Source organism: Nipponia nippon, unplaced genomic scaffold, assembly GCF_047370975.1.
Source record: "Nipponia nippon isolate SJK-2023a ecotype South Korea unplaced genomic scaffold, ASM4737097v1 scaffold_21, whole genome shotgun sequence".
Lineage (NCBI taxonomy): Eukaryota > Metazoa > Chordata > Aves > Pelecaniformes > Threskiornithidae > Nipponia > Nipponia nippon.
This window is the reverse complement of record NW_028262338.1, coordinates 2821314-2893402: the sequence shown is the minus strand read 5'-3', so window position 1 is coordinate 2893402 and position 72089 is coordinate 2821314. Positions and strand designations below refer to the sequence as shown.

Sequence of the window (72089 nt, the reverse complement as noted above, 5' to 3'; positions counted from 1 at the left end):
AGTTTCAAACACAAGCTCAGTGCTGAAACAGTTGGTTTACAAATACCGTAGGAGACATCCACGATGTGGTTATTCAGCGTCTTTCACTGGGATTTTTAAACACAGCAACATTTCCATCACACACTCTACAAGGCTGATTTTGCAAAGCCCAGGTTAGGGGCAAAAGCAGAACCACAAGAACATTCGTGCATAAAACATGCAACAAATTGGACCCCAGCACTAAGGTCCGCAGTAAACTGCTTTACAAGATGTCACACTTGGAGGTCTCCGCATTACTGATTCCTCTCTTCCCTGCATGTCAGCCAAGAGAGAATTCGTGTCACGGAATCTGTATCTGCTTGCTATATATCCAGCTTTTTTAGTAGATTTTCATATGGCACGAAATCAACTGCTTGCTAAGAGCCAAGAATAGAATATCTATTCAATTCCCTTTATGTGCTAAATAACTCATTAATTACACTGAAGACAGCTATTACATTTGTTCAGCACAAGCTGTTTTTTAACGAACAGCCCATTCCTTTCCAGTAGCTTTGCTCCCTCAAATGCCTGCGTCAACTCTCTCATACATCAGAGCAACCAGCAGCAGTCCCAACACAGTCGCATGTGTCAAGAGAACGGTTTACTCCCATTTCATGCTGCTAAAAGCTTTGAAAAAAGGTTTAACGGGCAACACATGCTTCGGAGGGAAAAAGATAATTGCCTTTTCCATTCCAGTATATCTTTTTATTTTTGTTAATGGTTAAAAGGGTTATTAAAACAGAGGGCGAGTTCTTGGCTCAGTTTCCATTTCCACTCTGCGCTCACCAAGTTTTTTCATGTCATCAGAATCGGGGCTTGGTTCCCCGTGTTTGGGTGGATCAGGCCCCGTCTCCCAGCAGACCCAGCACGGCCCCGTGCCAGGCACGCCACAGAGCTCCTGCCGCTTGCTGCCGCCTCCTCTGCCCGTTACACGTTGAACGCTGACCTGCTCTGTAAGGAAACGCCTGCCAGCTTTTCACGGCAAATATACCAGACAGACTCTTGCAGCTTAACACACACATCATGTCTGTTTTGCTTTGCCTAGCTTCGGTAATCAGCCCTCGGCTCTCTGCACCAATATCCTCAAAAACTGACCCAGCAAAGTTTTCGATGTGGGACGACCTATAATTTAAGCACTGAAGATTTCAAACAGCCTTCCAACACTCAAGAAGCCCTCACAGTACCTGAAGCATGGTTAACCTCCTGGAACAGCGTATCGTCAATGACTAAATTACAACACGAGTTGTTTACGGAGTAAAGCAGTTTGTAGAGGAGAGATCAAATTCTATCGCAGAGGTTCAGAAGTTCTCCCAAAGCAACGCGCGCAAGCACTGCTGGAAAGAAGAATGCAAACGTGGGGTCCTTGTTCCAAGGCCACATCTCCAACCACAGGAGCACTCTATGCTGGAGGCACTTGCTTATCACAACATGTTGTTTTCTCTTCTCATACTGTACCGCATTTTTCCAAAAATTTTCCTTTTATTTTTTTCCCAATCACAGCGTTTCTCCACCTTTCATAAAAAGACCGGAAAATCTGCACCAACAAAAGTGCACGGGACTTAAAATGAATAAGCCTGCGTACTCTCATAATTAAATTCATTCATTTGCTTAGTCTTAAGAAGACACTGGAGTTCTCTCTTCTTATCCCAGTCAAATTCCTGAAATAGTTTGAAGAAACAGGGTCTGCGAACTCAGACAGCCAGAGCTGGTATAAAGCCTTTGTCATAAAATATACTAGGTGTCCCTAAGGAGAGAAGCGAACGCTTTACGTGTTCCAAGATGTTCAATATCCCTGTCGGCCGCAAAGAGCGAGCAGACAGAAAGCCCGTAGTTCAGTGGCGAAGAATGTGTTTCTCAGCCGCAGGAAGCCCAGCCAGGACACATCAGCCCTTATTTAAATCATCTCCCTCAAAATTATTTCTAACCAAAGGATAAAAAAAAAAAAAAAAGTCAATGGATCCACACATTTAAATAATGTTTAAATCAACCGTGGTCCAAACAAAGGAAGCAACTGACACAGAAAAAGTAAGACCTGGCCAAAACCACAGCATAAAAACTGTACTGAAGTTTATTGAGGGTTCACACAGATCTGAGTACCACCTCCCACCAGTGCTGTCCTGAGTCACAAGCCTTTTGCCCAGCCATCTGTACAATAAACACTTACGCCAAGTCCCGCACAGATACTCTGAACAGAACAGGTAGTGTTTGCGATGCCAGATGCTGCTTGCAAATACCACGTGCCCTGGAGTCTCTTTACAGTGAATTATAAGAACCCACGATGTAGTTACTGCACAGTAAAATGCAAAGTGAGATTGCAAAGTATTTCACTGTATCTTTGTGGGACTGGTGCATTAACATCTAGAAGATTGTGGCTTCATTTCTAGAGAAAATGGGATTAGCCTCTGAGACTACTGCTGCTCCTAAACCAAGGAATCTATTAAACGTGTCCTATTCTGCCCTGCTGAACTGGTGTAAATCAGAGTAACTGATGGCGAACTTATTCCAGATTTACCACCATGTTCCGAAAGGTGCAAAAAAAGCCACGATCCGTTTTCATCACCGTTTAGCTAGCTGTAATGATATTTGCCTGGGCATTACTGCTCCTATGATTGAAAGCAGGTTTGAGCTCTCAGAAACATTCTTCAGCTCCCTCCTAGATTAAAAGCCCTAATGGCAGTATTCAAATGATGCTGTTAAAGCCCAAGAACACGTTTCTGAGTAAAATGAAGAATGTCAGATCTCGCTACTGTCGTAACTAGAAGAAACAGGACAAAGTGCCAAATACCAGCACATCGACCATAAACCACGACAGCTTTCAGCAGCATCTAAGTAGGCAAATGATGACCGCCGTTCCCTATTTTTATCTCTTTTTTAAAGGGTATTTTCTCTGTCATTTAGCATCTTTTCCACCTGAGGATACCAACCAGGCACTTCTCTGAGCAGCTACCGTGGAGCTGAGGACGTGAGCTTGGCCAAAGCTCCAGCTGAAGAACAAAGTTGGTGGGTGATGATGAATAAATACTGGCACCTCTGTTTTATCCTTTCTGTCTCATGAAAGGATGGGATTTTTAGAACTATGTTTTTAGAGCACAAAACCTCTATCACTGCAAAACTCGTCACTGTTGAGCATATCTCGCTGTTTATTTCTACGATATTTACTGTAGTTGAGTCACATCAGAAAGGATTTGTGATTCTGGAATAATTGTAATACATAGCAGCTAACAAAGTATCATTTAATAGTAGGAAAAAATGCAGTGAAATAATATAATGACATTCTAGTTCATTTCTATCCACATTCATTGAAAAAAGTGTTATTAAAGACATATTTTCTTCCTGTTGATTTAGCGTCTTTTCCTCCTCCTGGAGCCTCACTTAAGATGTCTGTTCAATTTTCTTCGTCTTTGCAATGCCACAGAAACTTAGCCAAAGCACCTTTTAATCTCAGCCAGATCTGCATTTTGCAGATCTGTGTATCTGCAGCGTATAGACGAAGCGTGGTATCCCATGGCAACAGCTTAAAAATTAGTAACTGCAATGCAAAGTTAGTGATTCCATATTCCAATTACTCTGAGAAGAAAGAAGCTGCGAGCTGAGCTGTGAAGATGGTTCATTTTATGACCTCCATCCTTCCAGTGTTCCATAAAATCGTCCTGCCACTTCTGGATCTCATAAACCTGCTTCTCTTCAACGCGCCCGCGGTTAGACCTGACCTACAGCCGTGCCCTACAGCGAAGGCTCCGTTACGACACCTCCAGTAACCCACATGCTAGCACCCACCGCAGGACCGGTTTGGCCAATCCAAACCGATTCATGCGGCTCGAACCTCAAAGGTCAGAAACTGGCAATGCATTTCAAAGTTTTATGAAGAAAATGAGATCAAATTATTGTTTTCACGACAAAACGAAAGTAAATCGTGATCCCTTCTTGGATTACTGGCACCCTTGTTTTTACACGGAACTGCTGTTGTTCAGCTCACAGTGCTAGGCTGCATGTGCTGGATTTTTTCATGGAAGAGACGTTTCACAAAGCAAAGAGGTAATGATTGAATCAATTATTTACTCTGCACTTATCCTAAAAATAAATAATAACCCTAATTCACTTTAAATGCTACACCTTACTTTAAAAAGCTATGCATTCCTTAAAAAAAAGAAAACAAAAAAAAAGGAAAGAGCCGTCTATTGAAAATGTATTTGGCACAGCCAGAAAAACATACTGTCTGCTTACACTGGGGCATTATTACATTTAGGAGGACTGCATGAGGACAGCCCACCCTCTACAGCCAGAAGCTGCAGACCCTGGTTCTGGTCCTGCTCTCCGGTTGGCATCGCCGTGCCACCGAGGCACGGCAGAACCGCCCGGCCACACGCAGGGCAAGCAGAAGCCTTCCTCCCGCCTGCGTCCACAGCCTCCTCCGTGTGAAGGGGATGTCTGGACACAAAACGAAGGTGTTCAGCCATTAAGGCTGTGCTCACTGCCCAAGATTTGCCATTTCCATTCTCCTTCAGGGATAAGGTGAAGAGTTTGACAGGAACGCCCCACAGGCTGGGTCTGCCATAGTGGCTACCAAAACTCTCAGCTGGCAAGGCACAGCACACGTGCAGATTACTCAAAAGGAAGCATGTGAGTAAAGCATTACTAAGCAGAAAAAAGCATTTCTGGAGGAAAAAAAGCAAGAAAGTAATGAGGTCCAGATCTTCAAAGACATACACAGGTGGTTATCATCGTCTTGTTAAAGATGACATGGATGGTGCAGCTGCAAGTAGATGAGGACCAAGGCGAAAACAGCAAAAGCAGCAGCAATCGTGGCAAAATACAGTGTGAACTGCCTTACAGAACAATGTGTAAAAGCATTCAGATTTGGGTTAGCAGGAAGACTGGTATTAGATCCTCCAAGGCACAAGGGGTGATCAGTGGTAACGGCTTTTTAAAGAACTATGAGATCAAGGTACGCGATGCCTGTTAATATTTCAGTGCAATTTTGGTGCCTCCATCAGTGGGTACGGGAAAGAGAGCGATATAGCTCGAGATGTACTCTGGTCACTGGCCGTACTGCCTCCTAACATCAAAAAAACCCATATTGCTCTAAGTACAACATAAGAGTCCAACAAATTGAGTCTTAAATGAAACAGTTATGAGGAAAAGCAAATATGATTTGCTAATGAATTGGAATCATTATATCAAGGGATATATTTCTAGCATAAGAGGGAAAAGCATTGAGCGATGAGAAAAATCCTTATAAATAAATGCACAAAGCTCTCTGACTTGACATAACGCAGTAGACCAATAATGCCAATGACCATTGCTACAGATAAACAAATTTATTCCAGAGGGAAATGACTGCCAGTTCCTTACCATCCATACTGGGGTTTTTAATGTTGTTTTATTTATGCGCTCTTCAAACTGCCAAAATCAGCAGCACACATCAATAGCAAAAAAGAAGAAACAACCCAAACTTCAGATGCATTTCGTAAATCCAATCAGCAAATACTCCCTCCCTGGCATGGTGTCCTCCAACTTATTTTTTATTAAAGAGACACTGAAGCAAGTGTTTCTAAGTATCACATTGGTCCAACTGAGATCCTTCATACATGGATTTACCACTAATGCAACTGAATACAGCAATTCGGCTGAATTATGCAGGTGCCACATCAAGTTGAGTCCAGGAGACCAGAACATGGAGAAGGAGGGACCAAGGCAACACACCCGTATGACTGTGAACAAGGTTTTAATATCTCCAGTCTTAATAGCTTCAGTTATCTTAAATGTAATCTCAGGTTTTTTAATAATAAATCCTGCTGAGTTCCAAAAAATTGGAAAAATAGCTTCTTCCTGTCCAGAGCAGTATTACTGCCAATCTGACTAAAAGGTGAGCTAAATTTGAGCGAATAAACACCCTTACCACTAATAAAGACAGGATTTAGGAAGAAAAGGATTAAGATATTGTAATTGGTGATGACTGAGGGCTGCCAAAACAATGCAGATGAAGAAGGGTGAATGTTATCCAGTGAGGCATCAGCAGAATTTTTTTCCACAGAGACAGAAATATTAATGCCATTAGAAAACACAGGAGTAAGACCATACCTGGCATACTGTATAATTCAAGAAAGGCCTCCTAGAGTAACCCTTTGATGAAAAGGGCTCAGTGATTGCTTCCACTGCTCCTATACTTACATTACGTTTGTGCTTGAAATCCAACGTTACTGTGTCTGAGTCCATCCACGCTGCTTATTTATTTTTAGGTTGTTCTTTTTTTTCTTGATAGCTGCTTCTTTGCTTTAATTAGATGGATAACTAGATGTTAAAACAAATTGGTCCATTACCAGAGGCTGCGACTGCAGAGGGCAATCTGTTTTCGTGCTCCTGAAGACACCCATGCTGCTCTGGAGAGCCTGGAAGGGCGCGTGTGTTCCCTCACTCAGCAAAACCAGCCCACGCTAGCACGCCGCTCAGGGTAACTCAGACTTAAAGCTGGGCTACCTGCTACCTACATACCCCATCTTTCTTTGAAACAAACACAATCAAGACCTTTCTGGAGAGAACTTCCCAGCCACAGCAGTGCAGGAGCAGGCAGGACACAGAAGGGTCCCCCTGGGCACGGCACAGCATTCCCAGTCTGTGAGCCCCGCGGAGGGGCTCTCCTGGGGAGGGGGTGCTGCAAGCCCCTGCAGCACCGCGCAGGACCAGGAACGGACCTCTGCTGTCCACAGCTCCAGTGCGTGTAACGATGCAAGTAACACTGGTGTTATCCAACTGCATCTTCTTCGCTGGATGCACACGAGAGCAAATAAAAGGTAAGCTCGTAGCAAAGTTGCAAAATTACAATGCCTGCATGACTGAAACTGTCTCCCAGTAGGTATTTATGTATAGCCTGCAGCTATCAGTGGCCAGAAGCTGTTGCTATTGTCATTATTACATATAAATAATATTATCATAACAGTATATTACATGATGTATGCTATTACATTAGATGAATCTGTAACAATCTCCTACAGGTTATACTTCATGCATACGCTTGTTTATAAGCTAGATAAACATCGTATCATATAGATACCATACTATATGCACTACATGAACCTATATCTCAATATACATTACTATATAGTTATAGCACACAATATATAAACATACACATTACCTTGTGGTAGTTATAGAAATATTATGATACGATAATTGATATTAATTACTAGTAATAACAATCGGCATCATAGGTAATCGAATATGGGCGCTTTACAATTCCTTGTGAGAGCTGCACCATTTAACGGTATAGCATTACATGGAACTAAATCCTTGGGGGGCATTTGGGTTTTTTGGTTTGAACAAAGAGTAAGTATCCCAAGAGCAGTCCCTCTGGTTCACTTCACGTCTTTATTCACCAGAGGATTCTTTAGCTTAATGGCCTTAACTACTTACTCTCCATTTTGCCCTTCAAATCCTCCATTTGTATAGCAGCTTTGTCCATATAAATCTCTCCAACAGCCCCATACTCTGCTACTCCCTGTACGCTTTAGAGCTCTATTTTCACTCACAATTAACTTTAACAACTTATCACTCATCCACATTGGTTTTAAAGTTTTATGTTGAGTTTTATGTAAAGATATATTCACTCCCCCCGAGCCAACTCCAGCACCTCTTTAAAGTTTAGCCAATTTTCCTTCATAGGCCATTTTCTAATAAACAGTGCCAGTCTACTTCACTTAATATGTTCCTCATTTTATCTGATTGGAAGCTTTTGAAGTTTAATTCACCTGTTTTTATATCAAACCTCCTACCACAGCTGAAACTTGAAACAGCAATCTTTCTCTACCTTGAATAGGTTACACAATGGCCTTCCAATGTAGGAAATCCAAACGTTGTCCTCCGTATCTTTACCCCTTGCTTCCAAGATCACAGTCCTAGCAAATCCTGATGTACTAAATAAAGGCAATAAGCGTAACACACTAAGAAGTCATACATAAATGCAATGCAGACTGCGTAAAGATGACGACCTCATCAAGCCACCATTCTGTATTCTTATAATCTACCAGCTCTAGGCAAATCATATTCCATAAAAAACCATCATTGCAACATAATCTCTAAACACCCCCGAAATCTCCATTTTAACAATGAAATTCCCAGACTGCAACACACCACCCAGCAGTTCATTCTAATTTTTTATTTCCACTGCTATCTCTTCTACAAGGTTTAGGCAAATTTGCTGAGCACCAGTGCTCTCCTGGACCACAGCCCCTGGAGGGCCCTTTCCTCCCTCCCCCTGTGCTGCAGGGAGAAGTCGATGGGGGCAGGAGAGCCGAGCAGCGCCCCGGAGCCAGAGCAGCAGAAGGCGCGAGGACCGCGGCCCCGCGCGCACAGCACATCTCAGCAGAGGATGTCAGATGTTTATGTGAGGCAGTTACTGGGCTGCACGCAAGCAGGTGGCTTTTTTGGCACACCCAGCAAGGAATACTGAAGTCTGACTCCTTCAGCAAGGAAAAGAGCTCATCTCAGGAAAGAACATAAAGGGAATTTCAAAGATGTCTTTATTTTTCCTTCCTCTGGGCAGGAGTGGGAGATAAAACCTACTTTGCAAGACGAGCAGCAGGAACAGAGTGCTCTCTGCATCATCTGCTACAGATGAAAAGAGCCACGGTGTGATTTATTGTGCTCTTGCTTCAGTTGTGCTTCACTTCTGTGAGGTGCATGAGCTCACATACTCTACTGTCAGCAGGAGAGATCATTCTGCTCATGCAAAACAGTTTTTCTTCTTGGCGTAACAATCCCCAAGGGAGACAGGCTGGGCAGGGTGGAGAGAGCAGCAAGGAAACAGGGTATCAGCCTTACATGAGACTCCGGGACTAGCCTTGCCTTGGATAATGCTCGTAAATACACATACCGCAAGATCCTCCAGCATGGGCAAAGCTTAATGTGCACGTTTGACTTGAAATCCAGCAGATCAACAAAATATCTCATTCTCTTTACCACTCACACACGACTGCTCCGGTGGGTTGAGAACTTCGTCCTCCGCTGTCACCATGGCTGCAAGCTCCCTGCCCTGCGGGGACCGCTGCCCATCTGCTCTGAGAGGGTGCCGCTGCTGCCCAGCGGGACCGGGGACGGCTCTGCGGCAGCAGTGCCCACGCTGGCAGACAGGCTGGTATTTACTCGGCCTGCTTATTGTACCTAAGGGATCCGCTCACCGCCAAAACAGTTTCGTAACAGGACTGAATACACAAACCAGCTCAGTATCTAAGCAGCCAGAAGAGTTTAGTAAATAAATTGTCTAGACTTGCCAACCAAGTGCAGAGTTCTCCAACTTGTAAAATGAAGTAACTAGTAAGCTTGGTGCTTAGGAATAAAAAACATCAAATCCTGCAGTGCCTGCTTTTAAGACCAGGACATTCTGGATCTATCCATAATAACGGGTAAGATTTTGGACCTGCCTCTGCTCCCATAGGAGGACGTGGGATCCAGCTATCTCGTCCATAGCGGCACTAGTGCAGGTGTGACCAAAGCCGCTCGACTCCCTGCCCGTGCCTGCAACCTGGAACACAAGACTTGAAAGGGGGGATGGCAGCTGGGAGCATGAGTCACCGGAGGGGGCTGCAGGGCGACGGGCCTGCTGCACGAGCCAGCTCCCTTGGGCCCTGACCACAGGCTGTAAATTGAGGTTGCGCTTCAGAAGTGCCGCAGCCTCGCAAACCCACCAGCTGAGCAGTTTAATCCAGGTGAAGATTTGCATCATCTTTTTTGCATACTTGCCCAAAAAACTTGAGGGCCATCTAACACATGACTCAAAAGTAGTTAGAAAATATTAAATAATCACTTCACTCACTCCAAGTGAGTGTTATTCTTAATTGCTTTGGGCAAGCTAGCTCAGACTGAGAGCCAAAATACTGACCATCTATAAAAGCAGAAGAGCTGGAGAGGAGTATCTCGCATTTCCCAGCAGCACCCACCCCACGCGTTCACAGAATCACAGAATCATTAAGGTTGGAAAGACCCTTAAGATCATCGAGTCCAACCGTTAACCTATCACGGCCAAGTCCACCGTTCTAAGGATGGGCAGCGAAGCTGGCAGATCCAGGCCTCCTTAGCTGGAGGGCAGGACCATTAGAACAGTGCCGTTCACCAGGGCGCAGCAGGAGGTAATACTCACTTCCCAGAAAGGTATTCTGCTACGAAACTTTTTCTTTTTTTTTTTGTTTTGCTATTTTAGCTCCGATACCAGTCTCTATAAAATAATCAATACAGTTATGATTTCAGATTCTACATCTATTTGTTCAAATTATTTGCCCTTGTTTTCACACAGTGCATAGATTTTATTTTTACAGAACTAGCAAGTCAATCTGTGCCCAGTAACTCGTAAGAGGTAACTCACATAGATAAGGAGATGGTACAACTATTGAATTTGTCAGGCACAGATAATAAAGATAAAATTACCTTGAGCACCAAGCTCTACCTCTGTAAGTCTACAAAGTTAAAGTTCTCTCTAAACCCCTAAATGTTAAAACGATGATGCTTTCCAATTTATCATCATGTAACCGGCATACTTGACAGGAACAGCGGTGCTTAGCAGTGCCGTCCTTTTTCACATTACAGCTCTGTCCACACGACACTTCACCAGCTCCCTACACTGACATGTTTGCATAACACTACTGCACCGACCCCAGCCATACAAGTTGTCACATAGAAAATATATATATATGCCACTGAAAAATGAACACTGCCAATGCTTTACATTCACAGAAGCTGTCATTCAAAGCTAAGGACAAGGGAACACAACGGTCTTTCCAACATTCATGTGTGGTACCTAAGAGCTGTTTGGTAAACACCAAGCCCAGCGAAGGGCCACGAAGATGATGAAGGGACTGGAGCATGTGTCACACATGGAGAGCTTGAGCGAGCCGGGACTGTCCAGCCGGGAGCAGAGGAGGCTCAGGAGGTCTTACCAGTGTGTATAAAAACCTGATGGTGGGAGTAAAGGCGAGGGAGCCAGGCTCTCCTCAGTGGTGCCCAGTTACAGGACGAGAGGCAACGGGCACAAATTGGAACCCAGGAAATCCACTTAAAGATAAGAAAAACCTTGGTTTTATTGTGAGATGGTTAAACACTGGAAAGCCTGCCTGGAGCAGATGTGGAGTCTCCATCCTCAGCGCTAATTCAGGATCTGGCTGGACACACCCGAGAGCCACATGCTCTAGATGATCCAGCCCGGACAGCTGCCAACCTCAGCTACGCCGAGAGTCTATGCGTTGATGAAATAGCACAGCTTGGCTTTACAGGAGCTGGAGTCCTCTGACCCCACCTCCTTCCACAAATCTCATTTCGTACTCCACCATGCACCATGATCTTCCCTCCCACTTAAACAAAATATATCTCATGGGAAGATCAGGTCATTGTGAGTCAACATCAATATAATCTGGCTGATGAACCCAGCCCATAGAAGAGAACAGGGACGTGAGCTATCCCAGCTTCAGACCTGGAGAAGAGCAGCGGCAATGCTATTAGAAGCCCATATTTCTGTCAAGAAGTTTTGACATATCAGTTTTTCTTTTACCAAAGTCTAAGGAGCCATTAGAACAGGTCATCCTATACAAAGCAAAAGCTCATCACTTGCCTTTTTACAGGGAATTAAATCCCATGACAGTGTTAAAAGGAGCTCCATTATAAAATTATTGCTATCAGATCTATAATCTGTAATGCAATAAACAAAACAAATGATTTATAAAGAATTACAATGATAGCTCACTTAGAAGGACCACATTCCACGTCAGCCTGAAACCCTGGCCAAGGATTACTCTTTTACAGCACCACGGAGAATCAGAGAGGGAACACAGCTCGTTAAGATGATCCAGAAACGATCGGGCGTGTGTCAAAGTCACTAATCCTTCAGCGGTCTCCCCGTGCACCTGCTTTCTCGGCACTGCACACATTCACGTGTTTAGGCTGCTGAAACGCACCTCAGCAGCTTTTTGCAGGGACCCAGAGAAGGAATATCCTACTGAACGCTGGCAAACAGCAGCCAGTAACGACCAGGATCATCTTGGATGCATGTCAGTGGGGGAAAAAAGGTGCAGGGTGGGGGAACAGGCTACGAGAGAACAGATAAGAAAAGGAGAAAAGCTGAGTTATTACAAGTTGATGAATACTTTAGAACAACAGAAGATATGATGGAGATTTAAAAAAAAAAAAAAAAATCCCAAATGTGTAATTTACAGTCCTTGCCATGATATTTTTACGAACAGTCATCTTACCAAGACCGGGATTCTCCATCTAACTAGTCATCAGATCCCATTTTCCATCAGTGCTAAGACAACATTTTCAGGGAGCAATTCGCCTCAGCTACAAGGAGTTTTCTATACTAAATCCAATGATCACGTACTGACATTGTCATTTCTCCCTTCCACTTCCACAAATGCAGGCTAAGGGGACTAGACGAGATGTAGACGTTTGAAGTCTGGGAAAATAAATCCCATTTTTGGCACCTGCTTTACAATACTGATAATATTTAAGATATGTTAACCCAACTGAGAGACACTTTAAGGGGAACCAGTATTAGGCCCTAAAGCAGCAGACTTACCTGCATACCTTGAAACCAATCCTATTTGATGTTCCAGCTTGGAGCAGTAAATATTTGTGTATCCTTTTCTTCCGAAGAACACGTAAACGTTTCAAGAGAAGTCAGTGAAATACTGTATTCACTCCCCTAGAGACCTCTGGGACAGCAGGCGCTTGTATCAGCAGGACTGGGCACCGGGTGAGGAGAACATTGGGTCACCAACTCTTCTGCCTTCAGACAAGGGTGCCCTAATTGACAGTAATACAAACTGAAAAAGGAATTTTCTGGTTTTCCACTGTGGAAAACCTTCCCCCAGACACTATAAAAGGCCAAAATGGATTTGGGAATGGAAAAAGCAATCTTAGCCCTAAAATTACAGTTTGCTAAGGAAGCAAATAAACGCCTTATTCAAAGTTTATGCAGGATAAACCCTACACATGCTTAAAATACACAAAGAGAGAAAAGGACCTCAGCCCACTATTTGTCTGGCAGGCACCGTTTCTCTGAAATAGCCTTTAAAACATGCCTGTGACACACGTTTTGCACAGACGAGAGCCTGCAGCAGCTCAGCACATGCTGCAGCAGGCGGCTGGGCGAACCCTGGCAGGGCTCACGTCCGAAGCAGACACGCTCTGCAGAGCCGCCGGGCTCCTGCAACGCGTTAGAGAAGCAGAGACGAACGTTACAGCGCGCAACAGGGTTACGGAGGTGTGATGTCCATTAGAAGCCACTTAGCTTTATGACACAACATGATTTGGCACTGGTGCACGAGGATATGCTGTAAAAGCCAGCATGAATTACGTTATGATGTGAAGAGGGACTCATTAAATTAGGAATAGGACCTCTCATAGAAGCCAATAAGCATCAGACAGAGCTGTGGAAAGAGTTCATTACATTAGAATATAAAAAGGTGGGCTGTGACATTTCGATTTGTTAAAAAAGCCAAAAGGCATCCCATGAAAAGGGCCTATCATCATGTTACAATGTGCAGTAAAAGCCAATACAAATTGCGTTATGATTTTAATAGGGTAGTCATTGAGTTACAACGCGTAATTGAAGCCAGTGGGTCTTACACAAGGCTATGAAGCAGGATTTGTTATCTTCGTAACAACACGCACGAACCGCGAGACGCTGCATGATGATATGAAATGGGGCTTCTTGAGACTAAACAAGAGGAGGATTTTTCACGCTTATGTTGTGTTATACAATAGAAGCCAACAGAAAAATGAATTATGATGTGTGGAAAGGGACACTTCCTAACCATATGCAATAGCTATGAAATAAAAATTCCTCCTAAATGGGACAGGATGGATGTAAAATTAGCAGCACTACAAAATCAGGCCTAACAGTACAATAAGGAGGGGGATTCACTCGGGCTGCTTGTTCGCCTGAAGCCAGCATGCAAGACAGCGCAAGGCAGCGTTCAAGCCATAATGATGTTTATTTGGAGGAAAAGTTACTATAGGAGCTTCTGAAGATAATTTTTGTAAAAACTAAGCATATTTTCCAGAACAAATGGAAAAGAAACACTACATTACCCAGCAGAGAAATTCCTCATGCGGGTATAAATGCTGGTAGCCCCATTATTTTAGCAACGATACTCCAAATGCACCCGATGATGCTGCTAATTTGACGGTACTCCCTGTACTTACAGCTACATCACCCTCAGGAACCTGGAGCCGGGAGCAGGCAGATGCCAGACGTACTCCTTGACTTGCCATCACGCAGCTGCGTTGCCATTCGTAATACACGCAACCTGCATTCCCCAGCTTTACTGTCTTCAGATCCCACGGCCCTTGCAAGCACACGTGCTGAAGACTTATAGACTACACCTCCCCCTTACGCTGAGTTTTACTGACCCTTATGGTAAGGGGTGAGAGCAGCAGGTTGAGTGGAAACTCCTGACATTTTGTTGACAAATAGTAATTCTAGTGTTGCAGACAGCAACACAGCAATGGGAAGCAGGCTGGGATGGTCATGCTACGCCCATCCCATCAAAATATAAGCTGGTACAGACCTAGAATGTCCGGTTTTCCCCTCCACTCTTCCCAAAGTTGGCCTCAAGCCTGTCAGGATCACCAGTGGTCAGCAACCATGCTCACAGCAAAGGCTGAACTCAATTCTCAGGCTTCCCCACCTGAAAATCTTCTTTCCTGTGTATATTCTTGTAGTCTTAAATGTGGACCAGGTATGAACCCGCATACAGGCATGAACCAAACCTACACTCAAAGGTAGCACACAACTTCTCGGAGAGTCATAGAGAAGGATGCAAACTGCCAAGCAAATTCCTAAGCAATTCCGATTACTAACTGGCATGAGAAGTAAAGTTGTCACACAGAAAAATGAAAGCCTAGTAACAGATTTTGGAAAGGAGGAACAGGTCTCTCCCCAGCACGGTGCAGGGGAGCCTGGCAATGCAGCAGCTGGTTTCGCTGCTCACCTCTGTAGAGGTCCTTTATTCGCTCCCAGGCTTGCAAGACCTGATTACCGGGGCTCCACTACGCACAGGAGGACAGCTTTGGTATCTGCTGCAGTGGGTGAACCATGTAGTAACCCAGCAATTATTTAAATCAATTAGCAAGCTACATTTCCATTTAGACATCTAGCAATGTCAGGAGCTTTCCAAGAGTCTGTTTTTTCTCATGGTCTTTTTCCCCCAGCATGTTTTTAATTATGGCCAATGCTAATTTTAACGAGTTGTCTGCCTTCAGTTCTGCGTGACTATAATGTTCTCCAGCTGATTTTAAAAAATCAGAAGGTTTTAACTTTTCAAGCTGCCTTTTCAACAAAAACAGCCGACTGTTAAATGGCTTGGCAGCCAGCCCCGCTCTGCAAACTGCACCTCACTGCATCCCAGGCAGCCCTGATCCCTCTGCATCCCAGGACGGATCCCTGCACCCGCTGCAGAAAACCCTCTCGTGCGTGTTAACCCCTCTTCTGCTGGGCTACACCAACACAAACACACACAGCTCAATTTTTCACCTGCCTTTTCTTACTCAGATTCATTAAGCTTTGCAATATTTTCAAGCTATAGGAAGCATTAATAGATTTTAAAGCCAAAAAGGAAAACTTATGATCATCTAGCTAACCACCTGCGCAACACAGCATACAGAATTTCACATATGATTCCTGTGTCAGGCCAAATCTTTCTGGTTCAGATAAGATATGTTTTTAGAAAAAGGTTCAGTCTTGATTTGAATTATCCAGGTTATTGAGAAACGGCTTAATAATTTTTCAGCAAGTTATCGGTAGTTCTAATCAAACACAGATAAATTAAATGGGAAATCCCCATCTCCTCCAAGAATAGAGGACAGTGCTTATCTTGATTTTGTTTAGAGAAGGAGACAGAATGGTGAAGCTCACGTAAAGAGCCTTCTACATGCAGTTGTGCTTGTCGGTGAGGTTAGGGGCTGGCAAGACGGATTACCCGCCACCTCCCATCATACCTGTGCCACAGAGGTGTTAAATACAAAGAATTTCAGTGCTGAGTAAACCCTTGAAATATTACCTGAATACTTGGCGTCTGGCCTGAGATCTTCACCTGAAGGTCACATTACAATTCAAGAGCACTCGGGAATCAAATTGTGTAACCTTGCCCCTCTGTTGTTATCACCCGGCCAGACTTTCCCACTTCTAAAATAGGTACAGCTCATGCAATCTTCTACCAGTTTTGCGTGGTAGCTCCCCCACTGACGCAAATTCTCACTGCTTTCTTTTCTTTTTTTTTTTAAATTGTATCACTTCTCTATCTCCTAAAGAAACCTGAAAGGAAAAATTGTAAATGCTACCCTAGTTAACACAAAACTCAAGGTATACAAAGTTCACTTTTCACTACAAAAAAAAGTGTTCTCGTGTTCTCTTTGAATCTATATGCCTGCTCTAAAATTGTATTTTGTCTTTGCTTATTTAAGACTTGTGCTATCCACCTGAACCTTTTCATTATTTTCCACAGCGTAAAGTAAAATTTAATTTTTCAGAAGCAAATTAGATTTTCAGACTTTCCAACCCTGCAGGAATTTTATAGCTCATTTCAACAGTTCTGAAAAACCTCTGATTTTGAAAAATACCCATGTGTTTTTGCAACGAAGCCAATGGAAAGTCAACCATTACTGCACACACAAATAAATAAAGATATACATACAAAAACACAAACACAACAGAACATATGAAGTTGTGATGAAATGGAGCTGCTGGCTGAAGGGAGCACTGTTAGACTTATCTGCGCACTTACTAATTACCTAAGCTTTCAGCAAATTCTATATGAAGTATCGTCTTAAAAGAAAGAAGACATCTTTCCCAAAAAGACATCTTTTTGGCCCCCAAGTTTTAGATCATCTACCTTAACCCTGCACTGGTAAGAAAGAAAAACAAGATGATTTTTACTATTATATTACAATGAATAGTGCCTCTTTCTCTGACCCACAGCATAATCTCTCATGAACCTGTGTTATTTTGCATTTAAATATTAGTATCTCTCCAGGCACACTACAATTCTGTATCAAAGTTAGTGTTTTCATTATTTCTTCCAAACTGAAGGCTGATTCACACTGTCATGAAATCGTACAGCTCAGGTATGTTCACAAAGCATGCCATACACAATCTGTCCATGTACTAATATTCTAAGAAAGTCCATATGTCATAAGGAACACTAGATATGAAAACCAAAATTTTCAAACACATTACAGCTATTTGAGAGTGGACCCAAACGCTAAACAGAGCAAACCAGCTCGACAGAGCCTTTCTGAACTGCTTACTGGGCTGAGGAGCACAAAAGACATTGATCCAAAGAGATGGCAAACCCCCGAATTATTTTGAAAGAAAATTTCCCCTTGTTTCCCACTGATCTAGAGAACTGCTCAGGTTTATGAAAAAGAAATATGCAACCTAAGAGACTTAATTACTATATTCTTCTTTTCTAGCACACAAATCAGTTAAATTTATTCCAGCAATGCTTTGGATGCAGTTATGAACCCATCCTTACTTGGCCATGGCAACTCCACAAAACAAGGCCTTCTTTTGAAAACAGGAGCCGAGACACCACCTCAATGGTAATTCTGCAGAGCTACACCACCCTTACAAAAGAAAGAGAGAAAAGGAGCCTGAATCAAAGCCCGCTCAAATGGAAATCCATTGAATTTAACAGGAGTTGAAACAGACCCTATATATGCAGTCACCACGTGTGCCTGCATATAAATGCAGTATAGCCACCTAACATATCCTTTCCGTGCCATCATTGTCTCAGACATCGTAAGGGGAAGCATCTAACATTACAAATTAATGAGTGATTTATATACCTGTCATTATTCATGGCTATAAAACATTATAATGCTCTAAATAAGTAAAAACATTTTTGCAGCTGCTGCGAATGTTTCATTCCTAGATGTAAGCTTGGCCGAGAGCACGGGGATCTCTACATAAGTGCCAAATTCACAGTGAAGTAATTAGCACGTTGAAAAAAAATATATATACCTAATGCGGCATGCTTTAGCCAATGTTTTAACGTGACCAGTGCTGATAACTAACCACAAATACAAATGTTTCCCAGGCTGCTCCCTTCCAGACAGGTAACTTTATCCCTTATCCCAAAGGTGTGGAAGAGCAAGGATGAAGTGTTACAGAATTGGAACGACGTTCCGCATTACAGATGTGTAAAACAGCTGGGCAAATGATGTCATTAAAAAGACTTTGCCACCTCTGCTACTTGCTCCTGTTATTAAAAGCAGACATTAACTTTCTTTACCTAATCGCACTGTGTAAACCTGTTGTGTCAAATCCTCAAGTATGTTCTGTTCCTAATTAACAAAGACAACCCGCAGCTGCTTCCCATAAACTTCTCCGAGTGGCTTTGAACTTGCCGTGCTGCAACGCAGATGCGTTTTGCTTCTGAAATGCACATTTTTATCTGGATAACAGAGTCTTCTTCTGAAGAATCCATACATGCTCTATTCCAAACCCAAGGTCCATGGGGCATGCGTGGACCACAACAGAAAATGAAATGGAAATAAAGCCATAATGCTTTTTCTCCATCTTTCCATCACAAACACAGACAAAACTTCAAGTCAAGTCTGCAGACTAGCTTCACTTCTCATACTGAAGTCAACCAAACCTCTACTGAGCTTCTTGGAACACCAAAGGTGGTTCCAAATTCCCCTAAAAACAAAATACAGCTTCTACTAATGAGAAGGAAACAGCGCGTACTCCAGAAAATAGGGGCCTTAAGAAACACGAGTATTGTTCTAGGTTCCGATAGCATCACCCTTCCAATGCAGCACGTCTAAACACTCCTGTGAGCCCACCAAGCTAAGCTTTCATGTCTACTGTACTAATTGCAGGCAGAGTTTTCAGATGTACTCAACATGGTTCAGCCATCCTCTTGCTGAAATCCCTGGTAATACTCCTGTTGACTTTAACAACAGCAAAGTCAGGGCTGTGTTGGGAATCAAGTCCCAACCCAAAGACACATGCATTTTTAATTTTGTTGTTGTTGTTGTTATAATAGTAGCCTAATATACCAGCATTCTTGATTTTGAATATTTGTTTACAGGTACCCACTGTACCCTCAGTAACAGCACAGGTGATCATCCTAACAGGGAAGAGTTCCCTGCTGTAGCCTGTACCCATATACTGACTATTTTCCTTCCAGTAACAGTATAGTTCTCCTGGACTATTGTTCAAGTAATGAGGAAAAAATGTGACTACATATTAGTGAAGACTGATAAAAGTAGGCTATTTGATAATCCTGTTCTATTTCAATAGGTTTTCAGTAAGGCCAGCTGACAGCATTACAGCTGTTTTACTCAGCTGTGCAGCAGGATACCGAGCCAGCCACCCACTCAGTGTCTCTTTATAATGACTGGCAGTAGCCCCAAAACATGCACTCTTAAAAAAAAATCATCTTACTAACCTGCATTGGGACTACCAAAGAATAACCCAATATAGATTGTAAAAGGAAGAATAAATAGGTATATTCTCTCTGCTTTAAAATTACAGTGAGATTTTAAAAAATTCCTACTGGATTTGAGAGGTCATGGCTTCTTACAAAGCCTTGTAACAGCATAGGGTCACATCTTCTGCTGGCATACTTCCACTTCAGCTAGAAGATAATTTAGTTCCTGCTAAGACCTAAACAAGATGTCCTTCCCTCCCACCACGAGCAGGGGAACGCAGTAGGAGACACTCCACAATGAACATGCAGCTCTGACTTCACCTATTAATAAATACAGACTTTTTAAGGTTATCAGGCCAGATTAACCAACCACTCCTCCCGTGCTTTTTATAAGGATGCAGTATTGTAGACATCAGAAAACTCTAGTGAAGCATTTAACTCACATGGACCTCAAAGAAGTAGATATGCAGCACATACTCTAAGTGCCTGCAGCATCAGAACATTTTTTAAGCCATCACTGGTCTAACACTGCAGAGGCACTGAAGAAGACAACTCTACCGGCCTGAATTTGACCTCAGCCCAGTTTTCTGCTTGCTGGGATTCTTTGGACGTCAGGAACACTGCTCTGCACTTACCCTGATGTAACTGACCCCAAACATCGTGAACCCAGTGTGTATTAACTATAATCCTTTTCTTTTTTTGACATAACAGATACCCAGAATTACAGCACATATTCAGAATTATCTTCTCCATTTCCCCTTTTTCCAGTGCCTTTACATCTATCCCCCACGAGACTCATTAAGAAATGCAGGTGCATTCCTTTTTTCTTTTCACTAAAAAAATCAAAACAAAAGGTAAGTAAGTTATACCATTATTCTTACACTATTATTTCTTTTGGAAAAGTTTCACACGTGCAGCTCATTCTCCTAAAAAGCTGTTGCAAACAAACGTTCTTTTTTCCTGTCATGTTCAAGCTGAAAACAGAAATACAACCAAAACAGTGTGAATGGTCCTTTTGTAAGAAGACTTCTCGCAGAGGGGTTTTTTTAATCCCTCAGCAGGTCTAGCAGAAGGTGTAAAATGCTCCCTAACAGATCGTTTCTAGAGTGAAGTCAAAAGTCTTTCACCCTAAGAGCTGAACGCTTTTATTATTCCTGGTAGAGTCACAATAAAAATGGAAAAAAAGATGAGAAAGTCCTTTCCTAGGAAAATCTTCATAGCTAGAAAATTCAAAGCTCTCTGCAGAAAACCCAGCTGCCTAGACAGGAGAAAAGCAGGGATAATTCCTACTCTGCTGTAAAACTACTGAACCTTACGTTTTACAAATTTACTTCTACTATTGATGGGAACGGCCTCGGTTTTTGCATGCACTAAAGATAACCTTTGCTAGCACTTCCTCAGCTTTTGCACTCAAGCTAAAGCAGGCAGAAATTTAAGAAGTATTACTTTTCCTTGCACTTCCTAGCAAAACCTTTAAAAAAAAGATATTTACCTAATACAGTCAGTATTTTATTCAAATCAAAACTGAGTATTACACTTTTTCAAGCTTTTAAGAACGATTTTTCAGAAAATAAGCTATGAGTAGAAGGGACAAGCGAGGCAGGAAAAGCTAAACTGCCAGTCATTTTGCAAAATAGCAGAAATGGAAAAGCAAAATGCAAAGTCATAGCTGTTGAGGTACCTTCTCAGCGGCTGTAGCTGCACCACACCTGTGCTCCCCTCTCTATCCATCGGTCAGGTCACATCCTCACACAACGCTCCGTATACCTCCTGGCCATACAGACGGTACGCGATTTTGCAGCGGTAAGGGATGTAGGTAGGCATGTTCTGTGGCATGGAAGGAACTCCAGGTCTCTGTTGAGAAAGCTCCACATATCCTATGACACCAGTCTCAAAGACTGAACAAATAACTAGAAATTATTCTTCAGATTTGAACCTAACAAATAGCTCCTACATGAACAGAAGGTTTGCTGATTCAACTTGCCATGTTAATTTTATCTTGAAAATAGTTCCTCTACAGAAAGAGACCTTCTGCCATAAACACTCGGGGTGACAAGTTGTCCTGATGGATGTTTTCTTGTCACAACAGAAAATTCTGTTGGGTTTTGTTGCAATTGAGTTATACCTTTTGCTGAGCAATCAGAATGTGCTAACTGAGGTGGTATTATTTACTGTCTGAATATTACTTTACTTATTCAACCTACAAAATATATTATAAATAAAACTCTCTAGAAAGAAAACTGGTTTTTTCCACTTTTTTTCTTAAGATATATCTTAAGCATTGAAACGTTTTAAATGTGACAGGTCATGTGCTACCAGGTGCTTCCAGTACAAGCAAAAAAACCTGTGTCTATCAGGAGTTCCTGGGTCAGGTTGGCTGTTTTCTTTACATTGCAGACTCATCAGGAAAAGTGGGTTCACAATAATTATCGATGCTTTGGTTTTACAGCCCTTTCCACTCTTCATCCCACCTGTACTTCATGTGTTATTTTGCTCCCATCTTCGCAAGGTGCGAGAAGATACAGAAACGCCGCGGTTTGGTTATTTATAAGCACACCTATTCTTTGTCCTGGGGACATGGGATCTGTCCTGAAGACAACGCGCAGATCCTCTGCCAGCATGCAGCCATGATTCGCTTTGTCAGGAGCAGTCCAGGGTGGATAGGTTTGTTTAGATTAACGCTATCATCGCTGGTTATTAAGAAAATCTTCAGTCATAAACTGATTTGACAGGAAAACACCATTAACATTCTTGTCTTTATGGCCACCTTGGGTCTGTAAAACTGACACACGCAATTTTGGTAAGACTGCCTCAAAAGAATATTTAAGTCAAAATTCAAACTACTCCATAAATGCACACTTCGGCACAGTTTTCACTAATTTTCTTCTCAATAATACATCACAAATATCAGTGGCTTGTAACAACACGTCTCTTCTTCGGATGCAATGACATCAGAACAACTTTGCAAATGAACTTCAGCAGGAAAGCACCGCCGAGGAACACAGCGAGTGGACTCGATGATCCTTGCGGGTCCCTTCCAACTCAGGACATTCTGATTCCGTGATGCTAAGTGTCCCCCCCGACATGCGTGTCCCACCTGAACGCAGACAGCAGTAACAGACAAGCTCAGGACAAGCTAGCAACCAGAGCACCAAGCTGGGCTGTGAAAACCAGAAAGGCATCTCCCTACAAGGAAAGACAGCAAACCAGAAAGAGACGGGTATCCCGGAAAGCAGAGAAGCCAAAGAGGCAATGGGATTGCCATGGGAGAAGCAGGATCGAGTTACTCTTCCACCAGTTGGTGGTGGATGCAGCTAAGGCTGAAGAAGAAAGGACAGGAGCTGCCTGCTTTTAAATGACACTTGGAGAGGGTGATAGGTAGAGACACTTCTCAAACAACTTCAAGAATGGCTTTTTGCTTGGGGTTGTTCCCCCCCCCCCCCCCCTTAGCTCCTTTCAAGTGTAAGACTTTTTAACTTGCAGTCTGAGGCTGGCTGGACGGCAGGACAGCAGGCTCCTTCGGTTATGGGGAAATAAGTTATTACAGTTGGTAGGCTGGAGCCGCTAATGAGCGACCGAATATGGGAACCTCCTCAATGACAGTGCAGCTCAGAGGGCTGTACTCATACACTGAATTGTGAGTGCAAGTCTACTGGTCTGGTTTGGATAACCTCTGAAACATTCAGACGCTTTTCCAAATCCCCTTGGCTCGGAAACCAGGCTGGCAAACTCTCCCTAGCAGTCTGATTTTTTTTTTTTTTTTTCCTTTGGCAAGTTTTCCAGTGCTTCCTGGTTTTGGCTGGGATGGCAATACCACAAGAATGGTCTTCCTCGCGTATTCCAGAAGTTTCGCTTCCAGTCCCACCTCAAGCTAGGGTGTGCCGAAGCATGCGGAAAAGACAAAATATTAAACACTGCTTGGTCGCAGAGTAGTCTGGATTTCTTACTGTATATACTGGCTAGAGGGCTCGGTCACTATAGAGAACAGCTAGCCTCTCACAACAAACTATTCTGTAACCATCAATTCAAACAACTAAATGATACAGCTATAGATTTTTAACGTTCCCATTATTCACGTTTCTGAGACCCATTACAAACAACAGCACTGGGTTGTCTTTTTATTTATTTGGGTGGTTGGGATTTTTATCCCTAAAGGTCCTTATTTTCCCCCTTTTCTTCCCTTCAGCAAGAGTCCCACTACAACACTTAAGATACAGACAAGACGTGTTCTGCAGGGGTTCAATAGTGTTTACACCCAGAACCTACAGAATTTAACACAGTCCTTAACAAACCTGTGATGGTACTGAATCCACTTTAAGAAGCACATACATACTGCTCGATTAGGGACCAACTCCAGACACCCAAGTTTCAAATCGAGAACTGCAAGCCGCGTTCCATCTACAAACGGAGCAAACCGAACAACTGTTACCTACGGGCGCTCCCAGCCCGTCCTGCTCTGCCCGAGATGGGGGTGAGGAGCTGTGAAGTTGGAGCTGAGCATCCGTCAGGCGGTGGGGTGGCTGCTCTGCCAGGGCTGCGACGGTGTTAGCAGCTATGGTCTTAGTAAGATCCTATGCACTGCAGCCATCATACAAATGGCAAGAACTGCTCTACAGCTAACAGACGCAATCACATTTATCTGAAGAAACTGTATTTCGTACTTTTCCATCATTTTATTTACATCAGAGTAATTACACTGTCAGTTACACAATATACAGCCTCCCACAACAGCTCCACTACAGAAGTACAGACTAAAGCTCAACTATTTGGAATAATCACTAACATTAATAGAGCGTGAGTGCCTCACATGTTCATTTCTACAAAAGCAAATCGGTGCAGAGCACCTCAAAGCAGCAACGGCAGCCCTGTACCACACACAGGGCCACAGCAAACGCGTGGCACAGCCGGTCCCCGGGTCTCCTACGCGAGGCAGCGCAAACCCGCAGCGGCAACAACGCCCGAAAGCCGAGCGACTGGCTGAGGGAGGCACTTCACCAAAAGCAGGGGCAACAAAAATCCCCAATAGAGTTCTCCACTCAAATCAGCCTGTGTTCCCCATAGTATTTTTTTGCTTTTTTAAAATTTTGACTCAAAAGCTTCTCACCATGGAACATGAACGTTTCAGAGGACTTCTGCTTATACAATAAAGTACTGGGTTTGTCCCTTTTTTGCATGTTTTTATTTTTATTTTTTCAGGCAATGGAGATCATAATCTGCTATTCACTGATGCTGGCAACCCGTAATATATTCTCATCATATTTGCATTTATTCTTTGAGTGCTAGAGCAAAGGCATTCCTCCCACTAACAAAAAAACAGGCCATGTGTTTCCTTCTCTTACTGCCTTCAGTAATGTATGAGAACTTGTTAAAAAATAACTGCCATCATTAGGGACTGCTATTACAGAAGCGATAAGAAGTTCTTCAAATTCCTTCTCCATATTTTTCAAATCTGGGGAATCTGGCAAGTCCCAGAAACCGTTCTCAACACTTCACAGGTTTCCTAACTGACCCCAACAGTTGTCTTTTATCTTTCAGAATTGGACCTTAAGTTTCTGCAAAGGCGTAATTCATGAAGTGGTACCAAAAATGATACGAACTGATGAATTACTAAAGCAGCACAAGCACACGAGCAGTCCTTGTTTTAGGGGGCAGTCCCATTGATCTCAGGGTAGCTAGAGCCTGAAGATTTGACATCACATTTACAAACATTTTCTTTCTTCTTACTGTCTAGCTTTGAATATAAAGCTAAAAGGTTAAGCAGGAATGAAATGCACACTGTTAGGGATGCACGGGACAGCAATTTAACAAGCACTTCAACATGTGCCTTTAACTTTGAACATGTGTTTCAAACCCACGGATTTCTTTGGGACTGAAGTACACGCTTAAGAGCTCTGCAGATCAGGGAATAGTTACGGGATTACACATCCATTTAGAGCTGATGTATATGCTCTAGTGCTTTCCAGCACAGACAGCAGATAAAGATTCAGATAGCTCAAACAATCAAAGTGCTTAAGTTTTGTGTTCAGAAATATTTTCCATAGTACCTGGCATTGCAGAGAGGATGTAGGTCTTAATCTGTTCTCATTTTTCCTCAGCCATCTGTTGCTTCTTGGATTTACAACTTTTAAAACAGACCGACAAATTAAGGAAATTCCTGTCTAATTAACGTTAAGGCTTTCAGCCTTATCTGAGGCTTTTCACTGCTGTTAGCACAGGAAAGACATTCCCACTATCTAAATAGGCTCAGTTTTCCCAGCCGGTGCTGTGTCCTCTGAACACCCATTTTAGACCTCTAAGAGCAGAAAAAAAAATTTTAAAAAGACACTTTAAAAGTCAGGCTGAGCTGTAAGAACACTGGCCATGCCATGGCAGAGTAGGTATGATTTGTTGCTTTGGGTTTCCCCCTTTTTTTTTTTTTTTAAACTAGAAAGCAAGGCAGGGTAACATAAAAGATGTTGGACACTTGGTTGGTTGGCTCTAAAAGCAGGACCTGACCTGTTCTCAGACATTTAGTAAATGTAAAAGTAAAAGACAATGTGTGACCAAAGCTGAGGGCAGAGGGCAGAAGAGAAGACTCTGTCTCCATCACCTGCTGGTGTCATCCTCAGGAACAGCCATCTCTCTTTGCAGGAACGGTTCAGAGAATTTGCTGTCCCAGTTACCTCCCTGCATGAGGCTGCTGTATGAAGCAAATAGCCTAGGAAAAGGAGAAAACCTCACTCCTTTATGGAAAGTCATCGCTGAGGTGTCCCAGGCTTATTACTTGACTTTATGCTGGAACCATGCACAGGGATGAGCCTCCCTCGACCACTGATGTTGTAAATGGAGCTAAATCATGTGAACGCACCAAGCTGAGGAAACCATTCAACGAAGAACCATGGGATCTCATGGCGTTGACCATGAACTTGTGTTTTGCAGATACTGAGGGATTACAAATGCAACAGGGTGAAGGCTGTACTACCTACGCATCCTCTGGCACACTGTGAATACACCAGCTCTGCTAGTCCAAAGCGTGGGGAGACAGTCTCTAATTAAAAGGGACATGTATTTGCATACCAAGAAGCCTCCAGTTCAAGCACGGTTAGCACAGAACCAGAGCAATGCTAACTTGCTTCAGAAGCTGGACTACTCCCAAGATCAAGCAATCATAAAAACAACCCTAAGTAACATTTGTTTCACCCCCTGGTCTTGGTTCAAAAACAGCTTGGCCAGAGCAGAAAACCTGAGCCACAGGCTTCTTTCTAAGCAACATCTGCCCGAGATCCAGGGGATAGAAGATAATTTTTTTGGCATTTTCTAGGAAATTCTGAATTTCTGATGAATGAGAAAAAATCAGTTAGCATGATGAGAAGGACACATATGTTTTGAAGTGAAAGCATAGACTTCAATCCTGTCACTGAAAACAGCGGCACTGGGCAATGGTGAGAAGCATTGGTAGGACTGTGTTATCTGTCCGGTAGCTATATAAAGTCACAGCGTAAGTCATCACGGCCACGTGTCCAGAACAGGTTACTGTGCTCGTTAACGTACTCCAACTCCAGCAGGTCCCGCTGGGGTGGGCAGTATCGCAGCTGGCTCTGCTGGGCAGCTTCCCGATACTCAGTAATGGCTCACCTTGCAGTCACGGGCGTTGGTGTGTCTTTCTCTATTGCAAAAAAAAAAAACAGCACTAGGACGAGGTACTATGACATCTCCCCTTGACTTGAAAAAGCCTGTTTTACTTCAAATAATGATATAAATGTGGAAAAAAAAAATTTCTGCCCAAACGAGATATTCAGATTGTGTTATTAAGTAGATGTGGTGCTTGAGGACATAGTTTAGTGGTGGACTTGGCAGTGCTGCGTTAACAGTTGGACTCGATGATCTTAAGGGTCTTTTCCAACCTTAACGCTTCTATGATTCTATGAACAACACAGCTTCTCTTTCAACACTTGTTATCTAGCCAGTGCTACTCTTCGTTCTCTTTTTCATCATGAAATAATATCCTCTGACACAGAATAGGGGCAGATGGAACAAAGTCCTCACACTTATAGCTGTCCTTTTACTGCAGTCACAGACAAATTTAGAAGAAAACATTTCCACAGAGCCTCAGCTGACTCTTTCGAACAACAAATTAACCTGCCGCTCAGTTTCTTCACAGTATTTTATTGCCAGGAATATCTAAAGGGATTAAAAAACAGGAACACTGCAGGATGTTCGTGAAAAGGGAATTTTGCATTTGCAACAGTGTTTGTGTCACAAATTTGACTGATAATGACGTTCTCGTTAATAAACAAAACAAACACCTTCAAACAGTTATGCATTTTGAATAACCAAAAGAAAGCAACTCTAAAGAACTGATAGACTAAAAATTATTACACAAGTAAGTGCGAGAATTTAAAGTTATACGTATCTGAAACAACTAAACTTTCCTGATGGATACAGCAGAGAAAAAAGGTGGTTTTCACTGGAAGAACAAATAGGGCACTGAAAAGCCTAATAGCAAAATTTTCAAAGGCACCATCGTGACCTTGGAACCAACCTTCTGTGATTTTTCAAGTAAAATTATACTATCCCCATCTATGTCAACTGAAAAATAAGACTTTGATTAAGTCATTTCAAAGTTATTATTTAGCGTGCCCTAAAGCTTCTTCAAAAAGTCACGCGAAAACAGCTCCTCAAACGTATCAAAAGTTTTCCAAAGTACAAAAATGATGACCAAATGCAAAGCAACGTGATCTGATGGTTGGACTCAATGATCTTAAGGGTCTTTTCCAACCTTAATGATTCTGTGATTCACTCCCAGCTGAGAGGCAGGGGCAGCCCCTTGATGTGAGCAGCACTGCAAGCCTCGGTCAGGGTGCCTGTGCTGCTGCCTCCCCGGCCCGGCGAGCTCCCCTGCGTTACACCGGGACAGCATCCCGCTACATGCCACATACCCTGGCCAGGATGAGATGACCTGGCGCTGCTCAGCATTTATTTCATTCATAGTCCAAGATCCAAGATTAAGCGATCACCCATCTTTTTAATGAAACTTGATGAAACAGAGCAAGAAATTTCACATCTCAGATATCCTTGAAAAAGATAAAAGATTTCATTTTTTTTATTGATTAAAAAAATACAAATCTCTTCTGGACATGTCAGATTTCTGCCAGTTTTGGTCACCCCGTGTTAAAACGGAAAGACTAGAAGGAAAAACAGAAAGTGTTGCAGGGTCTGACATATATTAAAGGTACTTTAGTCAATGAATGGAGCAGTAGAATATGACAGATTTGCGTAAGTAACAAAGGGAAAATGTAATTGAAAGGAGGGGAGCCAAAGCTGTGCTATTTCAAAGTGCCATACGCATCGGAAGGTGGATTTAATACAGCAGATACTGGGAGAGGATTCCTAGCAGAGACACAAATTACGAGTGTTGACAAGCAAGGTCAGCAAAGGGTAAATGTTGTGCAGGAAAACTACCCAAGGCTTCAAAAACAAACTACCTGCTGTGGTTTGCTGTTATTAGTGCAGGGATGGTAACAATTTTTCATGAATATTGAGAAAGCTAGTTTACAAAACCAGTCCTGAATTTTGAAAGCATACTCAGAAGTGTTATTTTTGTTGATGCTGTGCTCTGGGTGGTTTTGGTCATCCATGATGGGCAACAGAACACTGCGTGAGAGCCGTCACTCAGCCTGGTAACACACAGCACTGGGAGTCATTCATATGCTGAAGTTCACCAGCAAAAAAATTCACTACAGCCTCTCTAGGTACAGGTAATTTTTAGACCATTTTGGTAATATTGGTTACAAAGGGAAGAAAGCATTAGTTTTCCCACAAATACTGTTTTTTTCAAAGAGTGATCACTTGCCCAGCAATGTTATCCAGCAGTTATTATTTAAACCGTGGTAAAGCTAAATATCCCAAGTTGAGACCTCACTACACAACACTAATGACCACTAAATTTATGATACAAATGTACAAGGAACATGTGGGGGGGGACAGGGTTAGAAGAAGTAGAGAGAGAGATAAGCACGGTTACCTGGTTGTATTCATTCCACACCCACACTAGCAACAAAAAAAGCCAAGAGCAGGACATCAGTACCCAAAAAAGAGCTAAAGCCCAACCCTGGGTATACACAGAGCATCCCCCTTCCCTGCTGTAATCCCACCTGCCAGCAGGATCCCACAGCGCCTCACACACAGCACGTTCTTGCTCTGAACACTTCGGCAATTAGCAAAAATAAACTAGCTAGACAATGACGTACATACATCTCTCATCTGTGTACGCTGAAACATGGTAAAGATCGCAGCGCTGAACAGTATGGGCTGGATGCTTTCCAAAGCAAAGAACCAGAAGCCACTAGATCTCGGTCAGTGGAAGGGAGGCACAAAGGGATTTTGGATCCTGATGCCTACCAACACCAAACGCATCATGCAGTAGGTGTTTTATTAGTTGTGACACAGATACACAAGGATGAGATGGAGATACCCCCAGGGCTGAGGAAGACGCAGCAGCCCAAAGGGCAGCCTGTTGTAGGACCCCGCTGGAACAGAAGCAATCAAGAGCTGGAGTTCAACACCAAAGGGAGAAGTCAACTCCTGCACAAGTCAGTGACGGGGGGCAGGAGCGTGCCGCTGGATATACAGCGGTAAAGCTCTCGTCTGTTGAGCTTTGTGACCGCTATTAGAGAAGGCAGAACCTCCCCAGCACTCATCTCTGATTACTGATTTCTAAACATCTAAAATTGCCACTTTCTACTGTCATCTCTCATGCTAGAATGTTGACCCACAACCACTACACAACAAATGGCCGCTTAGCTTTTCTCTTTTTATGCTTTTCCTTCGCATATGAAGAACCCCCAGCTGTTTTCCCATCAGCTGCTCTGTATTTACGAATGCTGCAGGGTAAAAGCAAGATGAACTGGTGCGTGCACCTGGTGCGACAGCCTGGCACGACAGCCTGGCACATGGTCTCTCACCTTCGTAAAACGCTTTGTTGCTCTGAAGCACTAGAGCTGCTGCTGGCCTTCTGCTTATTGCACTTCATTAGAGAACCTTATTAATCTACTACTTAGGCTCACACGCGCCCCCCGTTTAGCCACCTGCTCTCCCAATCTTGTACTCAAAATAGGAAGACTGAGGAAAGTACATTGCTGCTTATACAATTTTACTTTACGTGGCAATTTTTCCCAAATGATTTATCCAGACTAATTTGCAGCAGACAAACTAACAAGTGCATTTAAAGATTAAAAACAAACAAACAAACAAACAAAAAAAACCCACACAAAAAAAACCCAACCTCTTGAGCCAACAGCCCTGCAGGCTCAAATTCTGCTGCTACCTGCTTGGAAGTAGAGGTGGGATGCAAGGCGGCCTGTCCCCATCGCACAATTCCCACAGGCAGAAACGATACCAGGTCCTGCAACGCAGGCACCAAGCGCACATTTCAGTAACACTGCCAAACCGGTTCCTGAAGAGGAGAAAAACAGCTCAGCTTTTTTCTGAGCTTCTGCATTAATGATTTCCAGTGAAGGGTATTTTCTGACACTACTGAACTGCAGAGTCATGAGCAGCCACCTTGCAATTTATTTATGATGGGAAAAGAACTGTTGAGCAGAAACCTCCAGAAAACCCATCAGCTTTTAACTGCAAATTATGTAGCTGGATAGTCATTGGTTAGAAAATAATGTAGTTATTACTCCACTTCATTTCAAGATTATGTGTTCAAGGACTCTGGCAAGTGCTACTTCTGTACTGAAATACGTTTATCTGCTTTTTCCCCTCTATCTTTTTTCCAAAGCTCCCAATGGCCTTCTAATTACACAACCTTTCCCTAAGTAGAGAGAAACTGTATGAAACATTCGTTCCAGAAGATGCATTAGTAATGGCTGTAACTTCTTCATATTAAGCAGATGTTATTTTTAAAGTTTCCCTCCCTTTTGTCTTCTGTAGCTTCCACCGCGCACTCAGTTGGCTTTGACTAATAACAAAACAAGTACATTTTACCATTTGCAAAATACACATCAAGTACATTCTAGATTCTGAGCAATTAAGAGCACACAGCTCTCAGCTATTACCTCTGCGTCACGTTTATGCTTTTTATTTTCGGCAGCAGTCACTGCATTTGTCAAGGTTTCTCAGCAGTTACACGATATTTCATAAACCTCTGGCAGGCTCCTTCAACGATCTGGGTCTTTTACATGAGATAATGTAAGCTTTCTTTCTACTTGCTTGGAGCAGGTCGCTTTGGGAAGCACCCAAACTCACTTCAAAATATTTCTCCCCTGTGCCGAAGCTGCTTTTGAAGTCCCCTGCCCAACCCACAGGCGGTCGGGTGCCAGGATGCCGCAGAGCGGTACCCAGCGGCCCGTAACGGGAAGCGTGTCAGCACTATCTGCTCAAAGCGGGTGGAGAAGAGACGAGGGAGTGGTGCAGACACCCATCGAGTGGAAAATCATCTGACATGTCCTGGGTCTCGGATCAGTTCATGGATGGGTCAAATGACATCCATTCGACTCTTGAGATCAAACAAGGCTCTATTCTTTCAGATTTTTGGCCCCTGCAGGCGAGAGCATGTTGTAATATCATGCTTTTTAAAGTGCAATACGCAGGAAATCATATTTGAAGGGTCTGGCATGTATGGTATTTTTACGAAGTTCACTTTTCCCTTTTGCTTTTCATCTGTTTTCTACATTTTTTTCAGCGTGCTTTTCCTTCTGATTTATTGTTTTATTATTCTATTTTTAAAATAAGAAAGATTTCCACTTAAGAGTTTTTAATGTAATGCATATGAAAATTAGCAATGGGCAAACCTCAAGCTCTTTAGAGGTCTGATCTGGCTAGGAGAAGCATCCAGAAGTTCAGAGGCTTATCCAAAGCTAATCTGGAGATTTCCAAACCTCTTCGGTCTAGACAGAGGCATAGGAACCCATTGGCTCAGGACTCCCGCCAGTGACTGGGCTTGCCTCTCGCTCGGCTGCTCCCTCGCTGAACATCCAGCACCAACTTTTAGCAAGCCCTTGCTGAAGGGCACACGAGATATACAAGCATACCCTTTTCTCTAGGCAAAAACCGGGCTCTTGGGATGCTGTTCCACAAAACAACAAACAGATGTTTAGTCCCACTGGAAACGGCGAGACTTAAAACGTATGCCCAAGGGCTTTGCTTTGCAGAAATGCTTTGGCAAATTTAAGCTCCGTGGTATGATTAAAATTCGTCATCCCCCCTCATCTGCCCTTATCGTGCTTTGAAGGAAACATTTAGTGCCTTAACGCACATTTACATATGCAGTATCTACTTCAAACAACACAGAGGAATGAACGTCCTAGCAGTGTATTCCACATGCATCAGCTGGGCAGGTACTGAGAGGTAAACTTTCCGTGACAACGTCATAAAAACCTTAGCCTATAAACCATGACGTCAGCTAGAACTCCTGCCAGCCAGGGGTTTGAGGGACCAGACCCTTCATTCTCCAAAACCACCACATCTCATCCTGAAATCTGATCTACCTGATACAATCACACTGGCAAGGTTCCTTCTGCAAATTTTGGTGGTTCCTCATATTTTCTAAGGAAATGCAAAGTATCAAATACCGACACTTTTCTCAAGATGACAGCTCTGCTTTTCTGTCTTTGGCCAGCAGAACTAAATTCATGGCAGTGCAAATTACAATTTTATAGAAGGTGATCAAGAGGAAGTTGAAGAAGTTGATTCAAGTTCCAGTTCCCTGTGACTCTCAGCGTGGTGAAAGGAAAGCAGACTAAAGAAAAACTCAATTAAGTTGATACGTGACAGCAAAGCAGGCAGGACGAAGGACACAGACTGATACTGCAGAACACTGGCCTTTAATGGAGAAAGTGATTATCATGCAGATCAGCAAAATGAAAGTGAAGGGCAATCGCAGGGAGAGGTCTAAGCAGATTATTTCTGTAGATGACTACGATGCTCCTCATCAATAAAAGGGACAATACCTAAGAATGCAGGAAGGCACCTACTTGAAAATTTGAAGGAGTCTAAGGATGAGGAAGGACTTCATTTGCAACAGGCACATACTCACCAGATGACACAGCTCATAGCTCAAATTCCAGAATGATTATGAGGTTTTACTTAAGTATTCTGTACCAGGCAACACATCTACTTCAAAACTCATTGAGTTTATACCAATTTATATATTAATACACCTCAGCGAGCTCAACAGCTGATGATCTTTTAAAATGAGGAATCATTATGCCTCAAATAGCATACAATTAATCTACAGAATTTAATCCAGCAGGCAGTCCCATGGCTGAATTCTGAAGTGGGAGCAGATTTTTACGAGCATCAGCAACATTTCTGGTTATCCATTAAAGCACTAAGACCTTTTACCACCTGGATTCAGCAGATTGTCCCCAAGGCTTTATTTAGAATTTCTAGTCAGACTAGGGAAGAGGAGGGGCTGAAGCGAACACGTGTTTTTCTTGAAACTTTCACGTTCTTCTAAGTGTTCATTTATTAACAATGCCCACCAGTAAGTTGCCCAGTCTGTCAGATCAGCAAGACAAAAAGCTTTAAGTCTTGCTCCGATATAATTCCGAGAAATGCCATATATTTGATCATACAATAGCCAAACATCTCAAAGCCACTTGAACAAATGATAAAATAAATAAGACTACTCCTGAATTAATTTATATCCACACAAATTCAGAGCAAACGGACTGGTACAGTAGACACATGAAACTTCTTTTTTTTCAGAAAAACTTATAAATTAGAAGAGCAGAAGGGCAGAAGGCTGGAATCCCAGTCGTTATGCTCATGCTGTCACTCATAAAGCACATTTCCTCCCTGCTCATGGTCAAATTCTCTTTATCAAAGGGATTTACTCAAGCTTTCCTAGGAAAAGAACTCAACCTCTAAAAGGTTTTTGCTTATATTTAGGGAGCTTTACCCTAAGAATTTGACATCCAATGCTTAAAAAGGAGATCCTGAGGCAGATTCAGATGTTTTGTCCACAGGAAGATAAACAGATGCTGGAAATGGCAAAATTGACTCCAATTTCATATTGCTGCTGTTTCGCTCTGATTGTTAAAAAAACAAACAAACAAACAAAAAAACAAACACCAGAGTGCACCAGTCTTCATCTTTTCTATTTTTTTCCTTCTCTCTTATAAGCCTTTTTCCTCTTACAAAACCCAGTCAGTATATTAGCTTTCCAAGACGGCTTCAGTACCAACATCAAGTCGTGTTGTGAATTCTACGACACTGACGGTTTATTCCCTCTCCCAGGAGCTATGAACTGCCTACACAGGCCTAACTGTTATCTGTGGTGTAACGAGGTGAGGTTTAGAAACTGCAAAGTTTTCCAGCCTCTCCATCTGCAGGTGGTGCCTGATGCCACGCACAGAATAACGAGTGTGGCTGCAGAGTTCCCAGGATCGTGTCATGATTCATTCATACTCAGACATTCTGGAAGAGAAGCATCCGAGACTGGCCAGAAGCCGAGTGGAATGACTATTTGCTGAGGGCTTTTTTTTTTTTTTTTTTTTAAATATTTTAAACATTTTTCATTTTTCCAAATATCAATTCAGCTTCCGCCCTCCTTTTTCTAAAGCTTTTCCTCTGAAGTGGATAACGACACTTATGTCTGACCCTGAAATTCCAAACAAAATGAATTATACACCCAGTGACATGAGCTTCCCAGAACAATAACTGGAAGAGCATTTGGCCTTCTTAAAAAAAGGCGATTTGGATGTCTAGGTACGTCTCGGAGCGCGTTAGATGGCAGCCCCACCAGAACTGCCTGCCATGCAGCAAAGCGCCTGCTTAATCACGGCTATCTTTTTTTTTTTCTCTCCACAGTTCACTGTTCAGAAATACCAGCTGCAGGAATGAGAGGGTTTCTGCTGTGAATGGCAACAGCCATCAGCACTTTTGTCACAGGCAGACGGGCTGCAAGGCCGGTGGCTTGGAACCGACCCAGCACCAGCACGAGCCACAGCCCCGTCCCACCAGCCCCGGGGCAGAGCCTTGCCGCACCGACCAGGCGGAGCTGAGGCTCGACCAGGGCTTCTGCCTGGGGCCAGCTCTGCCAGCACATCCCCAGCCCCACGGGGGAAGGCAGCAACGACCCAGTTCCCAGATCTTCAGGCTGGAAAGACGCACGGTCTCTGTCTAGAAGAATGGAGAAAAAGCAGCTTCACCTGTCCTCAGCCAACCCCTCTCCCAGTTTTAGTTGTCAAACAACAGCTCCAAATGCTATGAAAAATGGGGAAAAACATCCTCGGTATTTCCCAGGCAAATGGCAGAGATCTCTACTTCCACAGCATTCACCACTTACCTTTTACTGCAGACAAAATAGAGCCACATCCAGAGCATGAGTAAACCCTGAGGTGTTCAGGAGAGCTCGCTATGGCAGCTCAGGGCAAAGCATTAAAAGCTGATGTAGGAAAGGCAAGGCACAACGAAATGAGTGAACCCGCAGGGCTCAAGAGCAATTTAATGATGAGAAGACACTACATCATTTTGAGTTGAAAAGTGTTACAGTACAAACATTAAAAGGAAATGGTATTTGGTCTTCTGCAAAGACAGTTTCTACCAAGGCGCTCACAAAACACAGTTCTGAGGCGCTCACAAAACAATTTCCCTTCACTTGATCCAGACCTGGCTTCCATTCAGTCGGTAGCAAGATTTTTTCTTACCTCAAGAACACAGGGGAAGTCAAAGTATATATCAGAATCGGATTCCCACAAGGGGTGAAAACTTGGTCCTCTTATATACAGAGGAGACCCCTGTCAGGGACCGCATGCCATGCGATGTACTATCACAATACGAACACTGATATTGCGTTCAGCAGGAATTTTGCCGTTGTTTTAAAGACCTGAAGTAACCTGGCGCTGCAGCCTGGCGCAGAGATGAAGCTGTGCCAGCTCACACCCGCTGAGGATCCGACCCAGGATGAGAGTTCCAGGTTGGACCATAGACATTTCGAAGTGGCTTCGCAGTGCAATCCATGTGGTTTAGGTCAGATCTGAACTGCAAAACAGGGATCATGCTTCTCTGACAAAGGCCCCGGAAAAGGGCTCAACTCTGAAAACAGTCTCCTTCACTTTGGTCAGCTGGATTTGCAGAACACTGAATTTACAGAGGCAAGGACAGGGATCAAAATAAATTAACCATGAGCACATAAAATACAACCCACAGATGTAGCCTGAGAAGGTAAAAAAGCTGAGGGTTTTTGTTTTACACAAGTGAAGAGAAAACATACTAAGAAACATTACTGCTATGAATTCTGCTTTACTTGGACTTGTTACTCACTGGTCATTTGTACAACTGAAAAAGAAGGGTATTGCAAGCGAAGGGGAAAGGCCTATCTGTAGTCCTGAAAAGGTCAATAAAAAGAAATTCTCTGACTTCACTACAATTGACACAGCTCTGATGGACAGCGTGTCGGCATTTAACCTTCCCAGTTCTTCCACTATGGTCTAAGCAGAGAGTGCCGCGCCGCTTTCTTTGCACTGGCTGTTACCTCAACCTCCTTTGGCTAAGCCAGGTCTCTATCCCGCTCTTCCCATATGCCACTGATAAAGCACTCCTCTTGTCCCCAGAGCACATCAAATTAATTGGCTTCTCTCCTTCAGCTTTTTTATTTCACCTACATCCCCTTCTGAGATCACGTTACTAAAAGTAAATTGATTTTAATTACATTTCCATAGCGGCATTGAAATGAGACCAAGAACATGGGACGGTGTGGTGCAAAGCCCAGGGAAGGCTGGCGGAGCCTCTAGAGAGGAGGCTACAGACTCTGCTGCCGTCAGTCTTTGAATTCGTTTTGTACTATCACACCGTCAAGCAGAAAGAATGATAATTTACAATAGAGCAGCACAATTTTAAACTTAATAGGTATAAAAACAACTATTATTATTTTGATCATTACTATGTAATTTATTATTTCAATATAGCTACCAGCACAGAGCAAGGCAAGACTTTTCAGGCATTAGGGAGTAGTGAATTATGTTAGGCCACCCAACCAATGACTTCAGGACTTTATGGAGGGATAATGAAAACAGACAGAAAGCATAAATCAGGCGTGTGGTAAACTAAAGGAGAATGCTCTCTATCTGCTTCTGAAGCTCGTTACAATGAACAGTTACTGATTTTTGTCTGGAGCGTTCGTCTCCTGACAAAGGAAGCGATACTTAGATATTTTGCTTCCAGATCAGCAAATCCAAGTCTTGCTCCCTGTGTCCATGGTGTTGCACATACAGCTTTGGGGTGCTTTTGCTGTTGGGGGGAGGGGGTTTGTGGGGGTTTTGGTTTTTTGATGGGACAGGACTTCTATCTAGCCCCACCTCGCAAGATGCTTCCAGATGTCTCCTGCTCTAAGGACACCGGTGGTTCTGCCGAGGTCACTGGGATCATCTGTGCTTAAGTAAAATAACAGGACTACTCAAGTACTACTTAACCTAGGCTATGTGTTTAAGTTTCTGGCTTAATAGGGTCTCCCTGCCCTTCCCCTTGGCATCACTTCTCTATCACACTTTCTCCTCACTACTTATACCTTAAGCCTCAACTAATTTCAAGAATAATTGCAAGAAATCATGTAGCTAAGTTTACTCTCAGGAGTTGCACTACTGAAGTGAATAGTAGTGTTTTTATGAGAGAACTGAGCAGGATTTGACACTTCTAATTATTTATCTTTCTCAAACTGGAGATTTACCTTAGAAATTGAATTTAAAAATTGCCAGAACAATGGGACCCTCACACTCAAAAGGAATAAAAACTCCTGCTTTTCCACAATTTTGTGACCTAGTCCACTGCCATGAGAGCCCTGAGTGATGATTACTGCTGGTCCCCAAGCACGACTCAACTGCAAATCCTCCCAACAGCAGCACAGAACTGACTTCTTTTGAACACTTCCACATAATCTACAAAACATATTGCTACTCAGTCCAGCATCTGCAGCTCTACTACATCCATTTGCTATTGGCCTTGGATTTATTTATTTATTTGAGCTGACAACAAAAATAGTTCAATATGTTTAACATCAATTGAGCTTTCAGTACGTCAAAGGTCATGCCAGCAAACTGATCCATCCTCTAACTTTTGCACTGGAAATCCTCTGACGTGTAACATGAGTATCTCACCCTCGGGTCCTTCTCTGATACAAATACTACGGTGACGTGCAATAGAAGAACTAATTTGGAGTGGACTACCGCTGTAACCTTAAGCTATGTACAAGGCAGCATGCTGCTTCACCCCAGCGGTAGCTCTAAAAGCAGGATGGTCACGTTTTTCTCACTTGCTTCCACTCTGCTGTGGGCATACAGTAAGCTTCTCCAGCCCTCTGTACCCGTCAAGCTACTGATCTCGCAACACCTGTCACTGAACTGCAAGTGTGAAACACAGGTCTCCACTTCTAGCTCTTTCCTCATCCCGCTTGTGAAATAATTGGTTTGTGAACTGCAATTCCCAGTCACAAAAGAAATTAAAAATCAAGGCCCAGACAACACTGGTACTTTCTCTGATTCCCAGCTTGCAGTTCCTTCAAGGCTACGACAAGCTAACTCCCACCAAAGCACTGCTTACAGCTGCACCTCCCCAGGAAGCCCACTCCACAGCTACCACTCAAGCTAGATTCCTATGGAAACAGTCCTAACTGGCATCTAACAGAAAAACTGCTCATTTTACACAGGGCTGGTAGGAGTTTACACAGATTTGGCAGTGCAGCCAAACATTTCACAAAGACTTCAGATTCACCAAAATGTGTGGCACATCTTAAAGCTCATTACTATCCAAGAAAGGCCACCCAACCCTGGGATGACTGCAATGAAAACCAGGAGAATCAAGCTAAAAGTATGAAATGTTCTCAAAGAAATATTCAGCTTCAATATTCAACTTCAGTTAAGTGTCAAGCTTCTGTTCACCTATTACTTTTCCACTTAATATTCCATGAAAAATAAACCCACTTCCCAACAAGCTCCAACAGCCTGCCACTCACCACCACATGGACCTGCAGTATGTCGTTATTCCACTAGATGCCTCTGTGCGTTACCCAGAATTACCAATGGAAGATGTTCTTGACAAAGATGATTGACGTGAGGCTGCTGTACAGAAACCCATCTACGGGGCCTTAGTAAACAGTTGTTTTATTCAATACCATAAGGAAAAGCGCAAATCCACATTTCAAGCATGTGTGCCCACCAGTGCCAGTGCAAGAGCTCTCCTCCAGCTGATACACCCCTAATCCTCCAGGAACAGATCAAGAAGGGGAGGTAAACTCAGCTACCCAGTGCCCCAAGGGTCTTTTAACTCATTTTAGAGAAGTCCTGTAGATGGAGAGGGCTTCTTTCATTTCCCCGTTGAATCCCTAACTTTACACTGAAGTACAGCTTTTTGACCTGCCAGTACCTTGCTAAGGATAAGCCTTAGCAGTTTTGTTTTAAACTGACAGTTCATATGTAAAAGAATTGTTATATGGATATTATATTGGATACTACTGAGCCTCCTTGCTCTTATTCCAAAGGGCTCCATGACTTGTTTAAATATAATTTGATTTTAATAAAGAAAAACTTATCCCACAGTCCATACCTTGCTGTTACATTAGATTCAGCTCCCTGCAGTGGATCCATGCGCTAGGAGAACATGATCCAGGAGACTATTTCAAATTAAGAGTGTATCAGTTCAAAAAGCATCGTCATTAAGCACATCAGTGAAGCTGTGCTGTTTCTGCTGTCTTCCATGGGACTAATCCAATACAGTTCCTGGAAAACTGGACCAGACTCCTGCAATGGTGAACTGCTGCATAGCTCAATTTCTAATGGCAGTTACATCTAAAGAGTGGAAATATTGCCCATGCAAACTGCCTCAAAATTAACAAATCCCAGAAAAGAGCTGAATGTCAGGCTGTGAGGTGTTCTGAAGAATTGAGAGCCCCAATGAAGTACCGTGGGCTTCGAGGTAAGGGACAGGTAGGTATTCAAAACATTTCGAGGCTCTGTATACTGAGGCCTTTTGAGAATACACTGGCAAATATGTCACAGTCAGAGCTGTAGGCTCCAAGAGAGTGCTGAATACTGGCACTATGATTTCACCTTTCTTTGCAGATCTCTGCAGATCTCCGGGGTTGCACCTTTCAGATCAGAATTGCAATTTCCGTGCAGAGTTCTAGGGCTTGTGCCTTTTCCTTGTCCTATGAAGCGTTAAACATTAGCTCTTCCACATCCACTGCAAAAATATTAAAACTGACAGAAAAGCCATTTGCCTAGAGAATGAGATTAGATGAATCAACACCACTAGGGATATACACAACCATAACAGGTACAAAATACCCTCATACAATCTGTCCATTGTCTTTAACAGCTAAACTGGTATCTGTATTGATTTATCCCAGATGGAAAAAACCCCGCAGTAATCTGCATCTGGTACAAGTATGTTCAACCAAGTATTAATGAGGAAGAGTTTTTCCTCTGACTAGTGTGCACGATGAAAGTGTAATTATAAGCAAGGAAATACGGTACATCCAAGAGAACATATGTTCGACTTGTGATGAATTGTCTGTGACACTAATCCCTGAATAGAGCAATCAGACTATTGACTAATTATTGTAATACAATAGAAAAGGAAACAAGGAGAACCTATCTGGTAAAGTGAAATCATAGGCTTTTCACATTATCTTGCAATTTGCTACCTTCTCGTATTCTCCCCACCTACTTGCCAAGACAAATCAGTTAAAATCAACAGAACCGGAGTAGTGCAGCAGAGATCTGGTGTGTTCTTCCCAAATGTGAAATTCATCTGATCTTTTGGGGTTTTTTATATATACTGACTCTTGAGAACTATGAAGTGGCTTCTTTCCAAACTGGAACTCATTACTGCATGTCTGAAGTCTAATCCAGCTTCCCAGAAAGGTGCAGGCTATGTGATCGTGCTCCATAAAGACAAGACAGAAGCATAGCACAATGTCATGCGTAAAAAAACCTGCATCAAATGCACACAAAATTTGAGGTTTTGGGGAATGATTTTCAAAACAGATTTTAACCCATCCTTTTCTGCTATGTCTTGGTATTTTAAGTTCAAATCCTCTTTGATTTAGTATGCCTCTCAAACACTCCGTAGCAGATCCTCAGCCCTCTGCCTTTTCTGCCCAAGCTGTTTGAACATATGATGTTATTCTGATCTGTATCAGTCAATTCATCATCTCCAGCCTCACATCACAGCTACACACTTCGCTATTTTTCACAATCCCCTCATATTATTTTAGGAAACTGGAAAAAGGCACATGACAACACATTTGGAGGAGTCCTTAAGTACTCCCTCTACCAGGTGAAATATCTGTAATTATCATCAAAACCCACTTGGATATTCAGGGTAATGTGAGGGAGAAACAAGCCTCCTACCTGCAAAATCTACATCCCCAGTTTGATGCATCTTCCCGCACTGCTGCTACCAGCCGGACAGCTGATGCTGAATTTGGTAGCAGTCTGATCTCTACACTTTTACTACCAGTAGGCTTACTTATTGATGTTTCCTAGCAAGTAATTCTGCTTGACCAGAGAGTTCAGCAATCAAAATGACTCTTGCAACCTGTGACTTCCATGTATTTTATTTCCTAGATGAACCTACTTGGTTTCTAAGAAAAACAGAAGCAGGCTATTTATAACCATGTTACTTCAATTGACAGTTTACAATTTTCTTAGCTATAGTAACTAACTATTTCACAGTATTGCAATATTTCATTGAGAATGAATGATCCATGCTATGCCTCAAACCTGGCAAATACGACCTCTGAACAAGTCAGGTAGTGTGAAAGAAAGCGTCCCAGGAGTGTTTCCACCCCTGATTTGCAATGCGATCTCAGACACAGTTAGACAGCTCTGAGCATGGACCCCAGAAGTTCATTTGAGCTCTGCTTGAAATCAGGACAGTTTCTGATGTTTACCCAGCCTGAAAACTGGGCCATCCAGTGAGCTACACGTGAAATATAACTGAATGGATGCCTGCAGAAAAATTAACGCATCAAAATAATAGAAAATTAATAGAAAATACAAGCTTTCTAAAAATAATGGTCTCCATTTATGACAAGCCTTCCAGTAGCTTTCCCCCTGCAAGTAACAAATATAGCAAGGTCTCTATTAACATGGAAGCAAAGAGAATGATTCAAGTAAATTTTTTGTATGTGCTTTCCTCAACTGAAAGAAGAGGTTCAGTTAAACCCTGAGAGATGTTCCTGACAGACCTCCAAACAAATGCAACGGTAACAGGGATAAACACATTTTCCGTGGAAACTGGGCAACTCACATCATCCGTGCGCAAAAAAATCTGGGTTTGCTTTTCTTAGCATCCTCTTCTGAAATGTGATACAGAGAGACAGCGATGACAAAAGGTGTGAGTGACACAAAATGTCAACGCAACATCAGACTACACCAAGTCATTTAATAATCACACTGGTCCTCGATCAGAGAAACCCGATCGAGGTTATGAGATCCACGGTATAGCAAAGTATTCACTTTCAAGCGTGTTGATTGAAAAATACTGGGTTTCTTCTATTACCTCAGAACTATAGCGATGTTTCTCGTACTGCAAAAAGCCACTCCTCATTGCTTGGTACTGCATGGTATTAGAAGAAGGAATTAAAACCTGACTGCAACGTTAGGAACGGTTCATGGTTAGCATTTACAGCTGGAAGAATCCCAAAGGACTTCACGGGTGTACTCTTTAACAGTTAATTTTTCTAGATATATAGGCTCAAGTCTAAAGTCACGTCTGGATTTGAATACTGCACACCCCATAACTCGAAGCAGTTGGATCCCAGGCTTGGGCTTCAGCCAGTTCCTATTGATGAGCCACCACCACTCTGAGCTCAGCACATACGAGTCCACGTGCTCCGTATACATTATGCCAGACACTCTATACTGCTATGACACCACGCGTTTAAACAACTACTGCATTACCCCTCAGAGGTAGCTGCACCTCAACGACAAATTTTTTGACAGGATTTCCTCCTGTGACTGCCTTCCACAAATACCTCAAAGCGCATGAAGTATTTTCGCCAAGACCCAGACTGCCAGGTTTAAAACAAAACCACCACCAGCCCCAAACCCTGCAACACCAGTCGCAATCCCACACCAAGCAGGCGGCCAGCTGCCCTTGTTTCTGGAAGGCAAAGGGTTTTTCTTTTCTTTTAGAATGTCCATTTTGGAGATATCCACCTCATTTTCCTTACGCTACAGATGAGGACGCACTCTCAGCTCTCTTTGCTCCTGTGTCATGAGCTCCGCGCTCTGCACGAGACAAAGCTCTGTCAATGCAGACCTCTCCTTGGGGGAAAGGCCCAAAATCCACATTTTTCCAATTTCAGTATTTTCAGTACCTGCCAGGATAGAGATGCAGTTAACTCAGATATCTGAACCCTTAAGCGATCCATAAAACACGGGACAACTGGATATCTACATGGCCTAAGTGGGGGCAGAATTTATTGCACCCACAAACTATGAAGCTCCATGCAGGAGCTCAGGGAAGGAAAAAGCAGAAAAGAAGGTGTTTTTTGCTGCAGAAAACTGTAAGAAAAAAATAACTATTCTCTCCAAGATCAAGCAAAATAATAGTAGAGGAATGGTTTTATTTAAAATCTCTGCCATTTACTTAGATTTACTAACATTTGTTTTTTCATTTTAAAGTGAGCATTAGTAGCTGGCTACATACTTCTTGGGGGGAAGCTTACCAACTCTTTCCCTCTTCAGCAAGCATCAAGACATTGTCTGCTATGTTTGTACAGGGGAGTTTAAACCCACGCCTCTGGGGACTGAAAGCACCTTCCCAGTTGTCTAATGGCCAGAACCCGTGGGAAACAGACCTCGTGTCCTACAAAAGATTAAGATGACAAAACAGTTTCTACTCTGAACATTGGTGCACAAAAATTAGTTTAAAAAAAGACAAAATACTTTGCTAAATAAAAATAAGGAGAAAATTCATTTCAGATCATAAGAATCAGTTCACATGAATAATTTCAAATTCCGTGAAATTATATTTATTCTAAAATTTTCAAAACTACAATTCTTTAAGATGTCTTTTAAAATAATTGTGAAATTGTCAAAATACTCAACTGTGGAAATATCTGTAGCAGTACTGAAGTATTTATAGAATCAATTTTAAATTAAATGAAGTATTTTGTCAAAAATTTCCATTTCATAACCTTTTTGTTTTAATTAATACCAAAATAATTTTCTGAAAAGTTTCCAGTTCAAACAATAAGATATCTAAAAGGATATATAATAAGAAAACTGACACAGGCCAAAAGCTGAAACCCCAGATTGAGCCCATTTGGGGAGTAATTTTACTAAGAGAAGAGTAAATAACCAGTCCCACATAACACAGCGAGCTGCCACAGCCAGTAAAGCTCCAAGAAGCACGCCTGGTTCCTGACTGCTACAGCTGAGCTTTGGCTTGATGGCCACAGCAGTGGAAGATGCCGTGGTCCCCACCACGCTGCATCTCTTAACAGTACAACCAGTAAAAATAACAAAGCAAACTGACTCACTACTTACAGGCAAGAGAAGGGGAGGCACTAGAGCCCTTCTCAGCTGGGGAAATGTTTATTTCCCTCTGCCTCTCCCCTGCAAAGCCTCAGCTGCTGCAGAGGACGGAGGGGAGGTTTGCCCAGAGACCTCTCGACATGTATATTTAGGAAACCAGGATGAAGCTCTTCCCAAAGCCAATCCCTTTGTACCCTGGTGACTGAGAATTCAAACGCATACCTTCCAGTTCTGACATCGCTCCCTGGGTTTTAAGGCTAATATAACAAAGTTTATGTTGCTGTGTTTTGTAGGTTGCCATAGAAACCTTAAAAAAAGCCACCCTGACCTCTTTACAGAAAGGACCTGATCCAGAGCCCCTGGAAATCCACAGGAAGGCTGCCATGGTCTGCCCCGGCTTTGGACCAGACTTATTTTCTAAGAACACGGTGAAGGAACTCAACCCGGTTCAGGCAGGGCTGGGAAGCCCACAGGGACGCAGAGGTCTGCGCAGCGGGAGGGAAAACAAGCCCCGGCGCTCTCCTCCATCAGGGCTATCACATCCCCCATGCTGCAGCAAAGCAGACATTTTGCACTGCATTCTAATTTTATTTTAAAAACTACAAAGCATACCAGAGCACTGGTGAAGCACATCCGTTTATATTTGAACTAAAGCATACTGGCTCTCTCCTGTATTTTTTTGGGTGGAAAGGGAAACTCAGTGGGTCATAGCAGGGTAATCTCTTTTTAATGTAGTGCTCTGTGCAAAATCCACACAAAGCCAGCCAAAGGAAGACAGATATTAATGATATTATCTTGCCCACATACAAAATAAAACATCTACAGTGTTATTAATCTGCCTTGATGGCTTTCTCAACACTGAAATATTCCAAATTACCAGGTCTGTTAACAGGGACAGAAAGAGTATTGCTAGAAATAAAATGCATTTTCCAATCCTGCTGTAAGTGTGTTTATCTTAGGTATTTATATGGTCTCCACTACCTCGGTATCTGGACTTTGTACATTTTTATCATGGTTTTTCTATGTGGTAGGAAAATATTTGTCCCCATTTTGCAGATGGGGAACTAAAAGAAAGAGCAACTCACCCAGCAATGGCAACCACAAGTACTTAATTAGCATCAGGTTTCAAAACACCAAAAAAATCGCCTTTACAGTCACAAGTTTCAGAAAAACAATAACGGTACTTTCTGTACTTGTTATTTCTTTGCTGAACCCGAAGATGCTTCTTGGTTTTTGTTCTCAAGCATCTTTGAGGGACGAAAAAATACTTAAAGCAAAACAGGTGCACACAGGCATCCAATTGCTGAATACAGGGCCTTCGATTAACAGGAGAAAAAAAAATGTGAAAGTCATGAAAGTCAGCAACACTTACTCTGCCTTGACCCGGACCTGGCTTCTTTACACCAGAGCCCTGGAAAGCCAGGCTGGTTACTGCTTTGGCAGCCAAGGAGTCACCACACTGGGCTTAGCAACAGCTACTGCTTGATGGAGAACGACAAGGCTCAGACCCCACCACTAGTAACAGCCATGGTCCTGTCATGCTGAGGGTGGTGGGTACAGTAAGCCTGAATCTCCCCTTTCTGCAGTGAAAAACCCAGGGAAATGCCAGTCTCTGTCCCAGCCCCTCGTTCTTGGGGCAGAAAAACTCCGTTCTGCCCACAGCTGAGCCTCAAGCCATACCCAAGGCAAGCCATCCTGATGAGAGAAGCTATTCTATCTTTATACTTATTTCAGTTTCATAAAACAGCTACACAAAATCCCTGTCTGCACAGAGTATCCCCTCCAGAGCAAACAGACTGTGAAAATGAAAAATGCTTCGAAAACGGGATTATTGATGCAGCTACAGCACAAACACCAGGACGCTGGCCAGAAGCCACGCAATCGCGAGCTGGCACGACCCAGCCACCCAGCTGGTGTACCCTGCAGCCTGGGCATCAACAGGAGATCAAGCCCAAGTTAGCCATCGTACACAAGCTTTTTAACACGCTAAGAGTGGGTCTGGTTGTTGCATGAGACACACGTGAAAGGCTCTGAATTGGGCAAGATGGTCAGCGTACGGGATCTCAACCTGCACAAATACAATGGCATCCAGGATAAACCTACCAGGAAGCCAGAGATGCCCAAGAAGGGCACCTCTCGGACCAAGAGAGCCAGAGAGCCACCTTCTGTGAAATCTTATGAAATTATCTGAAATAACTGAATAAACAAATCTTTGACCTTATGCCAACAGCAACACATCCCCTCATATTGGTAGAAATCATCTCACTGCCCAGAAAACAGTATTTTCATAATCAGAACAAAGAATTAGTCAACAGGCAACATGCCCTCAAGTCACAAAACAGTGAAATATCAATATAAAGTCAAAGCCTTAGAGTAATTTGGCAGGGATGGTTTTGAGTCCAGGTTGCTTTGCCTAGCAATTTGGCCAGAAATACCTGGAAGACACAAACCCACTGAGTTCTTTGTCATCACTCAGAAAGAAAATGTAATAATGCTCAAAGTTTTGAATTTTTTTCTTTGTAAGGAAAAATCCTATTTTTTCCCACTTGCTCCCTGACTACTTGGAATTTCTTAGTGTATATGTCAATACCCAGAAGACTCCTCAACACTCTGTACCATGCTACAGACATGGGCTGCAAGTATCTCAAGAATTTATTCCTCCTGAACTTGAAGTTGCCACCAAGGTGGACTCGGGGAGGAGATCCTCCCTCTGGGTGGAACAAGCAAACCCTGGAGCTGCGTCTTTTCTCATGTCAGCCGATGGGACTGCAGTAGAGATCTTTCCTTGCCACTTGGCTGACAAAACATGTATTTACACATATGGTTTATTGTTTCTTCACACAACATGGCTTTCCACTGTTGTGAAAACACCTACAAAACCATCAGAGCTGCTACACAAAAACCACTTGAGCTTCCGTGCACTCGTACAACATGTCTGGTAACCACAATGAGTTAATTCAACCCATGCATCAGCTATGCTTCTGCCAGCCCCAAGCATTCAGAGTATGTTTAGGGGTTTTTTTCCTTGCTTTTTGCTTTCTAGACACTACTGCTACTCTCATGTCACGTTCTCCCCAGCAAATGAAAGAACGAGATTCCTTCCGTCTTAATGGAAGTTAAGATTTGGATTGAATTTCTTGCTTTATCGGCAGTGACGTTAAGGAGTGGAAGCCTTGCCATTGAGAGAGTTGGCATCACTGAGGCAAGTACCCTAGTTCCGTAAGGTGCAATAAGCCGGTTTAACCGTATCTGAGAAAGAAAATATGCCTAGGGCTCTTACCTAAGAAAAAGCACCTGAACTGGCCAGTGCACAGGAACAGACCAGCCCCTGGGTCAACACCCTCCTCACGCTCACTCTTATGAGCAGCAGCTGCCACCTCACTGCCTCCTTGTCCCCAGCCCAGGGGACCTGTCTGAGACTGGAGCCTTCACCCCAGGGCACCCCCGGGGACCGTCTGTCCATGACCCACCGCGGGTCGCAACAGGCGGCCTTTTGCTGAGCCACTGCATCTTCAAAAGACTGGGAGTTTGGAGCTGCCTGGACAAAATTTTTTAGGGGATGAATTTGGACACAGAGAAGGGAGGGACGAACGAGGCTAGAGGATTTTGCAGATCTCCCCACCCCCAAATCCAGCACATCACTATTACCTCCCATAGAAACACTTCCTGCTCTGAGCATTAGGGCAGGCGTCTCCCCGTCCCATCGCACGCCTGCTCAGTGCTCGGCCTTACACATGAAATCAGCCCCAGGGAAAAAAGCACCAGTCCTAGACTGCAGGTCCTAGTGATGCCAATTTTACATCCACAATCTGGTTCTTTCATGCCATTAATTTTGTGATACCATCTTTATGCCCTTTACAACAGTTGAATCTTTCTAGGGGCAGTTGGCAGGAGCTATTAAATTATCTACTACAGACTTTGCCAAGCAAAGAATACTGCCCAGCAGTTCATGCTCCCCAGCTTTTTATGTTCCCAGGAACCACGCTTTGACATTCGCTTTGAGACACCACAGTCCCTAATCAAGGCGAATCTAAACTAAAGACAAGCTTTAGTTCTGTTTTACAAATGAAGCTATTAGATTAAATTTATAAATGAAATACTAAGGCTGCCATACAGTCACCAAACCCATATGAGGCCCAATTCACATCACCTGAACCACACAGGAATATTTTTCTTGACATTAAGGTGGTTTTGATTGAATGCATGGAAAGATAATACTTCAGATGGCTATGGACCTTAGTTTCAAGACCTATTGAACAGCTTAAATTTCAGACCGGATCACAGACAGCAACTCAAGCTTTTCATCTATCGCTCGTCATTTCTCAAAGTACGTTAGAGAGATAAACCTTTCACTAAGAAGGTCTACAGCATTTACCAAGAAGAGGGACTTCACTTTTACTGAGCAATAGCCAGCATTTCTAAGCATATGGTATCCAAATGCCCACTTGGAAACAGCATTCACTCTCCTGAGGCAGGCACACACATACACCTCATAAAAATAGATTTACAAGTCAAAATCAGCTATGGTTTGGAATGCAGGTCCTTTTCCGTGGATGCTGCAGAGCACGAGGTGCGCCCCAGATGTGCCTATTGTAATAAAATGCACGCTTGCAGGAACAACCACCAGCTAATTCATTATGGCTTCCCACTTATGTGGTCATATTATAGAGCATAAAATCATTACGGCTCATTCAAAGGGAATGCAATGGAGGCACTGTTTGCTGTTAACTCTTTATTCCGCTTAATTACAACTACCGTGGCAATCCTGGGGCGCGCACACACGGTTCACAGGGACAAGGGTCAAATGAAAATAGTTGTTACACGCCACGCAATGTCACTGAAATACAAAGCAAGTGTGAACTCTCATTGCGACCCGTTTGTAAACTTTCCACTAAATTAACTCACGGGACAGAAACGCCTCTCATTTGGGCACAATCGGACCTGGCAGAACTATTCTTCAGGAAACATTAGCTATTCTTCCTCCTCTATGCATCATGTTCGCAAATTAGTATTTTTTTTTTTCTTTCACAAAATGAAATTAACTTTTTTTACAAATACTTTCCGTCAACTGCTGTTGTTCACTTTGTATTTTGGTCAGACTTGTTTCAGTCTGTGGGTCACTCCTCAAGTTTTAACTTCAGCTAAAAAAACGTTCACAAGTCCCAACTGCTCCAGTCACTGGTTTGACCTCCGATTAACACCACGCTCCTTGCACTGGAAAATAATGAATTGCAACTAACCTTTCTGTAAACACAGATACTTACACCGAGAGCAGCGATCCCTGAAATACTAGTACAAACAAAACACGCTTGGGTAAATTACCTCAATTGGTAAATGAGGAAGGGACAAGAGTTGTCAAAACAGAAAGTGAGTTGTGGTAGATTTGCTAAGTTTTTCTGCTGTTTAACTAACTCTGCCCTTAGCGTAGAGGGGGATATTTTTGGAAAGTCTTATAAAATCCATTCAGCTGTTTCTGAGGTAGATGAATGTGGAAAAAAACCCTCACAGCTGTCAACTTTATTTTTCAGTTCCCTTTTTTTTTTTTTGGTGCTTGGATAATTCAAAAATGGCTTTGATTTAAAGCTCCAGACTTGGCAAGGCAAATGGTAGCCTTGACTGAAAAACAAGTGCTGTGCTTTAAGTTCTGCAATAACCACCTTATGGATGTTTAAAACCAACTACTGAACCTGACACAATACCTACGAGAAGTGCTCTGAACCTTGGTACGTGCAAAATCAGGCATTTGAAAGATTGCATTAGCATTTGTATATTTGAACTTAGAGCAACTCAAAGCAATACGAGTTATTAAATATAGTAAGGGCCCATTAAAAAAAAAAAAAAAAAAAAAAGAAATCTACTGAAATCTGCTATCCCTGCTAAGTCCCACAACTAAATACCATGTAAAACAGCACCTCCTTGAAATGGCACACGTGATTTTGTTTTTCTCTCTACTGCAGCATAGCCTTAACAGCGTACATGCCAATAAAGTTAACTAATACACTAATCAAACCAGGAATAAATTTTCACTGGCACGATGAAGCAGTACTGGAAACTGATGGCTATACTGGCTGGTCATTATCAGTTTTCATCTGGTTTCTTCACAGCTTAAATGGGTTTCCGTGTTGCTACTACCGTGGCGTTGTGTGTTGAACATCATTTTCAAGTTAGTATCACAGACTCTTTTTCTACTTCTCTAAATGACCATTTGCTCAAAAAATATAACCTTTGGTCAAGTACAGCTGCTTAACTCCATAGTTTACATGGTGAACTCTGACATCTCGGGATTTTTTTCCTGAGGCAAACCCAGTTTAATTCATAAACTTACATTGGGGGAAAAAATTAAATTAAAGCAGAGCTTTGGTAAAACAGAGGGCTTTCAGTAACCTCCATTCGGTAGCCAAGAATTAGCAAGGAAAACACCATTTCCCATTTTTTTAATGGATGCTTATGCCAAAACGCCTCAGGTATGTACAATCCCAAACAAAAGCCTTTGGGGAATTTCAGCCTCAGGAAACATACTCTCCTGGGCAAAATGTGGTTTCCTGGAGTCGGTAGCTCTGTTGCAGAATACTGGATGTTAACTTTGTTAATAAAAAAACATTTTTCAAATGAAAAATGACTTGTTAAACCACTTTTATGTCACTTTTTCAGTAACACATTAAAGTAAACAAACCTAAGATGTTAAATAAAATAAAAAACCCACTACACCTGCAGAGTTTTACCAGCTCACATTACAAAGTCCTCTCTGAAGTGGTTGGTGAGCTATTTCCATTACAAACAGCAAGTGTTCTTGAAAGTAATTCAAAGAGTCAAATTAGGCAGATTACATCAGAGTATATTTCCCTGCAGCATAAGGACTTTTGAAACACCTGCCTGACATATTTCAACCACTGCAGAGAAACACGGCACCGACTGGTGTCAGGAACTGCTACAGCCTTGAAAGAAAGGCTATTTAATTCTACAAAACAATTTTTAATTAACAAAACCATTTTGTCACTATTTGTAACTTTTGTTTTTAAACACAAAACAACGATAACACGCAGTGACAAAAGGCCAAAAGCTGCACTAGATAAACTTACAGTAAGTTCTGTACACTTCATGTTACACAGTAAATGCCTCCTATTAGTCCCAGCGTTTTGCTGGAGACTCTGTTATCTGGAACATGGTTTAGCTAATTAGATGTATTCCCCACAAAACCCAAGTGACCAGTTTGAGAAGGTAATAATGGCGGAGTCGGACAACCCAGCATCAAATAGGTACAATTTCACGTTAGCGTTGGGAAAGAAGAGTTAGAGGGCACATAAACGGATCCACTGTTACAGCTGAACTGCCCCAGGTGCATCGCATCATAGGGTACGCTTAGCATCTGAAAGCTTCAGAGACTGCTGCAATTGCCTTTTCACTTAGCTTCAGTTCTTGGAAAAATGCTGCAACAAATCATTACACAAACATTTTAAGCAAGAGACAGAGATGACTGATAGCCAACATGGGTTTCTCGAGAGCAAACCACGTCAGAGCAGTCGACTTCCTTCAACAGCAGACAGACAGGTTACGTAGACTGGGGAAAAGCAGCAGATGTCGTTTATGCCCTAAATTATCAAAAGCGGTAGACGGGGCGACAAGGACAGGAGCAGGAGTATCCTGATGTAGTAATGCTTTGATGCTGCCTTTCAGGACATTTCGTCTCGATGTACGTGCAAAGCTGGGTGGAAAAAACAAAAATCAAACTGACGAAGCTGGTATTGCTGTTTCCTGCGCTGAGCCAGGCTCTGCTTGGTTCTGTCCCAGCTACGATTTATTCAGTATTTTCTTAAATAACTCAAACGATGGAATAGGTAGTATGCTTCTTAAACACACAGCTAATGCTAACCCAGACAGCATTGCAAACGGAGTGGAGAGGATTACTATGCAAAGTGGAGAGAAAAATTGTAGAAATGGTTTGGGGAAGGGAAAAAAAGGGATTCAACTGAATATGGAAAAACGCAAGATTTAATCTGAGTCAAGAATAATCAGTTGCAGAAACCAGAAACTGGGAATACCTCGTGCCTGATACCAAACATACAAATAGTGGAATTACAAGCCAAGAACCTGAACATCAGGCAGCAACACCATAGTGCAGAGAAAAATGTACATATAAATGAAAAGGTAGAGTGAGAGACATGTACTGCATTCAGCATCAGACAGATCTCAGCTCAGATACTATATACTGCTTTGAAAACTCCTCCTCAAAAATATAAAACTGCAAGACTATATAATGAACAGACATGTCAGAAACAGTGTCTGAAGAAACACCAGAAAAACTGAAGTTGTTTAGAACAAAAAAGACTAAGAGACACTGTATTAGTCTTCAAGTACTTACAGGATAAAACAAATTATCTACTTTGCTTTCACTTTGGATATTCAAGTAGCATGCAGAATGTGGAAATACAGCAGAATCACATCAGTAAAAGCAGAAATATTTGTCAGATATACGCTAAAGTCAGTTTCATTAAAACAAATTGCTGACTCCTAAAAGAGGGTTCCATTTACATTGCAGTTTTTCTCAAAATGACAAGATAAAGCTACTGAGAATCATAAAGATGTAAACTAGAAAAAGCTTTCCAACTGCAAAGACAGTTATGCACCGGATTGGATTGCATTGCAATGCAAGGGATTTCCATCAGGAGAAAAGCCAAACCTTTGAACAGATGGGAAACGCCCATTTGCTCGGGAAGCCTGTCCTGCTCCACCCAGCCTCCTCACCGGACATCTCAGCAACATCCACTGCGCTCTGCAAAACAGGAGATGGCCAGAGCACGGGACCTCCTCCTCTGTTTGAGAAGGGCAAGATGAATTACTGAGGTTGAAAATACTCCATGATCTGAGTAAGCTGCCGCCTGGATTTAGATGAAAGAATGGGAGCAGCAGTTTCAGCAAGGAGCACCTCTAAGTAAACATGAAAGCAAGGACCTTTTGCATCATTTCATGTTAAATGTCTGCCTTAAGTTAAGGACATGACATCTCAAGTTGAGCTGAAAAGTATTTCCTAGCAGACATTTCCTACTCTTACGAGATTGCTGTTTTTTAGTCTTTGCATTTTTATAGTGCTCTCTATTATCCCACATTATTTTTCTTTTAAAAAATAATAAAAAGAAATCCTTTTCTAAATCTAAACTAAAGTTCAAGATCAGCTTTGCAGTTTAAGCTTCTTTCTTTATAATGGACAAAATCTCTTTATGTCAACAATGTAAGCCAATGTAATATATTTCTAGGATTCTTTTTAAAAATCTGTGATTAAAAAACAGTTAGGCCCATTCCTCATGTTAGCAGCCCGAAAGTTTGTCAAGATGACTGTGTCTTCAATCTATCAACGCCAGGTACAATTTGTGCTTTTTTTAGAGGCCAAGTTTCAACCGTCAATGCAATGCGATGGTCCCTCGGGAACGCAGCTGCCATTCTGCACCCACCTGATGCAGTGAAAGTAATTTGTTAAGCCTGATGCATTCTATTAGCAGCGCTGCTGAATCCTTCTAGGGAACCGCGGAAGCAAAGTTTGCAGGGAGACGTAAGCATCTTTTATTAGACCGCCTTAGAGAGCATTACCGTTTTAGGACTACACACCCAGATTCCTACTGAAATTGTTGAGCTCGAAATTAGTTTGATGCTTTCCAAAGCGAGTTTTTCACCTCTTGTTTCTACCAACAGCAGGCACGCAGCATTGCAAATTCCGTACGTAGCGTTTTTGATGACCAGCTTTTAGCTGGAGATCAGAGGCTGACTTTCCAGCTCACTATTACCACCTTTCGCTTGTTTTTCCTGTAAGAAAAAGGTAGGCAGTGAACAAATACCTGCTACTATGCAAGAAAGAAATTAACCCAACAGTTCTCCTCTCACCAGAGGAAATGCACAATTACAAAACAACAGAAGCAGCAGGTAAAATTTCCAGTAATTTTGGAATTTGCAGTAATTTGCTCTCTGTGGCCCAGAGAGCAGAGCTACCTTAGGCTGCCAGCTGAGACGCACGGCAGCACCATTCAGAGCACACTCGTGCAAAGCAAAAGCACCGCTGGGTTGCAACGCGCTGCTGCCATTTCCGAGCTGCTGAATTCTACAGAGCTCTCGTGGGAGGGGGAGGAATAGGCCGGTTCCATCAGTTCTTACCTCTATCTCCTGCATTTCAAGAGCCAAAGAAAAGACTGCTGTCAGCAAAGTTGAAAGTTTTTCTTATTATGTCATGGATCCCAGCAATGCCTAAATACTTGCTTTAAGTCTTTCACAGGTATGAGCTGGGGATCGTTACTTTCAGAAGGAACCTTGCAGTTGTGCTACGTAAGGCATTGCAGCTCATGTAAAATGAGGATGTCATGGTAAAAATGTCATTTTTTTTATGTTGCACAAGCTCTAAAACTGTAAAACCAGCACCCTGTAAGTCAAGCCCTAGTTTTATGGAGTTAAGAAAAATAGTTTATAAACCCAATAAAGCAGTTATTGGGAGTAAATTGGTGCGTCAGAGCAAGACCTGGTAACGCACTCTGAACTGGGAACCAAGAAACTGGGACAGGGTATCAGCAGCAGCTTTACAGAGAGGAAGGATACTGCATTTTTAAACCTAATTATACATCTCGTGCCCCTGGCACAACCAATACGTTTTTCCTCCATACAAACGGGACTATCAGACGGTCCCTGGAACAGTAAGTCAAAGACTACGAAAAATTAAATTAGTGCAGTCAAGAGTTACCGCCACAATGATCTCTGTTCTCACTTTTCCTCCCACAACAAATTATTAAATATTGTGAAGCATTTTGTGCTGTTCTTCAAGCAATGTATTTTACATCCAAAGCATTACTTCTCACTTGCAGAAGAAATGAAGGATCAAAGGCATGTTCTGACTCTTGCAGTTTCCTATGAGGAGCTGCTGCCCAGTGAGGAGGTAGGCGGGCTTCTGTCCAGCTACTGAATGATGGCATGGTAGGCTAGGTTTTAGACAAATTTTCATCACCTGCATGGCTAAAGTACATGATTTCTAGGTGCAATCCATTCCTCAGGCATCTAATAAATTGCACTTGCAAAGATTTGTACCCAAGAAATTAATAGCCTAAAAATACATGACTACGAAAAAGCTGAAAAATCAGGCCCCAGTGCTTGCAACAAAATAAGTTTCAGAAGCTTTCAGTCAAGAAAAAAGCCCTCAGGAGAAAAAAAAAAAAAGTGATCCTGAAAGCTACTGTTCGCTTGTTTTGCTCTTTTTTGAGAATTTAAGAAGGAAGTTATGAAATTGAAAACACAGCTTTACATACAACAAAAGAAACCTGAAAGAATGAAATAGTATTTCCCACTTATGGAAAAAAGATTGAGTTAAGATTCATATACTCAGGAGATGCTGCCAGAAAACTTGAGAACAAGTTTCCACTGTCAGACATGTGTGTGTAATTCACATTCACCTTGACGGGACACCGCCATTTCTTAAAGCAGACCAGAGCTAGAATGCTAGATTTCAGAACAATGGTGCTATTCCCCAAGTTAGATATTTCTCTATATATTTAATGGAAAGCTTGTTTCATACAAGCACCTTCTGCTGTATACTAGCATATCTTGAAGCCTAATGAACCTACCCCAATCGGCACATCTAGAAAGATGAAGATCTCTGAAGGTTTCACACCACACTGAGTATCATTCTGCTGTGAGATATGCACAAGGATTATATTTATATTATACTTCACACACAGCATGTGTGGCCAGATACTGTATAATAGCTATTAAAAAAAGACAGTTTTGCTGTTCTCCTAGTTGACTGAAATCTCATACCCGTTTTTCCCCTGCTTACTGGCGTGACTTCTACCTCTGGGCTCAATGTGACTAAAGTCAGCATTAGTATCCTTATAGATTGTAATAATGTTTTTATATAAAAAGGGTCACAAGGGTCTTAAATTGCTGTACAAGCTCCGTAAGGCACAGGAATTATTTACACAAAACTAACGGTGCACAGTGTTTCTCTACACCAACCAGCTCAGAGTAGAAAGCGTGTGCTGGAGGCTGAATACGTGAAGTATGGGTAGCTTCCAGAGAATATAACTTCAGCCAGGACTCCACCACACTTGGCACTATACAAACGATAGAAACTATGTTCTGAAGGTCTTAAGAGTCTCTAATGCATATGGAAAAGAAGTGAGGCACAAAGAGTTAAAGCAATTTAATCAAGGTTGAAGAAAACACACAAGTTAATTTTACAGGTCCCAAGGTTGAGTTCAATACTTTAAGTAAAAGGGCAGTCAATCCTTTCAAAAACAAAGTGACACACCAATTCAGGGATTAATTAACAGCTATTTAGCTTTACCAGAAGGGAAAAAATCCCCTACCTAGAGAGAACTTCCCTACAGACATCACAATCTCTACAGACGTTTCGTACCAAACCCGTCACTGGTATAATCCCATGCGAGTAATCTCACAGAGTCTGGAGTAGCATCAGAAATAAAGACATGCCCATAGGCGAGCTGTACCACACGGTGGACACCGCAAACATGGCCAACCAGCTGGTGTATACTGCAGAACTCCTCGGGTCCTTGGTCAACACATTAACATCCCAAAACGTTTAGCAGATGTTATTAAACAAGGTGAACCACTTGACAGATAATATAAACATTGTCACGGGTTTGATCAACATCACAACATCAGCCAACGCCTGGCAAACATCATCAATCTCATGGGAATTCTGGCAATGTTTGGGAGCAGTCGGATTCATGCAGCAGAGAGTGACTGCCTGAGAAAACACTTTTCTGAGACTAACCGGTGCAAGTTTTTGAGGAACCAAGAGGAGAAACTGACAGCGTTAGGAAAGAAAGATCCTGACCTCGGAAAGTCAGCAGGACTTCTACCAAAGCGGCCCAGATCTCACCACTGCAGCCTGTCAAAACCACTGTCGGTATCTTCACACCAGAAGAAACCCTGAAGTTCACAACAGCACTGGATCACAGCAGCAGGGAAGAGCTTCTTCAAACCCTTTATAAACACAATTATTTCTTGATTCATATTTTTCTTTTTTGTTTTAGATCCCAATACTTTTTTCCCTCATATACTTTAATTCAGGTTTTCCCCTCCCCTTCTGGAAGCATAATCCAAAACAATTTAACAAATTATAAACTGAACGAAGCAACTAAATTACTGAGTAATTATGTCACAATGAAAATAGATGAATATTGAAATTAGTTCTCCACACACTGAAGGAGAGTCTTCTGGGGAAATCAGCACATGATGCCCACCTTTAACCCATCTTCAACTTCTGCAGTGCCTTCTTTCTTGTGTGATCTTTGGTATGATGGTAATCAAAAAGATCATAGCAGCACTTAAGTACACTGTAAAACTCAAAACATGACACTACTTTAATTTTAATATAGGAACACTTTTTATTTAGTGTTAAATCATTGCCTTGATAGAATATTGTAAACTCCCCTATTAATACACTCTCGGTAGCCAGTTTCCCAAAAGGATGTTGTGTGATCAACAGAGATACTCCTCAAAAGATTCAACTGCAGAAGCAGGACATTAATTGGAAGCCCATCAAGACTGTAGACATCATTTACATTATGGCAGTATTCCAGACTTGGATAACCATAGAAATAAGAGTGAAAGATCATTTTTGTGCTGAGCCTACAAAGGACGTAGCAGGTAGGAAAGGAAAGCAAGGACTACAATGTATGCAGACCACTGGTATATACAATTACTATGAAGCTGACTTCCCTGTCATACTCATTCCAAGAAATATTCTTGAAGAAAGCCTAATTTCTTAAGGGTCTTATTCAGTACAACAGGTTTTTAGTTACATATTTGAGCTTCAATAAGTAAAGGTATAGAATTGCTTCAGTATTTTGTTGAATTGAGAACAAAAGCTGTACAACAAGTTCCGACAGCGGTAACAGATACACGTTGGACGTGTAACCCCACGTACACGACAAAGTACCTTTCCAGCTCACCTGCCGCACAGACACACTGCTGCTCTGTGAACTTGGTCCTGAGCAACCCCAACAGCTTCCTACAAGATGTAGGCTGGCAGGAGTTATTTCAGCCACACCAAAAGGGCACCCATCTCTGGAGCAGAACAAAGCAGCTGTTTAATAGCACGTCAACACTCCTTCAGGAGAGGAAGCGAAGGAAAATACCACATCCATTGAAATGTAATTAGAAAGAATGCACACGTGGTTTAGGAACAGAGTGAGACGGAGACAACATTTCAAGAGAAATGCTATGCAAACAACTTCCCCTTCGGTATATACCACCACTCCCATCTTTGAGGGACCGAGTTCAGAGACATAATGGGGCCAAGCTTGTTAGCTGCTGGATAGAGCCCTTCCACAGGAGAGCATTCAAGACGGGAGTCTAATCCAAGTTAGCTCAAAAGCCTTTGAAGTGGGAATGCAGTTTATAGTCCTCTGGTAATTCCTTCCTTGATAGGCTGGAGCAAAGTCTTTTTTTAATGGAAAATGGCCACCATTAGAAGACGGAGGACTGCACCGATTCTGTCTGAGGGCAGCCGTTATTAGCCTCAGGAGGGAGTTAAGGTAATTTACAGAGATGCATGTTCTTTTGATCAAACTACATTTATTTAGAGTTAATTTTACTTAGAGCTAAGTACACAAGAAGCTGTGAAAGGAAGAAAGTCTTGCCTTAGGCCTGCAGCACAGGGACAGAAAGTGATTTCATTGTTGTCACAGCTCTTGCCAATAATACAGAAAAATGTATCAAGCTGGCACCGTTTTTTTCCCCCCCCCCCCAAAAGAATTTCCTGGGCTGTGCAACTAAAAACCCCTGGCAATAATAATGTTAACACAACAAATGATATAATTTACACACCTGTCTGATTCCCCAACAACTCTCCTCTTCAAAAACAAAAACAAAAAAAAAATCCATCTTAATTACTTCACAAATACTTCAACCAGAAACATTTTTTTCCATAAAAAAATTCTATCCAGTAATTAAAGTCAAATATGCAACAAAACCAGAGGTTACCTTGAGGGTACCACTAAAATAACTGTGTCCACACATAACTAGATCATCTGACCTGTCAGGGGTTACACTGTCAGTCTCTGAACAGCTTCCAAAACAGCAAGCACCCAGGAGCCCCAGCATCTCTCTGCTCCGCAGGATGAAGCCATACACACACACAACTGCATTCTCCAAACTATTTTTTGTTTTCGCCTGTTGTTAGTGAAACTAACCAACTGTGGTTTTGTTCAAATTTATTCAATAAGTCGAACAACTATCCACCCAATGCTTTTCTACAAACACCCTCTGTGTACCAGCTAGGTCTCTTCAGTCCACAGCAAAAGGAGGGTGGTGGGGAGGGTCCCATCCCTGCCATGACCAGTTAACATAGCACCGAACAAGGCTTTTCACGTCTGTGTCTCATGGTCTTCACCCTTTGCGTCCCTCCCTAAACTGTAAGAACTTCAAAGACTCTTCTTCCGTAGCCCAGGCTAATGGAAATGGTCCCAGCAGTCTGCTGTGGTTCCTAGAAGCCACGATACAAAATACTCCTGGGATTTTTGCCATTTCCCAAATGTAAGCCAGCAAAACTCTCGATTTAAAATATGAAGGAATCCGACCAAGCCTCAATGACAAACTTTGCTTTGGTGGAAGACACAGTTCTCTGAAATATTTTGGATAAGTGAGCAATGACAAACAAACAATGAACAATCATCTATGGTAAAAGCCACAAAACATGAAGATATCCTAAAGTTTCCATCACCAGTAGCCGTGTATCTAAATAACCTGTGTATGGGACAGCAGTTTTTGAGGACTCTGGCATCACATGGCAATTTCTGAAGCATGGGTCTGCTGTTGATACAGGCAGTATTTCCCAATAGTGTCCTTCTTTCAGGATAGATATCAACATCCTTTCACAATAAGCAGAAACAACAGCTAAGCTGTCTTTCAAAAGCAAGAGAGTTCATCCCTCCTTGTTTAAGGAGTTTGCAGGCAGCAGAACAAAACTGCACTATTGTACATGCAGTAATGGTGGCTGACATCTCACCTCTCCTCTCCATTTTATATGCATCTAGAAAAAACCAATCTTTTTCCAAAGCATTTTGAGTGCTTATTACAGTTTCTCTTTCCTTCCCATTTTATTAAGTCCAAGCTTTGGGATATTCCTTTAACTTCTTTCTCTGGAGAAGCAAGAGGCTTAGGGAATAGCAAGTCAAATTTTGGCTATTAGAAATCATCAGAGATCCAACTAAAATTAGGTTTCTGGATGGTCTCAGTATCTGGAGACACACAGGGTAGTGCAGAAGACAACCTCACTTCCAGCAGCTAAAGATCAAGCCTGCTACTGAAATAGATTTGGGTGACTTGGGTGACATCGGGGTGTATTCCAACAACTCAAATCAAAATGCCCCGTAAACTTTAATTCAGCCTGGCAGCAAACTGTGGAGGAGGAGAGCATCAGCCATACTTCGTATCTAAGAACTGAAATAAGAGTTAGATTGAGAGACCAATCTTAAAACTAATCCATAGTCCAGCAGTCCCTTAAGAAAGATGGGCCTGTTGAAATCAGGCTTCGAGCAATTTGCCCAAGGACAAACAATAAATCAATGTAATTAGATTGTTTCCAACCTAAGTAAATTATTTACAGTTTTCATGTCAAGTTAAAAGTTCTCTAGCTATCCAAATATATCCATGTAGGCATTATTTTATAAACTTTCCTTTCCTGAAGTAAATGTAAACATACATATACAAAAACATCAAGGCTACAGACCCAAGCACTCAAAACTTAGGAAATGCCAGAATTAAGTTTGCATGGGCAAAAGAAAATATTTTTCTCTTAATTTCATTCCCAGAAATGGTGAAACCATTTTTTGTTGAAGCTTTCCAAACAATTCATCTGAGGCAGACATTCAGCATGGAAAGTTTCAGCCCAAACAGTTAAAATTTGGCAAAGTTATATGCCACTGAAAACAGGGTCTTATAATGGGAAATGTGAGGCAAGCTTAATTACAGGCAGCATTACCAGCAGCACTTATAATATATTTAAGACTAAAATTTCATACTGGCTTTGCTAGGTCTGTTTTTCTAGGAATATGGTACAGAAGTATTTGAACCTTCTTATATACGTTTAAATTGCAGACTGTGTTTGTAAGTCTGGGGTCTTTGACAAACTTGGCCAAAACTACAACATAGCTATTTGCAATAGCCATCAGAAATAGAAGTCATTACTTTAAAAAAAAAAAAAAAAAAATCAGAAAAATCCTCAATTGTATGATACGAAGTAGAAGAAGCCACACGTTTTCAAAAATTCTCAACGCTCACAACAGTTTCAAGTTTCCACAAGTTCTAACACGGACGGTTTTTAGTTTGCATATTTCAATCAACTCTAGAGCTGGTGAAAACGTGATGCTTTTTTTGCAAGAAGTTGGTTTCAAGATAAAAGCAAATTATTAATACAGAATTTTCAGCAGATCTGCTGAAATGAGCAGATCTGCTCAATAATCAGTACCTGGAATTTCAAAAGGAAAGGAGCTAAGTTCAAAACAGACAGTTAGATATCCTGGTGTCTAAGGAGCTGGCTGGCATCATCGCAGTGCTCTGAATTCTCCCTGTCCCGGCTTTCTCCATGGGCTGTTTCTTTTACAACCTGAAGAAGGTGGTGGTACATTTCTCACCCCATTTCTACTGACTGCCAATTCTAAGAATGATTTACAGAACTCAAAAACTGAATTTGGTAGTGAGGGGACTGAAGGAAAATTTTGCAAGAGCATGGGATGAATTTCTGTGCGCTCATTATTAAATTCTGATTTATTCAATTCCTAAAAAGAATGAAAATATATCTTACGTAAATGAAAAGTTATGTTTTGTTCTACTACCAATAAAAGTGCATTTATCAAGAAGGAGAATGAGCTTTTGGCCAAAGCCTTGGCTGAGATGCAGGTGATCTGCTCCCAGTTCTCTCGTTGACTACAAACTTTCTGTTTAACTTTGGCTAATTCATTTACCTCTTCCAGGCCTCGGCTTCCTATTTTTCAAGTGTAAATACCATCACCTCTGTTCTCCTGCTCTTTTCCAGTCAGACAGTACGCTCTTCCAGGCGAGCACTGTTTCATCCTGTACATTGTATACTGCCACCAGCACAATGGCAACACATCCTGGGGAAGATGTGTAATTTTACTACAACAGAAATAAATCCCAGCTCTCTGTGCTGTCTGTTGATTAAATGCATTCTTTCCAGCAAAATTTACACCCCCATTCATTTTAATTAAGCATTCGTATTTTATTTGGTGCTTCTTCAATTTCCCTCTTTTGAGGCAAACCCCCCCAAACTATATCAAATATTCTACTCAGCTAAACGTACAGTGACTTCTTTATTCACGTCAATAATACTAGTGACATAAAGGAATCCTGTGAGGCAAGGCATCTGTGGTAGGAAAAATAAAGGTGACCTGTAAAGTACTCCAACTTTCCTAAAGACTTCATATTTGTAACTTATAAATCACGGAGGTTTGTTCCATGGTGACCTTGCCAATTATGCTGCATTGCAATGAACATCTTTAAGAGCTCACGGTGACACAATGGCTTCTTGATTGAGCGTATTTGCACAGAATTTCCTATATTAATCTTGCAGCACCAATGGAGGTGATGTAATAAAGCTGGGAAATAACTATCAATTGTAAAAAAGCTAAGGTTGCCCTCAGCAGCTAAGCACCACAGTTATTTTTTTCCAAACTGATGCTGAGGTTAAGCTTTGCATGCAACATCATCCTTATGAAAACAAGTGTGGAAGAACTCTATTTATAGCAGCAAATTTCACGTTGTGTCTGCCTAAACCAGAGAGCGCCACTATGATTAGAAGCATCTCCTGCAGTTTACAAGTCAACCATAAAAAGTTGTTTCAGACTTGTACTTGACATTGAAGGGCTCAGCTTCAGCAGCTGAAAGAAGGTGTACTGTTCTTCATAGTAAAGAAAATGCCCCATTTTGTATGAAAACTTACAGAATACGTCTGTATTTCTTTGGGCTATTTGCATCACCATGGGCCAACATTACAGAAATGCAAGCAATTCCTCACAGAAAAGCTGTGCTTTCAGAGGCAGCCTGATACATTGGTATACTGACAAGACCTACATCCAATTTGTCCCCAAGCTCAGAGTATTTCATCTCTAACACAAATATGTTAAGCAAGTTCTTCTTATTACTCTTCCAGCTTGCATATTTATATATAAGATCGACACATATGGATCTTTCCTTGGTTGATGCATATATCCATTATCCTCTCTCCTGAAGAACTGTGCTATTAATCCAGCTAATCTTGTTTTTACTGCAGAACGAACCCCAGCACACTTTTTGTGCAAGGCACTGCTCTGAAAATTCAAACGGTGGCCATTTCTCTCTACCTCTGTCCCAGGCAAGGTTTCTAAAGGAATGAGACTCGACCCAGCTTTGGCACGACTACATCTGAGGAAGCCGCAAACTAAGCGGGAGAGCTTCCACAGCTTGGTCACAGAACACCGTTTCACTTGTGAAATCAACCTATTTTAGGGTACTTTCACCAACTGTCTTAGAAATTAAGCAGCCGTAGTTATATACTGACTTCATACGAACCCAGCCTGATGAGAATGCCTTCACCCTCAAAACTACTCATGATGCAGTTTTGCTTCCATATTGCCTGTGCTCCCTGTGGGCTCAGGTTCAAATTGGGGTCTTGAATATTAAAGAATTGGAGATTTTTTTTATCCAGGGATACAGGCTATTCTGTGACACCGTGGGCAGCTCAGGAAAGGGTTAAGCTATCTTACCCCCAGAGACCTAGTCCTCCTTTTCAGTGTTAGTACTCTGGCACTCCCAATTCTGCTCCCGCCAAGAGCTGGAAGGCTTAGGAGGAATGAAGGATGGTGAAAAGATGTTTGAGCAGTTTTAGACATGCAAGAACTATAGCACCCAATTTTGTCAAAACGTTCAGAGGGAGCTGATAGCATTCAACTCAAATGAGGTATTTTTACAGTCCTTATCCTAGATATCTGGTGTATAAAAATATACAGATTTCTTCAGACTTCTCTTGTATCAAGTACATGACGGGGGAACAATGTCTTTACTCAAGCCGATAGATCAGACCTCTTCCTGTGCAGTGTTTTAATGAAAATGACGGGATTTTCTTACAGCCACACTTTAATGTAAGATGTGACATCGCAGAACAGGAAAGGGTTTGTGGAACAACAGAATGACAGGCTGTAAACTTTACTGTAATCCTGAACTACCAAAAATACACTAGCATGGCATCGAGAGTAAACCAGACTAGCATCTGGATGATCAAGTCATAGAAGAAACTGTCAAAGCTGCATTTTCACATGAGGAACATCTAGGCTGCCTGCCAGCGTTGAGGGACACTAGGTGTATTGCAACGTTGGCTTTTCTAGGGAGGAAAAGTCTTGACTCCGCTGCCTGTTCGTATTACAGTGGTGTAGCCTTCACCCTCCCATCACCGAACCTGAGGCTTGTGCCGCAGTGTGGCTTCAGGGGAACTCTGTAAATAGTGAGCAATTTGGGAATGCTAACCTAAAACACATCTGCCAGCAATTATGCTCACTCAGTGAAGCACAAAAGAATTCTGCTTATTTGTATTAAGCTGTAAATGCAACATGGCATTGGCTTTCAAATACAGAGATAAGCCTGTCATTACCTAAGCTGAACACTGTACATGATCAAAAGAGACAGGCATGCCACCAATTATGTTCTTATTTCCAAACTTTAATCTGGTTGCATATAAATCAGCATTGTTTGCTATCTCTTAAGATTTATTACTGCAGTAAAAAAGATACACTCTCAAAAATGAATACACCTTCTCAGAACCATATTCTTACACGCATAACACCTGGGAATTCTCCCAAGCCTAACAGGCAGAGTCCCCAGGTTGAAAGCAATCAACTGCTGAAGGACACAGAAAGAGAGTGCTAATTATGTAAGAAAATAAATACATCCTGTAAGGTACATCCAACACTGCCATCAGCTTAATGGGACAGCATTTCACGGAAGACTCAATACCTTGTAACTCTGAAGAAAGCTGGGGTAGCTGCCACATTCATCTATATTGTTAGCTACAGAAATGTGCGCTATTAACGTGCAATATGTATTATTAATGTGCTATTACTCATGAAGAGCACACTGACCAGCTCTAGTATTTACCCAGTACGTTTTGTGGCCTTCGTGGTCAGGTCCTGTACCCCCTGAATTATTCTCCTCAATTTTTAGTTCATGGAGACTGGAGTGACCTCAAGAAAGCTGTTATTCAAGACACTGGCAGTCACACCAACTGAACCATGATATAGATTTGGCCTCGCTCTCCAGGGGTATTGCCTAAAGCTCAGAAGTCAAGAGAGGCTTCCAGAGTCAGGATCATTCCAGAGGCTGTCAAGGATGGGTAATACTGCTGTGTGAATGAAACCTGACCTCCATGTCAGCCAGAGCAGCCACGCTGGCCAGAAATACCAGCCGGTATGCCACAGCCACAGAGCTGGCGGTTACAGGAGCTTTTTAAATGGTTTCGAGAGACATGGAAAATGCCACAATTAGGGGACTGTAGATTCCTTATGCAAATATTTTTCATATGTCCTCCCACACCGAGAGGCATTTGATTTTAGGCTTGTTTTCTTAGGGAAACAAGGTTTAAGCAACCACAAAGTCTGTTTGCTCCACCCAACAACCTGTGTCATTCATTGCTACACCTCTATCGAATTTATCTGAAACTGTCTGTCCTGCAAGTCATGAAAACACATGTCCAGACAGAAGAGAGATTATTTCATGACTGAGAGGGATGAACTCACGCTGCAGCCTTTATTATATACCGCTCACAGTTCACTCTTACGTACCAGCGATCCCAGCTATTGGAAACAAATCCGTAAGAAACTGGTTTCGCCAACTCTGCTACACGTGGAACAACTTGCATTAACAACAAGGGCAGGAGAGGCAGCCTCATCTTTTGCACCCTGCTTCCCCTTCTCAAAAAGCAGCTTACAGCAGCAGCCATGCAGCATGGCCAGCTGTTTTGTAGCAGCCAACTGGTGCAAACAGTAGAACATAACACTGTAAGTAATGGCAGAAGTCAGCATTAAAAGAATACAACCTTCAACTTCGGATTACGTTTTTGCACCCAAACATGTTGGCACATCTGATCCCATTATTAAAGACTCCTAGCTGGAAGATTGTTTTCCCCTGTGAAGGTCATTAGCAAAAAAATATTTGTCATACAACCCTCTTCAGTTCACCAGGAAGCATCCCACACTGGTAACAGAGGGAGGGTGAATGAACTACGTCTTACTACTTCCCCCTCCTTGCAGCGAACAAGGAAGGATTGAACCATAAACATGATCCGTAGCAACGCTTGGAGTTGGTATGTGACAATAGAGTGAATTAGAAGCACATGTGGTAAGGGAGAAGTGTAATGTAATTGGCATGCTCGAGACGCGAGTAAAGCAAGACATTGACTGGGAGATTAAATTACGAAGGTGTCAAATTCATAGAAGGGATGAAGGCGACAAAGCAGAAATAGTTGGCAAGATGGGGAAAAGAAATATTACATCAGAAAAGATTTTAAAAAACAGCAGGTTTTGTTGACACCTCAGAAGCCACTTGGACTAAATAAAGAAGGAAAAAAATGAAGAGGTGGGAGTTCAAAGTGGCTGAAACACCTCAAGTCCAGACAGGGCCTCGTTTTGTATGGAAAGCATGTCAGCAAAGGCAAGAAGCAAAGAAAAATCAAGGCAGGCCTTATATCTGCTTATTCCTTAAGCAGAAGCCTGGACAGCATTATGGACATCCCTCTTGAAAATAAGCCAAACGCAGCCAGCGAGAGAGACCTTTGTGAACATATAAACATCAGGAAACAGGGTAAACACAAAGGATTGCTGTAAGGCCAATGCCACACTGACATGAGGACAAGGAAGCAGCACCTGGCATAAAATAAGACAGGAAAGCACTTCTGTCCGAGAGGAAACAGAAATAAAAAGGGAAGGTGCGTGCCATTTCTATAAAACAGGATCTGTATTAGGTCTATCCAGGCAGATGTTATTACCCATAAATTGGGTAATGATACTAAATTTGCATACAATAATACTAATTTCCTATCAGTAAGCATAAGATAACACAGCCTCACAACCTTCACTGCATATAGAGAATGGTAATTTCTGGTGTTATATACACTCAAGCAGATGTAATCAGAAAGAATTTACAGTCTAAGACCTAGTCTAGAAAACTGTATGCACATAAAAATTTACATGCCCAAATTTACTAGGGCTACACACAGCATATAAAATTATTTTAATTTTTTTTTGTAAGAGGGACAAGAGTTTTATATGCTTACAAAGACCTGAGTTGCAAGCTTTGTGCTCCAGGGAGAGAGCAAAAAGAATCAACCCCTAAATGTGTTCAATTGTGTCACATCTCTCTCCCACTCACTTCATTGTATCTCTCTCACTCAATTACTTGCCTTCAACTGTTTCTTCCCTAAAAACATACCACCTTAAATACTTTCAACGAAAAATCCAAGGCATCAGCAACTCTGAACTTTCAGACACGTTTGAAAACGTAAAAGTATTTTGATTACTTTGAAGTTTATTCATTTAGATTGTGCTTCTCCTCCAGCAGGAGCCATATTCATAGGGTAAGAGTTCACTTCACTTCCTCATTTAATGCCTTACAAAAACTTTTCATTGCCTCACAGTTTTCTATGAGCATCATCTTTTTACTTACACCATGAACTACAGGAGATCTTTGTGTTTCTTCCTGCCAGAAAACATTATTTTGACATATCCTTAGACTTGTAACATATAACAGCATTACGAATCAGTCGTTTTTCCTACTACTGTATGTCAAGCTCATGCTGTTTATTAATGTCATGCTATAACAGTCTATCATAAAATTACTTAATTGTTAAATTACTTCCCCAAGCACTTTATTCATCTTCAGCTAGAACTATCACCATTGAAGTCTGCTCCCCCATGAACACTGGTTCCTTACTCTAATCAGACTGGAGAGGCAAATGATTTTACCATTATGAAGTGACACCAGCTCCTCACTCCCCTGAACCATTGTTGCAAAAGCACAGGGAGATAAACAAACTTGCTTCCAGAAATTCAGACCTAGACAAGAAGCCACTCTGAAGAACTACAGTAATGGTGACATCCCAAGAGCTAGAAGAGTAAAACATGAGGAAATAAGACTAACCAGACTCTTTATTAATGATTTCCATGTATAATCAAATAAAAAGAATTAGAGCCCATTAGCACCTGAACTTTTTTTTCTCCAAAATCAAGAGATAAATAAAGCTGGGGAGGAAGGGGTGTTAGGAAAAGACAAGCAGCAAGCAAATGAATAGGGGAGAAAACTCAAGAGTTTTGTTTCTTTTTCATAGTATTTCACTGCAAAAACAAATGTAGACAACCACTTCCACACACATTTAAAAAAAAAAAAAAAAAAAGTAAGTGTGGTAGGAAGCTACGTTCTGACCTGGTCAGCTTTCCATCTGAGACCTTCAAATCCTGCTAACAGACATGGAAACCACTCTGCTGTCACCTCTTTCAGCACCCCATCTCACAAGGATGACTAACTGGGGAGCCACTGGGATGTGGAAGTGATATTCCCTACCCAAGATGGGTCTTAGGAAGCATCTGTGTTTCCCATAAATAAGCCCCCACAGGCTAACTCATGAAGAACAAAGGATCAGGGGCAGGGGGAACCACAAAATCAAAGCCCAAAACACGTAGAAACACCTCCTCACCTGCTAGGAGACCACTTAGTTCAATATCAGAACAAAATTCAGCCCATACGTCATTGCAAGGTCTGGCTTGAGTCAGTAACCTGACCATAACCAAAGAACAGTCTTCACACAATCTTTTCTAAACATTTAATCAACATTTCCTCCTGCCTAAGCAAGGCATTTTTCCTGTACACTCAAATGCCCTTGACTCAGGACTTCACCTGGTACTCCCGAATATGGAGGAAGAGATCATTTGAGTCGTCTGTTCCAGGCAACCCCACAGATGATTATTTAGTGCAAGAAGGTACCCAGAAAAGCCATCGTACCACACAGCACTTCATGCTCCGTAATAAACTTCCTACTAGAAGCCACAGAAAATATTCCTGTGGCACAGGACAAGAGCAGACTATCAGCACGCCAGCTTTCTGGAGGACTCTATTCCCTGTTTGACAGTTGATAATACAAACAGAAATACCAAAATCTGCCACCCCACAATGTTGCCAGTACTGATCATGGGTGTGCGCATGGCAGATATGCGCAAAGCCATTCACTGCTGCTTATAAATGAGATCTTACCTTTCCAGTGCTTGAATATATCACTCGGAAGGAATTTCAGCAACTCTGCTGGGACTTGTTTACACTGTCAAAAAAAAAAAAAGAAAGGGGAAGAGGGGTCAGGAAGGAAAAGAGTAGATCAAAAGACAAAGTTGCTTGTTCACGAGTAAAAATGGGAGTGATTCGTAAGTCAATATCTATATCCTCCAAAGCAAAGTAATGGTCCCTGTAAGTCTCCCATAAATTAGGTAAAACTTAACCCTGTAGGACTGAGCAGAGCACTGCCGTACCACAAAGCCAAAGCCTACAGCATCAGGGACAAGCCACTTCCTCCATATAGCTGTGCTGCCTGGGTTGAGTGCCACTTACCCTGAGGAGAGAGGTTTGCATGGGGCAGAGGCTGGACTTGGGGGTGGTTACAGCCAGGATTCAGGTGCAAGATAATTTTGTATTGCAATGTGCATTCGTACAAGTCTGAGGGATGTGCTACAACTTCTCAAAGTCAAGAGGACCCTAATTTAAGTCTTACAACATTCCACCTTTCATGAACAACTCCAATCCAATAAACAAATTGAAAGAAGATCTTCTAAAAGAGTTTCAAGCCCAGGTTACCCAGTCTTCCACTCAAATATACTTTAAATGGCTTCAGTCTCTGAAGATGGCACAGGAGACACTGCCATGCTCAGAAGTCACCTGCTAATCTGACACAACTAAATCTTTTAGCCAAGTTCTTGGTGTGCATCCTCTGGATACTTTCAGGGTGTATGGAGGAATACTGGCTTACCTTTTCTGTCCCTCTGGGACTGTGGTAGGGTGCCCACCCACAGGAATAGCAAGGAAGAATGTGTAAACAAGTCTTCAAGAATTATAGATAAAGATAGGTATAAACTACTGGGAATTATTAATTTATGATTACATTGGAATAACAAGATAATTTAGTATCTTTTCATAGGTCTGCACAGGTGGAGCATATAGTTGTGGCTGCTGTATACCTGCCTTTGATCCACCCAACAGGTCATAAACCAGATACAATTGAACCCAGTTCTGTCACTCTGCTCCTTTTCAATAGAAATATTGGGCACGAATGTCTTTGAGTGTTTACTGAACTCCAGACAAATCCTGGCTGCAACCAGCCCGACGTGCAGCCTCTTCCCTCCCACGCAAATTCACCTTGTGAACACTATTACAGCCAAACAACACCCTCAGTTGGCAATTAACATAGATCACCTGAAATTACACCCCCTTACACTGACGGCCTGACCGAATTAGCCAAGAAGCCACAGACTAAGTGAATTGGAAGAGTTTAAGAAATGTATAGCCTCAAGCAAAGCCCCCGTCGCTCCTGATGGGAGGGGGGGGGAGAGGAAGGGCACCACACCACGCAGCATGCCCGCACCAGACACAGGAAAAAAAACACGCTCGGCGACTGCGAGGGTGTCACTGAGCACCGGCCTCACCGTGCTCCCGCACCCGCACTGCCGCCGCCGCGCCGGGGCCCCTCACACCCCGCGGCCGCTCCTGCCGCGCTTCCCGCCGCCGCCGTCACGCGGTGCTGGCGCAGGGGCGGGGCGATGCCTCGCGCGCTGTCCAGAACGTTCCGTGCAGCCCCGCCCCGCCGGCACCTGTGCCCGCCGCGCTGGAAAGTACCACCCGCTCCGGCGGAGGGGGGGGGGGGAAGATGGCAGAGAGCCGGCACTACAGGAATGCTCTCTCTATCATTCACACTAAAATGCCAAGGCCGAGCCGGAGGCATTAAGCAGAGCAGCCACTTAGCCCAGCTGCTTCGCCAGAACCAGCGATTCCTCCTTTCGCGCCCGTTCCCGCACAATGGTTCGTTCCAGGCCCTGGCAGCGCGGAGCCGCCCTAGCGGTGCGGGCGAGGCCCGGGCGCTGCTGAGGGAACGGCCCTGCGCGTCGTG

General features: G+C 42.5%; 1 long non-coding RNA gene across 1 annotated transcript; it reads right to left on the bottom strand.

Moving 5' to 3' along the window:
* Positions 1–24172: 24172 nt before the first annotated feature.
* Positions 24173–71726, bottom strand: LOC148055532 (uncharacterized). The gene is made up of 3 exons (XR_015705316.1): positions 71629–71726; positions 70193–70256; positions 24173–27084 (listed from the first exon to the last, which is right to left on the bottom strand). It is a non-coding gene; the product is annotated as an uncharacterized LOC148055532 (long non-coding RNA).
* Between the last annotated feature and the right edge of the window lie 363 nt (positions 71727–72089).